Genomic DNA, 71,248 nt, shown 5'->3' with positions numbered 1-71,248 from the left:
GGCCGATAGTTGGATGCGACTGCACCCTTTGAGGGATCTTTCATGATAAGGATCGTTCGCCCTTCGGTTAGCCATCCTGGGTGAGTCCCATCCCTAGGCAGCGGTTTCATTTGTGCTGCTGGGCGCTCATGGAGTGCTGTGAGTCTCTTTAGCCAGTAAGTGTGGACCATGTCCGGGCCTGGTGCTGTCCAGTTCTTCATATTTGAGACTATTTCCTTTATGTCTGCCACTGTTATGGTAATTGGGTTCTGTTCAGGGAGGTGTCTGTGCTCCTCTCTTTGGGTGACCAGCCATTGTGCACTGCTGTTATGTGCAACCTCCTTCTCCCATCTGCCTCTCCAGTACCTTTCAGTTTCCAGTCTTGGTGGATCAGCTCTGTTGTTAGGACCCTGCCACTGAGCGTACACTTTCGCAGGTTGTGTTGCAAACAGCCTGTTTATTCGTCTGGCCTCATTCTCTTTCGTGTACCGCTTTAGGCGGCGGGACAAGGCTTGGAGCCTTTGTTTCGAGTGCTTCATATATGGTCATCTGGATGTACCTCTCAGGATCGGCCTTTTCATCACACCTCTCTGGACCTCAGTCAATTGACTCACATCTTTCCGAGCCGCCTTGATCTTAGCCTCCAACCGTCTTTTCCATGGTCGGTAATGTATCTCATGGCTTCCATGGTTGCTCTTATAGCCAAGCATCTCAAGGATCACTGATGCTGAAGCGTATATCAGTTCATTTCCGTGATCGTTACGGTAAGGATCGCCCTCAGTGCTGCATTCACACTTTCCAAGAGACTTTCAGGTGGTACTTCACATAGCCGTTGTAATCGGATTCTAGGTTTCCCAGCTTTCATTCTTGCCATGATCTTAGCTTTCAGGTCAGTTGCTGCCTCGCTCAGCATTTCATTCATTGGGGCTGGCCTCCCAATCTCATCATCTGCATTCACTCTGGTATGAACTCCTCTGATCTGGCAGCCTGGGGCCCCTCACCATGGAACCTGCGTTGTACCTCATCAATCTCAAGTTGTGACAGCAGTTGCCGTTTGTGGATGTTGGAACACTGAGTTACGAGTTGTTTCGTGGCCACCCGTGACTGTGGGTTTCGAAGTAACCATTTAGCCCACATTCTCTCCATGTAACCTCTCTGACTAGGCTTGCTTGAGTAGTAGCATTCCAACAGAGCCATGTTATTGCATCTTGCCCATCTCTGCTCCATTTTTCATCAAGGTGCTCTGGTTCCCCAGCACCTGACGCAGACCTTGTTTGGCCGGGCGACGTCTGAGCTGGCATGTCATTCATTTTATTGTCTCTCATCATTGTATGAGGTACGCATTAGCGTGAAGGCTCTTGCCCAAGGACCCACACTGGATGGTGTTATGTGCTCATTTTTTGCCCCAAGTGGGGAGCGGAGGGACGGGCGCTGGGGGGGGGGACCATCGTGGTGGGGCGGGCCCCTACGCGGGATGTGCCACCGGACCGTGGCTGAGGTGGCTGATCTCAAGAAGTCCTATCGGTGACTGGAGGGGACTGGCCTGGGGGACAGCGCAGGGGCGCTCATCCTGGCTGCTCAGGAGCGGGCCTTGGGCGCCGGAGCCGTCGAGGCCCGGATGTGCCGCGCCGGACAGGACCCGGGGTGTGGGTTGTGCGGGGAGGCGCCTGGGACGATCCGGCACGTGGCTGCGGGGTGTGGGATGCTGGCAGGGGGGGCCTGCGTGGAGCGCCATGGCCAGGTGGCTGGCGTGGTCTGCCGAGGCATCTGTGCGGAGTGTGGACTGGGGGCCCCGGGGTCAGAGTGGGGGGCACCTCCGAGGGTGGTGGAGGGTGGCGGAGCGGGGATCCTGTGGGACTTCCGGATCCAGACTGGCGGGATGGTGGTGGCGAGCCAGCCAGATGTCGTGGTCGTGGATGGGGGGCGGAGGAGGGCCGTTGTGGTGGATGTGGCGGTCCCAGGTGGTGGAGGCATCGGGAGGGGGGAGCATGGGGGGCTCGGGGGGTACCAGGGGCTCGGGGAGGGGCTGGGGAGGGCCTGGGGGGTGGGGGTGGCGGTCGTGCCTGTGGTGGTCGGGGCGCTCGGGGCAGTGACCCCCGGACTGGATGGGTGGTTGCGACAGATCCCGGGACCAGCGTCGGACATCTCGGTCCGGAGGTGTGCGGTGCTGGGAGCGGCGGGGGTACTGCGCGGGGCCCTCGGGCTTCCTGGCCTCTGGTGGAGGACCCGAGCTGAATGAGGGACGGACACCACCCGAGGACACCTCCTATTGGCTCCATGATAAGAGCTCCACCCAGCAAAGAATTAACCCTTTAAAACCTGATTCTGAGCTTTCACAATTATTTACCGCCATTTGCGTAATATCTACAGTATACAGAAGGAATCAAGCAATTTTTACCAATGTATCTGTAGGTGATGTTTATTTATTATGTACACAGAGATAAAGAGTAATGGCACAGCTCTGCAGTATCTTTCCACTTTTATATATGTATGCTATACTAAATAAAATGAATAGGGCACCATATAATGCAACAGTTATGCAACTCCCTAAATAATGATGTGAATTTTCAGTTGTTGCTAAATCAGTTAGGATGTTATAATTTGTGGTGTAGATGCGAATTTAGGAGAGCAGGACAATATATCGCATTGCAATTGGAGCAGCAGCTTGGTTGATGATGTCCCCAAACCGGCTCATCTATTATATTTGTCGTGCAATACAATGAAAATGAGCACAATTGCAAAACATAGGCTTCTTATATTTTAAAATAAAATAATCACATGTTTACCGTTCTGGGGTTTCTACAATCATGAATGGAGGCATTATTTACAGCAGGTTGATGTTGTTGTTGTTGTTGTCGACCCCACCCGTGCCCCGACATTGGGGGACCGGGCCCTCACTCCGTCTCCCGGATCCCCAGACCCCCCTCCGCCGCCCAGCGGGCGAGCAGGGCCGCCACTCCGCTTGGGTTTCGCCAGAGGTCCTCCGGAGTCAGTGTGGTGGGTATGTTTGTGCAGGTGAACAGGTGTTGTGTGTCGTGCACTTGCGTGCCGCATAGCGCACAGAGTGGTGTTGGGTGTGTGTCCGGTGTAATGTTGTGTAGGTAGGAGTGGAGGGCTGGTGATTTGTTGGTTCGGAGTTGTGCTAGGAGTTGTCTGGTTCTGTGTGGTAGGTCTTGCTCTGATGGGTCTATTTCTGGTGCTGGTGCATGTATTACTTTGTTGTGTTGTCTGGTGTCCAAGTGTGTTTGTACAAAGTGGGTGTGTATGTCTTTCATGTTCTGTTTTATGGTGTCGTTGTTGGTGTCCTGTGGTGCTGTGTCTTTGTTGTGTGTGTAGTTGTTGTTGTGGAAGATTGTTTGTTTCTTTTGTCTGGGTGGTGGTGGTTGTTGAGTGAGTGGGTGTAGTGGGTGGGTTGGGTGTTGGGCTTTTTGTCTGATTTGCGATGCGTGTAGTTTTAGATGGATGTTCAGTGGGAGAGTTTTTGTTTCCTCATGCAACTGTTGTATGTTTGTGTCTTGTGTGCATCCTGTTGCTATTCTGAGTGCTGTGTTCTGTGTGGTCTGGAGTTTTGTTTTGTTTGTCCGATAGTGTTGGTGACCATATAGTGTTTGCGTATTCGAGGCGTGTGAGTGTGGTTGCTTTGTATATGGTGAGTATAGTTTCTTTGGATTTTCCCCAGTGAGTGGTTGTTAAGGCTTTAAGTATTTTGTTTGATTGCTTGGCGCGGGTTAGAGTGTGTTGTGTGTGTTTTGAGAAGGTGAGTTTGGGGTCCCATGTTAATCCCAGTATTTTGGGTTCGCGGACTGTGGGTAGGGTGGTGTTATCTATTTGTAAAGTGAGTCTGTTGCTGTATTCTGCCGGATCCGGTGTGAACAGAGTGGTGGTGGTTTTGTCTGCGTTGAGTGTGAGTTGGTTCTGTTTTGTCCAGTTGTATATGTCGTGGAGATATTTTTGTACTTGTTGTTGTGCCTGTTGTGGTTTGACATGTGTGGATAGAATGGTGATGTCGTCTGCTTATGTAACTGTGTGTACATTTGGAGGTGGTTGTGGTAAGTCTGCCATGTATATGTTGAATAGTGTTGGTGAAAGTACTCCCCCCTGTGGTACCCCCGTTTTCGTGTTTCTATGTTCTGATGTTTCCCCCCGGTATTGAGTGTATTGTCTGCGTCCCCTTATGTAGTTGAAGATGTATTTGATGATGATGTTTGGGGTGTTAGTGTTGTTGAGTTTGTTTGTGAGTGTGTGTAGGTTTACCGTGTCAAAGGCTTTGGACATGTCTAGGGCTATGGCAACTGTTCGTTGTGGTGGTTTTTGTTGATTGAAACCTGTGGCTATGATGTTGTGTATGTGGTGTAGTGCTTTGGTTGTGGAGTGTTGTTTTCGGAAGCCGTGTTGGTGAGAGGGTAGTTGAGTGTTGTTGGTAATGAAGGGTAGTATTACCTTTTCCATTGTTTTGGCTATTGGGCTGAGTAGTGCTATTGGTCTGTAAGATGGGCCGAGTGCGTGGTTTTTGTTGGGTTTTGGTATTGGGATTATTTTTGCAGTCTTCCATATTGCGGGGATGGTGTTGGTGTTGAGCGATGTGTTGTAAGTGTGTGTGAGTAGTGTTATTGCTTTGGGGCCTAGGTGTTTCAGATGTCTGATGTTTATGTTGTCTGGGCCTGTGGAGTTGTTGCTTTTGGAGCGTTGTAGTGCTTGTTTGACTTGTTGTTCTGTGATGGTTATGGGCGTGGTGTTGAGTTTTCGTATTTTGCGTTGTAGTTGTCTGTATGTTCTGTTGGTTTTGTGTTGTATTATGTTGGTGAATTGTTTGTTGAATGCTCGTGCTTTCTGTTTGTTGGATATTGCCGTGTGTTGTCCGAACTGTATTGTGGTGTTTTCTGGTGCTTTTTGTTCTTTGTTAGATAGTCTTGTTACTGTGTTCCAGAGTATGTATTGTTTGTGTCTGTGGTTCCATGCATCCGTTAAGTGTTCTTTCCATAGCTCTTGTTTGTGTTTTTGGATTTGTGTGTCTATTTCTTTGTTTAGGTCTGTGATGCGTGGGTCTTGGTGGTTTTGTTGTCTGATGTCGTTTCTTTGGCTGATGAGTGTTCTGATGTGTTGTGGTAGGAGAAGTGATTTGCTTTTTATTTTTCCGTGGGGTATGTGGTGTTTGTCTGCTGTAAGTATGAGGTTTGTGAGCATGGTGTTGGCTGTGTGGATGTTGTCAGGTATGGTTATGTTCTCCAGTGCTGATTCTATTTCAGAGGTGTATCCTTCCCAGTCTGCTTTCCTGTAATTTGTGTAAGTTTGAAGGTGTTGTTGTAGGCGGAAAGGAGCACGCGTGTTGTGTGTGATTTTGATAGGAAGGTGGTCTGAACTGAGTGCGTGTATTGTGGTCCATGTTGTTCTGTTTGTGATGCTGTTGCTGGCTGTTGTGATGTCCGGTGATGTTGGTTGTTGGTTGATGTTTGTAGGTTTTCTGGTAGGTGTGTTTGCGTTTAGAGTGATTTGTTGGGAGTTCTGTAGTATGTCTGCAATGAGGGTGCCTCTGTGGTCGTCGTAGGGAGAGTGCCATTGTGTTGAGTGAGCGTTGATGTCTGCGGTTAGAAAGGTGTTGTTCAGCGAGTTTATGTATTGGAAGGTGTTGGTGATGTCTGTGTCTTCTGTGGCGTGGTCTGGTCGGGTGGTATCTCTGGGGGGTATATACATGTTGCATATGTGTAGTCTTTTGTGGTTGGTTATGTGAATCTTTACGGTTTGAATTTCTGTAGTGTTGGTGTTAATGTTGTTGGGGATGTTCATGGGAGTGAATGTGACTGATTTGTGAATGTATGTGAGCAGTCCTCCTCCTCCCTTGTGTTCTCTGTCTTTCCTAATGCTGGTGTAGTTGGTGAGACGAGGTGTGTTGTGTTGTTTTTCTAGTTTGGTTTCTTGTATGGTGATGATGTCTGCGTGCTGTTGTGAGGCGAGTTCTTCTAGTTCTGTTTTCTTGTTTTGGATGCCGTTGATGTTTATTTGTAGTATGGTCAGTGTGTGTTTGTTGTTTTTGTTGGTGGGTGTTGTTCTTTGTGGGTTGTTCGGGGGTTGTGGTGTTGGGGTGTTTGTTGTTTGCGTGTGTGTTCTGCATGTCCACGTGTTTGTGTATTGGCGGGTGGTGATGCCGGAGCAATGTCTGTGTATCCAGTGTGGGTGTGTTGAGTTGCATCTGAGTGAGGTTTGTCTGCGTGTGATGATTCTATTGCAGCTATTGCAGGTCCAGGTTTGGGGGGGTGGTCTTGTGTTTGTTGTATCTCTGTTGGAGTTGTCTGTCCGTGTTGCGTTTGAGGGTAGTGTTGGTGAGGCGAGTGTGTTGTTTTGGTCTGTTTGTGCTCTGCTGCCTGTTGGTGTCCTACGAGGTGTTGTTGTTCGTGGTGGTGTTTTGGGATGTAGTCTGCATTTCCATGTTATGTTGTATTGTCTAGTGTTTATGTTTGTGCAATGTTTGTGTACCCAGTGTGGTGTGTGGTGGTTGCATCTGAAGGATGTCTGTCTTCTTGTAATCTGTTGTGTGCAAATGTCGCATGTCCAGGTAGTTTGTTGTGTGTGTGTTTGTTGCGTGCGTGAGAGTGTCTATGTGGGCCCCGGATTTGTCTCTATGTCCCCCGCCTGGAGCAAAAGGTCCGCCCGCCACCCTGCCAGGTTCAGGGGGCGGTTAGCCGAAAAAAAAAAAAAAAAACGGCCGTAAGGGCACCCCGTTCGGGGTGCAGGGATTGGTTCCTTGATTTGTCCCCCCGTTCGGGGGGAACCCTCCAACTGCGAGTAAGCCAAGGAGTTTGGAGGTACAGCAGGTTGACAGCAGTGTGATCGAGCAGATTAGATAGAGTAGAATTTGAATGGGGCTTCACTGATTTATTTCATACAATTCATATCTAAAACACAGTTGAAAAATATTTGATTGTTAAAATATTTAAATACAAGAACTATATCAAGAAATTAACAAAACATAGTTTTTTTAGTTAGGAGAAAAGTCTAAAAACATATCACAAATGACAAACGTTGTGCCTCTCCTCCTCCTGTTCTTCAATGAAGCTGATCACCCTCCAGCTCCCGTTAGAAACATCGTGCTGCTGAAGGTGTGCCGGCAGAATGGTTGTGATACAGGAGGTGCTGTGGACTCTCCCAGAAACGAGGACCTAGTTTAGTTGTAGATCCAGTAAAACATAGTGCAAATGTGACATTATTTATAATGCACAGTTACAGTCTTGTGAATATTAAAAAATGTACTTCATGTAATGCAGGAAGCGAATATTTCAAACGAACTAAGGCAGCAAACAGTAAGAGCAAAATCGTGTTCCAAACATTAACTCTTTTTTTAAATGTCAATTAGCTTGTGAGTAATAAGACAAAATGTGACTGCCAGACATAGAACTGTCAGAGCAAACGGCAGATTTTAGAAAGTCCTGCCGAAATAAATCTGCACCCGACTGCGACTGTCAGCGTTGAACTGCCGCCATTGCTGTCAAAGTCAGACACATCTCCAAAATTGTTGGAGCAAATTTTTAAGCAGGCTTCATCTTGATAAATTGACCACGTATTTGACATTTACACCATAACGTTACCGCCTAAAATAATCGTAAAACAAAATTTTGTGTAACAACAAGAGTAATATGTACCCCAAAAGCTTTCAAAGCGTCTGAAAGTTTTCTCCTCCGTTTTTGTTGGGGCTTGGCTCGAAATGCATCATGATTGGCCGCCCGAAGTCCACGTGTCTGTCGGACGTGCTCTCATTGGTCTACAATACCATCACGGATGAATAAATACTCAAAGGGCTTGCCAGGCAAGCCCTTTGAACCCTTTAAATACTCAATGGGCTTGCCTGGCAAGCCCTTTGAGTATTTATTCCATATTGCCCACTAGTTCACTAGTAAGGTCATTTTGACGCTTACTAGTGAACATGTAAGGCCATAAATGTGCCCACTAGTTCACTAGTAAGATCATTTTGAGGCTTACTAGTTGACATGTAAGCCACAAAACGCCCGCTAGTTCACTAGTAAGATAATTTTGAGGCTTCTAGTGAACATGTAAGCCACAGAACGCCCACTAGTTCACTAGTAAGATCATTTTGACGCTTACTAGTGAACATGTAAGCCACAAAACGCTCACTAGTTCACTAGTAAGGTCATTTTGACGCTTACTAGTGAACATGTAAGCCACAAAACGCTCACTGGTTCACTAGTAAGGTAATTTTGACGCTTACTAGTGAACATGTAAGCCACAAAACGCCCACTAGTTCCCTAGTAAGATCATTTTGACGCTTATTTATGAACATGTCAGCCACAAAACGCTCACTCGTTCACTAGTAAGATCATTTTGACGCTTACTAGTGAACATGTAAGCCACAAAACGCCCACTAGTTCACTAGTAAGGTCATTTTGACGCTTACTAGTGAACATGTAAGCCACAAAACGCCCACTAGTTCACTAGTAAGATCATTTTGACGCTTACTAGTGAACATGTAAGGCCATAAATGTGCCCACTAGTTCACTAGTAAGTTCATTTTGAGGCTTACTAGTTGACATGTAAGCCACACATCGCCTACTAGTTCACTAGTAAGATCATTTTGAGGCTTACTAGTGAACATGTAAGCCACAAAACGCCCAATAGTTCACTAGTAAGATCATTTTGACGCTTACTAGTGAACATGTAAGCCACAAAACGCTCACTAGTTCACTAGTAAGGTCATTTTGACGCTTACTAGTGAACATGTAAGCCGCAAAACGCCCACTAGTTCACTAATAAGATTATTTTGACGCTTACTACTGAACATTTAAGGCCATAAATGTGCCCACTAGTTCACTGGTAAGATGATTTTGACGCTTACTAGTGAACATGTAAGGCCATAAATGTGCCCACTTGTAATGCTAGTGACATTACACTGTACTTGCATTAAATGCAAATAAGGATGATTACGAAAACATGTAACGGTATCCTATTGGCTGTACGTTTTAAAATAGTGTCATCCCACCAGTCAGGGCTCATGATTTTGGAAATTCTGTGCCCACTTAGTTTTTTAAAACAACAATGGCGGACAGTGTCCTGAGACGTATTCGGCGAAGGTGCAACGCAATAGAGAGTGCCTGTCATCAAGGGTCTGCCGGTGAAAGTGAAGCACGCGCGATAAACATTTCAATTGCTAATTTAAGAAGAGTTAGTGACCAGTTTAGCGCTGATACTATTCAAAGTTTGATTCAAAGTCCAATAGATCTCCGATCTGTCATCATTGCGGGACCCACTCCTAATGGTGGACGTGTTTGTTCCCATGTGGCACATCGTTTGCACACAGGTAAAATGGCTACCATTTTTTGTCATTGGTTTTTCGTATGTATTTTTATTCGAACTACACACGGGTTTTACTGACGACTTGCTGTGACTTACCTTCTATCACCCTGTCAAACGTCGTTTTATACCAGTGGTTTTCCTGCAAATCAGTAGACTATTAAGTAACGCGATGGCTGTACACTTTTAAGCAATAACTAGTGATCTTTTAGTTATTCAATTATAAGTTTGAATTATTTTTTTCTTGAGTAAAATGGTTAGAGAAAATAGCTGCTTGTGGTTTTGAAGCTGCATATACTTTTATGTACATCTGTGTCTATATGCCTGTACTGTATACAGTATATAAAAAACACGTAGTGATTCGTTTGCTTGAATTCCTTAATCCTTTTATTTCCATACTTTAGGTAGACGAGGAAGACCAGCACTTGACATTACAAGTGATCAAATTGAACTGCTCCCCACTCAGGGCTTTACAGTGAGAGCCATCACTGAGATGTTGTGTTGTTCCTCTTCATACCTGCATAAAAAAAATGAAGTTTTTTCAGATTTCAGCCAGAAATAGATTTACTCCCATTCATGATGTTGACCTGGAAGAGCATGTCAGAAGATTGCACAGCCAATTTCCCAGATCAGGCTCTGAAGCAAGTGTTCTGCTACATACTCTTGTCCCTTCATGTATATATCATTATATTCATTGTGAAAGTGTACTTTCTTTATTGTGTTGTTTTATGAACCTGTTGCAGATGATGAGGGCATACCTGCGTGCTGATGGTATTGTAGTACAAAGAAAAAGAGTTCGAGATATCCTCAACCGTATTGAGCCAGCTGCTGCAGCCCAGAGATGGAGCCAGACTGTGGCTAGAAGAACATACTATGTGCCATTCCCCAATAGTTTATGGCACATAGATGGGCATATGCGTCTCATTCGGTAATAAGGGATCATCTTATATTTGTACTCGTGGGAGCATTAGAAAGCCATATTGTATGGACAGCACAGATTAAATTGAATTTTATCATTTGTATATCCAAGTTACACAAACTCCAAATTGCCTCCATGTAGTCTTAAGTGCACAGCAATACCTTCTCTACCGAGATGATATTTCAAACAAGATATGAAACTTGATTGTTTTCTTGTATTTAATCATTATTCTTTTCATGTTTGTTTTACAGGTGGGTGTTTGTGACACATGCCGGCATTGATGGGAATTCCAGGCTAATAACGTACCTTCAACTGGAGCACAGACAACACAGCTTTGACAGTGTTGAAATATTTTGTCCAAGCCACCTGCCTGTATGGGTTACCCTCCAGAGTAAGATCCGACCATGGTGGTGAAAACACTGGTTGCTCTTTTAATGAACCTACTGCAGGGACAAGACACCAAAATTATTTCTAGCTCCAGCCAACACCCCCTCACAATTTACTCACACCTCCCATGGCCTGATTATCCACCAACAGGGGCCCTTTTTGGATTATCATTTTGGCATAGGAACTTTCCTTTCCTATCCTAACCGAGTGAGATGAGCCGGTAGCACCTGGAGCAAAGATCGTCTAAATTTTAATAATGCTTAGGAAAGGTTCTGACCATCCTTTACGAAAGGAAAGGAGATATATTATGCAGCAGGAATATTTAAAGGGGAAGTCTTTTTTTATGTTGTTGTTGTTGTTGTTGTCGACCCCACCCGTGCCCCGACATTGGGGGACCGGGCCCTCACTCCGTCTCCCGGATCCCCAGACCCCCCTCCTCCGCCCAGCGGGCGAGCAGGGCCGCCACTCCGCTTGGGTTTCGCCAGAGGTCCTCCGGAGTCAGTGTGGTGGGTATGTTTGTGCAGGTGAACAGGTGTTGTGTGTCGTGCACTTGCGTGCCGCATAGCGCACAGAGTGGTGTTGGGTGTGTGTCCGGTGTAATGTTGTGTAGGTAGGAGTGGAGGGCTGGTGATTTGTTGGTTCGGAGTTGTGCTAGGAGTTGTCTGGTTCTGTGTGGTAGGTCTTGCTCTGATGGGTCTATTTCTGGTGCTGGTGCATGTATTTGTTGTGTTGTCTGGTGTCCAAGTGTGTTTGTACAAAGTGGGTGTGTATGTCTTTCATGTTCTGTTTTATGGTGTCGTTGTTGGTGTCCTGTGGTGCTGTGTCTTTGTTGTGTGTGTAGTTGTTGTTGTGGAAGATTGTTTGTTTCTTTTGTCTGGGTGGTGGTGGTTGTTGAGTGAGTGGGTGTAGTGGGTGGGTTGGGTGTTGGGCTTTTTGTCTGATTTGCGATGCGTGTAGTTTTAGATGGATGTTCAGTGGGAGAGTTTTTGTTTCCTCATGCAAGTGTTGTAGGTTTGTGTCTTGTGTGCATCCTGTTGCTATTCTGAGTGCTGTGTTCTGTGTGGTCTGGAGTTTTGTCTTGTTTGTGTCCGATAGTGTTGGTGACCATATAGTGTTTGCGTATTCGAGGCGTGTGAGTGTGGTTGCTTTGTATGTGGTGAGTATAGTTTCTTTGGATTTTCCCCAGTGAGTGGTTGTTAAGGCTTTAAGTATTTTGTTTGATTGCTTGGCGCGGGTTAGAGTGTGTTGTGTGTGTTTTGAGAAGGTGAGTTTGGGGTCCCATGTTAATCCCAGTATTTTGGGTTCGCGGACTGTGGTGGTGTTATCTATTTGTAAAGTGAGCCTGTTGCTGTATTCTGCCGGATCCGGTGTGAACAGAGTGGTGGTGGTTTTGTCTGCGTTGAGTGTGAGTTGGTTCTGTTTTGTCCAGTTGTATATGTCGTGGAGATATTTTTGTACTTGTTGTTGTGCCTGTTGTGGTTTGACATGTGTGGATAGAATGGTGATGTCGTCTGCATATGTAACTGTGTGTACATTTGGAGGTGGTTGTGGTAAGTCTGCCATGTATATGTTGAATAGTGTTGGTGAAAGTACTCCCCCCTGTGGTACCCCCGTTTTCGTGTTTCTATGTTCTGATGTTTCCCCCCGGTATTGAGTGTATTGTCTGCGTCCCCTTATGTAGTTGAAGATGTATTTGATGATGATGTTTGGGGTGTTAGTGTTGTTGAGTTTGTTTGTGAGTGTGTGTAGGTTTACCGTGTCAAAGGCTTTGGACATGTCTAGGGCTATGGCAACTGTTCGTTGTGGTGGTTTTTGTTGATTGAAACCTGTGGCTATGATGTTGTGTATGTGGTGTAGTGCTTTGGTTGTGGAGTGTTGTTTTCGGAAGCCGTGTTGGTGAGAGGGTAGTTGAGTGTTGTTGGTAATGAAGGGTAGTATTACCTTTTCCATTGTTTTGGCTATTGGGCTGAGTAGTGCTATTGGTCTGTAAGATGGGCCGAGTGCGTGGTTTTTGTTGGGTTTTGGTATTGGGATTATTTTTGCAGTCTTCCATATTGCGGGGATGGTGTTGGTGTTGAGTGATGTGTTGTAAGTGTGTGTGAGTAGTGTTATTGCTTTGGGGCCTAGGTGTTTCAGATGTCTGATGTTTATGTTGTCTGGGCCTGTGGAGTTGTTGCTTTTGGAGCGTTGTAGTGCTTGTTTGACTTGTTGTTCTGTGATGGTTATGGGCGTGGTGTTGAGTTTTCGTATTTTGCGTTGTAGTTGTCTGTATGTTCTGTTGGTTTTGTGTTGTATTATGTTGGTGAATTGTTTGTTGAATGCTCGTGCTTTCTGTTTGTTGGATATTGCCGTGTGTTGTCCGAACTGTATTGTGGTGTTTTCTGGTGCTTTTTGTTCTTTGTTAGATAGTCTTGTTACTGTGTTCCAGAGTATGTATTGTTTGTGTCTGTGGTTCCATGCATCCGTTAAGTGTTCTTTCCATAGCTCTTGTTTGTGTTTTTGGATTTGTGTGTCTATTTCTTTGTTTAGGTCTGTGATGCGTGGGTCTTGGTGGTTTTGTTGTCTGATGTCGTTTCTTTGGCTGATGAGTGTTCTGATGTGTTGTGGTAGGAGAAGTGATTTGCTTTTTATTTTTCCGTGGGGTATGTGGTGTTTGTCTGCTGTAAGTATGAGGTTTGTGAGCATGGTGTTGGCTGTGTGGATGTTGTCAGGTATGGTTATGTTCTCCAGTGCTGATTCTATTTCAGAGGTGTATCCTTCCCAGTCTGCTTTCCTGTAATTTGTGTAAGTTTGAAGGTGTTGTTGTAGGCGGAAAGGAGCACGCGTGTTGTGTGTGATTTTGATAGGAAGGTGGTCTGAACTGAGTGCGTGTATTGTGGTCCATGTTGTTCTGTTTGTGATGCTGTTGCTGGCTGTTGTGATGTCCGGTGATGTTGGTTGTTGGTTGATGTTTGTAGGTTTTCTGGTAGGTGTGTTTGCGTTTAGAGTGATTTGTTGGGAGTTCTGTAGTATGTCTGCAATGAGGGTGCCTCTGTGGTCGTCGTAGGGAGAGTGCCATTGTGTTGAGTGAGCGTTGATGTCTGCGGTTAGAAAGGTGTTGTTCAGCGAGTTTATGTATTGGAAGGTGTTGGTGATGTCTGTGTCTTCTGTGGCGTGGTCTGGTCGGGTGGTATCTCTGGGGGGTATATACATGTTGCATATGTGTAGTCTTTTGTGGTTGGTTATGTGAATCTTTACGGTTTGAATTTCTGTAGTGTTGGTGTTAATGTTGTTGGGGATGTTCATGGGAGTGAATGTGACTGATTTGTGAATGTATGTGAGCAGTCCTCCTCCTCCCTTGTGTTCTCTGTCTTTCCTAATGCTGGTGTAGTTGGTGAGACGAGGTGTGTTGTGTTGTTTTTCTAGTTTGGTTTCTTGTATGGTGATGATGTCTGCGTGCTGTTGTGAGGCGAGTTCTTCTAGTTCTGTTTTCTTGTTTTGGATGCCGTTGATGTTTATTTGTAGTATGGTCAGTGTGTGTTTGTTGTTTTTGTTGGTGGGTGTTGTTCTTTGTGGGTTGTTCGGGGGTTGTGGTGTTGGGGTGTTTGTTGTTTGCGTGTGTGTTCTGCATGTCCACGTGTTTGTGTATTGGCGGGTGGTGATGCCGGAGCAATGTCTGTGTATCCAGTGTGGGTGTGTTGAGTTGCATCTGAGTGAGGTTTGTCTGCGTGTGATGATTCTATTGCAGCTATTGCAGGTCCAGGTTTGGGGGGGTGGTCTTGTGTTTGTTGTATCTCTGTTGGAGTTGTCTGTCCGTGTTGCGTTTGAGGGTAGTGTTGGTGAGGCGAGTGTGTTGTTTTGGTCTGTTTGTGCTCTGCTGCCTGTTGGTGTCCTACGAGGTGTTGTTGTTCGTGGTGGTGTTTTGGGATGTAGTCTGCATTTCCATGTTATGTTGTATTGTCTAGTGTTTATGTTTGTGCAATGTTTGTGTACCCAGTGTGGTGTGTGGTGGTTGCATCTGAAGGATGTCTGTCTTCTTGTAATCTGTTGTGTGCAAATGTCGCATGTCCAGGTAGTTTGTTGTGTGTGTGTTTGTTGCGTGCGTGAGAGTGTCTGTGTGGGCCCCGGATTTGTCTCTATGTCCCCCGCCTGGAGCAAAAGGTCCGCCCGCCACCCTGCCAGGTTCAGGGGGCGGTTAGCCGAAAAAAAAAAAAAAAAACGGCCGTAAGGGCACCCCGTTCGGGGTGCAGGGATTGGTTCCTTGATTTGTCCCCCCGTTCGGGGGGAACCCTCCAACTGCGAGTAAGCCAAGGAGTTTGGAGGTACAGCAGGTTGACAGCAGTGTGATCGAGCAGATTAGATAGAGTAGAATTTGAATGGGGCTTCACTGATTTATTTCATACAATTCATATCTAAAACACAGTTGAAAAATATTTGATTGTTAAAATATTTAAATACAAGAACTATATCAAGAAATTAACAAAACATAGTTTTTTTAGTTAGGAGAAAAGTCTAAAAACATATCACAAATGACAAACGTGCCTCTCCTCCTCCTGTTCTTCAATGAAGCTGATCACCCTCCAGCTCCCGTTAGAAACATCGTGCTGCTGAAGGTGTGCCGGCAGAATGGTTGTGATACAGGAGGTGCTGTGGACTCTCCCAGAAACGAGGACCTAGTTTAGTTGTAGATCCAGTAAAACATAGTGCAAATGTGACATTATTTATAATGCACAGTTACAGTCTTGTGAATATTAAAAAATGTACTTCATGTAATGCAGGAAGCGAATATTTCAAACGAACTAAGGCAGCAAACAGTAAGAGCAAAATCGTGTTCCAAACATTAACTCTTTTTTTAAATGTCAATTAGCTTGTGAGTAATAAGACAAAATGTGACTGCCAGACAGAGAACTGTCAGAGCAAACGGCAGATTTTAGAAAGTCCTGCCGAAATAAATCTGCACCCGACTGCGACTGTCAGCGTTGAACTGCCGCCATTGCTGTCAAAGTCAGACACATCTCCAAAATTGTTGGAGCAAATTTTTAAGCAGGCTTCATCTTGATAAATTGACCACGTATTTGACATTTACACCATAACGTTACCGCCTAAAATAATCGTAAAACAAAATTTTGTGTAACAACAAGAGTAATATGTACCCCAAAAGCTTTCAAAGCGTCTGAAAGTTTTCTCCTCCGTTTTTGTTGGGGCTTGGCTCGAAATGCATCATGATTGGCCGCCCGAAGTCCACGTGTCTGTCGGACGTGCTCTCATTGGTCTACAATACCATCACGGATGAATAAATACTCAAAGGGCTTGCCAGGCAAGCCCTTTGAGTATTTATTCCATATTGCCCACTAGTTCACTAGTAAGGTCATTTTGACGCTTACTAGTGAACATGTAAGGCCATAAATGTGCCCACTAGTTCACTAGTAAGATCATTTTGAGGCTTACTAGTTGACATGTAAGCCACAAAACGCCCGCTAGTTCACTAGTAAGATAATTTTGAGGCTTCTAGTGAACATGTAAGCCACAGAACGCCCACTAGTTCACTAGTAAGATCATTTTGACGCTTACTAGTGAACATGTAAGCCACAAAACGCTCACTAGTTCACTAGTAAGGTCATTTTGACGCTTACTAGTGAACATGTAAGCCACAAAACGCTCACTGGTTCACTAGTAAGGTAATTTTGACGCTTACTAGTGAACATGTAAGCCACAAAACGCCCACTAGTTCCCTAGTAAGATCATTTTGACGCTTATTTATGAACATGTCAGCCACAAAACGCTCACTCGTTCACTAGTAAGATCATTTTGACGCTTACTAGTGAACATGTAAGCCAAAAAACGCCCACTAGTCCACTAGTAAGGTCATTTTGACGCTTACTAGTGAACATGTAAGCCACAAAACGCCCACTAGTTCACTAGTAAGATCATTTTGACGCTTACTAGTGAACATGTAAGGCCATAAATGTGCCCACTAGTTCACTAGTAAGTTCATTTTGAGGCTTACTAGTTGACATGTAAGCCACACATCGCCTACTAGTTCACTGGTAAGATCATTTTGAGGCTTACTAGTGAACATGTAATCCACAAAACGCCCAATAGTTCACTAGTAAGATCATTTTGACGCTTACTAGTGAACATGTAAGCCACAAAACGCTCACTAGTTTACTAGTAAGGTCATTTTGACGCTTACTAGTGAACATGTAAGCCACAAAACGCTCACTAGTTCACTAGTAAGGTCATTTTGACGCTTACTAGTGAACATGTAAGCCGCAAAACGCCCACTAGTTCACTAATAAGATTATTTTGACGCTTACTACTGAACATTTAAGGCCATAAATGTGCCCACTAGTTCACTGGTAAGATGATTTTGACGCTTACTAGTGAACATGTAAGGCCATAAATGTGCCCACTTGTAGTGCTAGTGACATTACACTGTACTTGCATTAAATGCAAATAAGGATGATTACGAAAACATGTAACGGTATCCTATTGGCTGTACGTTTCAAAATAGTGTCATCCCACCAGTCAGGGCTCATGATTTTGGAAATTCTGTGCCCACTTAGTTTTTTAAAACAACAATGGCGGACAGTGTCCTGAGACGTATTCGGCGAAGGTGCAGGGCAATAGAGAGTGCCTGTCATCAAGGGTCTGCCGGTGAAAGTGAAGCACGCGCGATAAACATTTCAATTGCTAATTTAAGAAGAGTTAGTGACCAGTTTAGCGCTGATACTATTCAAAGTTTGATTCAAAGTCCAATAGATCTCCGATCTGTCATCATTGCGGGACCCACTCCTAATGGTGGACGTGTTTGTTCCCATGTGGCACATTGTTTGCACACAGGTAAAATGGCTACCATTTTTTGTCATTGGTTTTTCGTATGTATTTTTATTCGAACTACACACGGGTTTTACTGACGACTTGCTGTGACTTACCTTCTATCACCCTGTCAAACGTCGTTTTATACCAGTGGTTTTCCTGCAAATCAGTAGACTATTAAGTAACGCGATGGCTGTACACTTTTAAGCAATAACTAGTGATCTTTTAGTTATTTAATTATAAGTTTGAATTATTTTTTTCTTGAGTAAAATGGTTAGAGAAAATAGCTGCTCGTGGTTTTGAAGCTGCATATACTTTTATGTACATCTGTGTCTATATGCCTGTACTGTATACAGTATATAAAAAACACGTAGTGATTCGTTTGCTTGAATTCCTTAATCCTTTTATTTCCATACTTTAGGTAGACGAGGAAGACCAGCACTTGACATTACAAGTGATCAAATTGAACTGCTCCCCACTCAGGGCTTTACAGTGAGAGCCATCACTGAGATGTTGTGTTGTTCCTCTTCATACCTGCATAAAAAAAATGAAGTTTTTTCAGATTTCAGCCAGAAATAGATTTACTCCCATTCATGATGTTGACCTGGAAGAGCATGTCAGAAGATTGCACAGCCAATTTCCCAGATCAGGCTCTGAAGCAAGTGTTCTGCTACATACTCTTGTCCCTTCATGTATATATCATTATATTCATTGTGAAAGTGTACTTTCTTTATTGTGTTGTTTTATGAACCTGTTGCAGATGATGAGGGCATACCTGCGTGCTGATGGTATTGTAGTACAAAGAAAAAGAGTTCGAGATATCCTCAACCGTATTGAGCCAGCTGCTGCAGCCCAGAGATGGAGCCAGACTGTGGCTAGAAGAACATACTATGTGCCATTCCCCAATAGTTTATGGCACATGGATGGGCATATGCGTCTCATTCGGTAATAAGGGATCATCTTATATTTGTACTCGTGGGAGCATTAGAAAGCCATATTGTATGGACAGCACAGATTAAATTGAATTTTATCATTTGTATATCCAAGTTACACAAACTCCAAATTGCCTCCATGTAGTCTTAAGTGCACAGCAATACCTTCTCTACCGAGATGATATTTCAAACAAGATATGAAACTTGATTGTTTTCTTGTATTTAATCATTATTCTTTTCATGTTTGTTTTACAGGTGGGTGTTTGTGACACATGCCGGCATTGATGGGAATTCCAGGCTAATAACGTACCTTCAACTGGAGCACAGACAACACAGCTTTGACAATGTTGAAATATTTTGTCCAAGCCACCTGCCTGTATGGGTTACCCTCCAGAGTAAGATCCGACCATGGTGGTGAAAACACTGGTTGCTCTTTTAATGAACCTACTGCAGGGACAAGACACCAAAATTATTTCTAGCTCCAGCCAACACCCCCTCACAATTTACTCACACCTCCCATGGCCTGATTATCCACCAACAGGGGCCCTTTTTGGATTATCATTTTGGCATAGGAACTTTCCTTTCCTATCCTAACCGAGTGAGATGAGCCGGTAGCACCTGGAGCAAAGATCGTCTAAATTTTAATAATGCTTAGGAAAGGTTCTGACCATCCTTTACGAAAGGAAAGGAGATATATTATGCAGCAGGAATATTTAAAGGGGAAGTCTTTTTTTATGTTGTTGTTGTTGTTGTTGTCGACCCCACCCGTGCCCCGACATTGGGGGACCGGGCCCTCACTCCGTCTCCCGGATCCCCAGACCCCCCTCCTCCGCCCAGCGGGCGAGCAGGGCCGCCACTCCGCTTGGGTTTCGCCAGAGGTCCTCCGGAGTCAGTGTGGTGGGTATGTTTGTGCAGGTGAACAGGTGTTGTGTGTCGTGCACTTGCGTGCCGCATAGCGCACAGAGTGGTGTTGGGTGTGTGTCCGGTGTAATGTTGTGTAGGTAGGAGTGGAGGGCTGGTGATTTGTTGGTTCGGAGTTGTGCTAGGAGTTGTCTGGTTCTGTGTGGTAGGTCTTGCTCTGATGGGTCTATTTCTGGTGCTGGTGCATGTATTTGTTGTGTTGTCTGGTGTCCAAGTGTGTTTGTACAAAGTGGGTGTGTATGTCTTTCATGTTCTGTTTTATGGTGTCGTTGTTGGTGTCCTGTGGTGCTGTGTCTTTGTTGTGTGTGTAGTTGTTGTTGTGGAAGATTGTTTGTTTCTTTTGTCTGGGTGGTGGTGGTTGTTGAGTGAGTGGGTGTAGAGGGTGGGTTGGGTGTTGGGCTTTTTGTCTGATTTGCGATGCGTGTAGTTTTAGATGGATGTTCAGTGGGAGAGTTTTTGTTTCCTCATGCAAGTGTTGTAGGTTTGTGTCTTGTGTGCATCCTGTTGCTATTCTGAGTGCTGTGTTCTGTGTGGTCTGGAGTTTTGTCTTGTTTGTGTCCGATAGTGTTGGTGACCATATAGTGTTTGCGTATTCGAGGCGTGTGAGTGTGGTTGCTTTGTATGTGGTGAGTATAGTTTCTTTGGATTTTCCCCAGTGAGTGGTTGTTAAGGCTTTAAGTATTTTGTTTGATTGCTTGGCGCGGGTTAGAGTGTGTTGTGTGTGTTTTGAGAAGGTGAGTTTGGGGTCCCATGTTAATCCCAGTATTTTGGGTTCGCGGACTGTGGGTAGGGTGGTGTTATCTATTTGTAAAGTGAGCCTGTTGCTGTATTCTGCCGGATCCGGTGTGAACAGAGTGGTGGTGGTTTTGTCTGCGTTGAGTGTGAGTTGGTTCTGTTTTGTCCAGTTGTATATGTCGTGGAGATATTTTTGTACTTGTTGTTGTGCCTGTTGTGGTTTGACATGTGTGGATAGAATGGTGATGTCGTCTGCATATGTAACTGTGTGTACATTTGGAGGTGGTTGTGGTAAGTCTGCCATGTATATGTTGAATAGTGTTGGTGAAAGTACTCCCCCCTGTGGTACCCCCGTTTTCGTGTTTCTGTGTTCTGATGTTTCCCCCCGGTATTGAGTGTATTGTCTGCGTCCCCTTATGTAGTTGAAGATGTATTTGATGATGATGTTTGGGGTGTTAGTGTTGTTGAGTTTGTTTGTGAGTGTGTGTAGGTTTACCGTGTCAAAGGCTTTGGACATGTCTAGGGCTATGGCAACTGTTCGTTGTGGTGGTTTTTGTTGATTGAAACCTGTGGCTATGATGATGTGTATGTGGTGTAGTGCTGTGGTTGTGGAGTGTTGTTTTCGGAAGCCGTGTTGGTGAGAGGGTAGTTGAGTGTTGTTGGTAATGAAGGGTAGTATTACCTTTTCCATTGTTTTGGCTATTGGGCTGAGTAGTGCTATTGGTCTGTAGGATGGGCCGAGTGCGTGGTTTTTGTTGGGTTTTGGTATTGGGATTATTTTTGCAGTCTTCCATATTGCGGGGATGGTGTTGGTGTTGAGTGATGTGTTGTAAGTGTGTGTGAGTAGTGTTATTGCTTTGGGGCCTAGGTGTTTCAGATGTCTGATGTTTATGTTGTCTGGGCCTGTGGAGTTGTTGTTTTTGGAGCGTTGTAGTGCTTGTTTGACTTGTTGTTCTGTGATGGTTATGGGCGTGGTGTTGAGTTTTCGTATTTTGCGTTGTAGTTGTCTGTATGTTCTGTTGGTTTTGTGTTGTATTATGTTGGTGAATTGTTTGTTGAATGCTCGTGCTTTCTGTTTGTTGGATATTGCCGTGTGTTGTCCGAACTGTATTGTGGTGTTTTCTGGTGCTTTTTGTTCTTTGTTAGATAGTCTTGTTACTGTGTTCCAGAGTATGTATTGTTTGTGTCTGTGGTTCCATGCATCCGTTAAGTGTTCTTTCCATAGGTCTTGTTTGTGTTTTTGGATTTGTTTGTCTATTTCTTTGTTTAGGTCTGTGATGCGTGGGTCTTGGTGGTTTTGTTGTCTGATGTCGTTTCTTTGGCTGATGAGTGTTCTGATGTGTTGTGGTAGGAGAAGTGATTTGCTTTTTATTTTTCCGTGGGGTATGTGGTGTTTGTCTGCTGTAAGTATGAGGTTTGTGAGCATGGTGTTGGCTGGGTAGATGTTGTCAGGTATGGTTAAGTTCTCCAGTGCTGATTTTATTTCAGAGGTGTATCCTTCCCAGTCTGCTTTCCTGTAATTTGTGTAAGTTTGAAGGTGTTGTTGTAGGTGGAAAGGAGCACGCGTGTTGTGTGTGATTTTGATGGGAAGGTGGTCTGAACTGAGTGCGTGTATTGTGGTCCATGTTGTTCTGTTTGTGATGCTGTTGCTGGCTGTTGTGATGTCCGGTGATGTTGGTTGTTGGTTGATGTTTTTAGGTTTTCTGGTAGGTGTGTTTGCGTTTAAAGTGATTTGTTGGGAGTTCTGTAGTACGTCTGCAATGAGGGTGCCTCTGTGGTCGTCGTAGGGAGAGTGCCATTGTGTTGAGTGAGCGTTGATGTCTGCGGTTAGAATGGTGTTGTTCAGCGAGTTTATGTATTGGAAGGTGTTGGTGATGTCTGTGTCTTCTGTGGCGTGGTCTGGTCGGGTGGTATCTCTGGGGGGTATATACATGTTGCATATGTGTAGTCTTTTGTGGTTGGTTATGTGAATCTTTACGGTTTGAATTTCTGTAGTGTTGGTGTTAATGTTGTTGGGGATGTTCATGGGAGTGAATGTGACTGATTTGTGAATGTATGTGAGCAGTCCTCCTCCTCCCTTGTGTTCTCTGTCTTTCCTAATGCTGGTGTAGTTGGTGAGACGAGGTGTGTTGTGTTGTTTTTCTAGTTTGGTTTCTTGTATGGTGATGATGTCTGCGTGCTGTTGTGAGGCGAGTTCTTCTAGTTCTGTTTTCTTGTTTTGGATGCCGTTGATGTTTATTTGTAGTATGGTCAGTGTGTGTTTGTTGTTTTTGTTGGTGGGTGTTGTTCTTTGTGGGTTGTTCGGGGGTTGTGGTGTTGGGGTGTTTGTTGTTTGCGTGTGTGTTCTGCATGTCCACGTGTTTGTGTATTGGCGGGTGGTGATGCCGGAGCAATGTCTGTGTATCCAGTGTGGGTGTGTTGAGTTGCATCTGAGTGAGGTTTGTCTGCGTGTGATGATTCTATTGCAGCTATTGCAGGTCCAGGTTTGGGGGGGTGGTCTTGTGTTTGTTGTATCTCTGTTGGAGTTGTCTGTCCGTGTTGCGTTTGAGGGTAGTGTTGGTGAGGCGAGTGTGTTGTTTTGGTCTGTTTGTGCTCTGCTGCCTGTTGGTGTCCTACGATGTGTTGTTGTTCGTGGTGGTGTTTTGGGATGTAGTCTGCATTTCCATGTTATGTTGTATTGTCTAGTGTTTATGTTTGTGCAATGTTTGTGTACCCAGTGTGGTGTGTGGTGGTTGCATCTGAAGGATGTCTGTCTTCTTGTAATCTGTTGTGTGCAAATGTCGCATGTCCAGGTAGTTTGTTGTGTGTGTGTTTGTTGCGTGCGTGAGAGTGTCTGTGTGGGCCCCGGATTTGTCTCTATGTCCCCCGCCTGGAGCAAAAGGTCCGCCCGCCACCCTGCCAGGTTCAGGGGGCGGTTAGCCGAAAAAAAAAAAAAAACGGCCGTAAGGGCACCCCGTTCGGGGTGCAGGGATTGGTTCCTTGATTTGTCCCCCCGTTCGGGGGGAACCCTCCAACCGCGAGTAAGCCAAGGAGTTTGGAGGTACAGCAGGTTGACAGCAGTGTGATCGAGCAGATTAGATAGAGTAGAATTTGAATGGGGCTTCACTGATTTATTTCATACAATTCATATCTAAAACACAGTTGAAAAATATTTGATTGTTAAAATATTTAAATACAAGAACTATATCAAGAAATTAACAAAACATAGTTTTTTTAGTTAGGAGAAAAGTCTAAAAACATATCACAAATGACAAACGTTGTGCCTCTCCTCCTCCTGTTCTTCAATGAAGCTGATCACCCTCCAGCTCCCGTTAGAAACATCGTGCTGCTGAAGGTGTGCCGGCAGAATGGTTGTGATACAGGAGGTGCTGTGGACTCTCCCAGAAACGAGGACCTAGTTTAGTTGTAGATCCAGTAAAACATAGTGCAAATGTGACATTATTTATAATGCACAGTTACAGTCTTGTGAATATTAAAAAATGTACTTCATGTAATGCAGGAAGCGAATATTTCAAACGAACTAAGGCAGCAAACAGTAAGAGCAAAATCGTGTTCCAAACATTAACTCTTTTTTTAAATGTCAATTAGCTTGTGAGTAATAAGACAAAATGTGACTGTCAGACAGAGAACTGTCAGAGCAAACGGCAGATTTTAGAAAGTCCTGCCGAAATAAATCTGCACCCGACTGCGACTGTCAGCGTTGAACTGCCGCCATTGCTGTCAAAGTCAGACACATCTCCAAAATTGTTGGAGCAAATTTTTAAGCAGGCTTCATCTTGATAAATTGACCACGTATTTGACATTTACACCATAACGTTACCGCCTAAAATAATCGTAAAACAAAATTTTGTGTAACAACAAGAGTAATATGTACCCCAAAAGCTTTCAAAGCGTCTGAAAGTTTTCTCCTCCGTTTTTGTTGGGGCTTGGCTCGAAATGCATCATGATTGGCCGCCCGAAGTCCACATGTCTGTCGGACGTGCTCTCATTGGTCTACAATACCATCACGGATGAATAAATACTCAAAGGGCTTGCCAGGCAAGCCCTTTGAGTATTTATTCCATATTGCCCACTAGTTCACTAGTAAGGTCATTTTGACGCTTACTAGTGAACATGTAAGGCCATAAATGTGCCCACTAGTTCACTAGTAAGATCATTTTGAGGCTTACTAGTTGACATGTAAGCCACAAAACGCCCGCTAGTTCACTAGTAAGATAATTTTGAGGCTTCTAGTGAACATGTAAGCCACAGAACGCCCACTAGTTCACTAGTAAGATCATTTTGACGCTTACTAGTGAACATGTAAGCCACAAAACGCTCACTAGTTCACTAGTAAGGTCATTTTGACGCTTACTAGTGAACATGTAAGCCACAAAACGCTCACTGGTTCACTAGTAAGGTAATTTTGACGCTTACTAGTGAACATGTAAGCCACAAAACGCCCACTAGTTCCCTAGTAAGATCATTTTGACGCTTATTTATGAACATGTCAGCCACAAAACGCTCACTCGTTCACTAGTAAGATCATTTTGACGCTTACTAGTGAACATGTAAGCCACAAAACGCCCACTAGTTCACTAGTAAGGTCATTTTGACGCTTACTAGTGAACATGTAAGCCACAAAACGCCCACTAGTTCACTAGTAAGATCATTTTGACGCTTACTAGTGAACATGTAAGGCCATAAATGTGCCCACTAGTTCACTAGTAAGTTCATTTTGAGGCTTACTAGTTGACATGTAAGCCACACATCGCCGACTAGTTCACTAGTAAGATCATTTTGAGGCTTACTAGTGAACATGTAAGCCACAAAACGCCCAATAGTTCACTAGTAAGATCATTTTGACGCTTACTAGTGAACATGTAAGCCACAAAACGCTCACTAGTTTACTAGTAAGGTCATTTTGACGCTTACTAGTGAACATGTAAGCCACAAAACGCTCACTAGTTCACTAGTAAGGTCATTTTGACGCTTACTAGTGAACATGTAAGCCGCAAAACGCCCACTAGTTCACTAATAAGATTATTGTGACGCTTACTACTGAACATTTAAGGCCATAAATGTGCCCACTAGTTCACTGGTAAGATGATTTTGACGCTTACTAGTGAACATGTAAGGCCATAAATGTGCCCACTTGTAGTGCTAGTGACATTACACTGTACTTGCATTAAACGCAAATAAGGATGATTACGAAAACATGTAACGGTATCCTATTGGCTGTACGTTTCAAAATAGTGTCATCCCACCAGTCAGGGCTCATGATTTTGGAAATTCTGTGCCCACTTAGTTTTTTAAAACAACAATGGCGGACAGTGTCCTGAGACGTATTCGGCGAAGGTGCAGGGCAATAGAGAGTGCCTGTCATCAAGGGTCTGCCGGTGAAAGTGAAGCACGCGCGATAAACATTTCAATTGCTAATTTAAGAAGAGTTAGTGACCAGTTTAGCGCTGATACTATTCAAAGTTTGATTCAAAGTCCAATAGATCTCCGATCTGTCATCATTGCGGGACCCACTCCTAATGGTGGACGTGTTTGTTCCCATGTGGCACATTGTTTGCACACAGGTAAAATGGCTACCATTTTTTGTCATTGGTTTTTCGTATGTATTTTTATTCGAACTACACACGGGTTTTACTGACGACTTGCTGTGACTTACCTTCTATCACCCTGTCAAACGTCGTTTTATACCAGTGGTTTTCCTGCAAATCAGTAGACTATTAAGTAACGCGATGGCTGTACACTTTTAAGCAATAACTAGTGATCTTTTAGTTATTTAATTATAAGTTTGAATTATTTTTTTCTTGAGTAAAATGGTTAGAGAAAATAGCTGCTCGTGGTTTTGAAGCTGCATATACTTTTATGTACATCTGTGTCTATATGCCTGTACTGTATACAGTATATAAAAAACACGTAGTGATTCGTTTGCTTGAATTCCTTAATCCTTTTATTTCCATACTTTAGGTAGACGAGGAAGACCAGCACTTGACATTACAAGTGATCAAATTGAACTGCTCCCCACTCAGGGCTTTACAGTGAGAGCCATCACTGAGATGTTGTGTTGTTCCTCTTCATACCTGCATAAAAAAAATGAAGTTTTTTCAGATTTCAGCCAGAAATAGATTTACTCCCATTCATGATGTTGACCTGGAAGAGCATGTCAGAAGATTGCACAGCCAATTTCCCAGATCAGGCTCTGAAGCAAGTGTTCTGCTACATACTCTTGTCCCTTCATGTATATATCATTATATTCATTGTGAAAGTGTACTTTCTTTATTGTGTTGTTTTATGAACCTGTTGCAGATGATGAGGGCATACCTGCGTGCTGATGGTATTGTAGTACAAAGAAAAAGAGTTCGAGATATCCTCAACCGTATTGAGCCAGCTGCTGCAGCCCAGAGATGGAGCCAGACTGTGGCTAGAAGAACATACTATGTGCCATTCCCCAATAGTTTATGGCACATGGATGGGCATATGCGTCTCATTCGGTAATAAGGGATCATCTTATATTTGTACTCGTGGGAGCATTAGAAAGCCATATTGTATGGACAGCACAGATTAAATTGAATTTTATCATTTGTATATCCAAGTTACACAAACTCCAAATTGCCTCCATGTAGTCTTAAGTGCACAGCAATACCTTCTCTACCGAGATGATATTTCAAACAAGATATGAAACTTGATTGTTTTCTTGTATTTAATCATTATTCTTTTCATGTTTGTTTTACAGGTGGGTGTTTGTGACACATGCCGGCATTGATGGGAATTCCAGGCTAATAACGTACCTTCAACTGGAGCACAGACAACACAGCTTTGACAGTGTTGAAATATTTTGTCCAAGCCACCTGCCTGTATGGGTTACCCTCCAGAGTAAGATCCGACCATGGTGGTGAAAACACTGGTTGCTCTTTTAATGAACCTACTGCAGGGACAAGACACCAAAATTATTTCTAGCTCCAGCCAACACCCCCTCACAATTTACTCACACCTCCCATGGCCTGATTATCCACCAACAGGGGCCCTTTTTGGATTATCATTTTGGCATAGGAACTTTCCTTTCCTATCCTAACCGAGTGAGATGAGCCGGTAGCACCTGGAGCAAAGATCGTCTAAATTTTAATAATGCTTAGGAAAGGTTCTGACCATCCTTTACGAAAGGAAAGGAGATATATTATGCAGCAGGAATATTTAAAGGGGAAGTCTTTTTTTATGTTGTTGTTGTTGTTGTTGTCGACCCCACCCGTGCCCCGACATTGGGGGACCGGGCCCTCACTCCGTCTCCCGGATCCCCAGACCCCCCTCCTCCGCCCAGCGGGCGAGCAGGGCCGCCACTCCGCTTGGGTTTCGCCAGAGGTCCTCCGGAGTCAGTGTGGTGGGTATGTTTGTGCAGGTGAACAGGTGTTGTGTGTCGTGCACTTGCGTGCCGCATAGCGCACAGAGTGGTGTTGGGTGTGTGTCCGGTGTAATGTTGTGTAGGTAGGAGTGGAGGGCTGGTGATTTGTTGGTTCGGAGTTGTGCTAGGAGTTGTCTGGTTCTGTGTGGTAGGTCTTGCTCTGATGGGTCTATTTCTGGTGCTGGTGCATGTATTTGTTGTGTTGTCTGGTGTCCAAGTGTGTTTGTACAAAGTGGGTGTGTATGTCTTTCATGTTCTGTTTTATGGTGTCGTTGTTGGTGTCCTGTGGTGCTGTGTCTTTGTTGTGTGTGTAGTTGTTGTTGTGGAAGATTGTTTGTTTCTTTTGTCTGGGTGGTGGTGGTTGTTGAGTGAGTGGGTGTAGTGGGTGGGTTGGGTGTTGGGCTTTTTGTCTGATTTGCGATGCGTGTAGTTTTAGATGGATGTTCAGTGGGAGAGTTTTTGTTTCCTCATGCAAGTGTTGTAGGTTTGTGTCTTGTGTGCATCCTGTTGCTATTCTGAGTGCTGTGTTCTGTGTGGTCTGGAGTTTTGTCTTGTTTGTGTCCGATAGTGTTGGTGACCATATAGTGTTTGCGTATTCGAGGCGTGTGAGTGTGGTTGCTTTGTATGTGGTGAGTATAGTTTCTTTGGATTTTCCCCAGTGAGTGGTTGTTAAGGCTTTAAGTATTTTGTTTGATTGCTTGGCGCGGGTTAGAGTGTGTTGTGTGTGTTTTGAGAAGGTGAGTTTGGGGTCCCATGTTAATCCCAGTATTTTGGGTTCGCGGACTGTGGGTAGGGTGGTGTTATCTATTTGTAAAGTGAGCCTGTTGCTGTATTCTGCCGGATCCGGTGTGAACAGAGTGGTGGTGGTTTTGTCTGCGTTGAGTGTGATTTGGTTCTGTTTTGTCCAGTTGTATATGTCGTGGAGATATTTTTGTACTTGTTGTTGTGCCTGTTGTGGTTTGACATGTGTGGATAGAATGGTGATGTCGTCTGCATATGTAACTGTGTGTACATTTGGAGGTGGTTGTGGTAAGTCTGCCATGTATATGTTGAATAGTGTTGGTGAAAGTACTCCCCCCTGTGGTACCCCCGTTTTCGTGTTTCTGTGTTCTGATGTTTCCCCCCGGTATTGAGTGTATTGTCTGCGTCCCCTTATGTAGTTGAAGATGTATTTGATGATGATGTTTGGGGTGTTAGTGTTGTTGAGTTTGTTTGTGAGTGTGTGTAGGTTTACCGTGTCAAAGGCTTTGGACATGTCTAGGGCTATGGCAACTGTTCGTTGTGGTGGTTTTTGTTGATTGAAACCTGTGGCTATGATGTTGTGTATGTGGTGTAGTGCTGTGGTTGTGGAGTGTTGTTTTCGGAAGCCGTGTTGGTGAGAGGGTAGTTGAGTGTTGTTGGTAATGAAGGGTAGTATTACCTTTTCCATTGTTTTGGCTATTGGGCTGAGTAGTGCTATTGGTCTGTAGGATGGGCCGAGTGCGTGGTTTTTGTTGGGTTTTGGTATTGGGATTATTTTTGCAGTCTTCCATATTGCGGGGATGGTGTTGGTGTTGAGTGATGTGTTGTAAGTGTGTGTGAGTAGTGTTATTGCTTTGGGGCCTAGGTGTTTCAGATGTCTGATGTTTATGTTGTCTGGGCCTGTGGAGTTGTTGTTTTTGGAGCGTTGTAGTGCTTGTTTGACTTGTTGTTCTGTGATGGTTATGGGCGTGGTGTTGAGTTTTCGTATTTTGCGTTGTAGTTGTCTGTATGTTCTGTTGGTTTTGTGTTGTATTATGTTGGTGAATTGTTTGTTGAATGCTCGTGCTTTCTGTTTGTTGGATATTGCCGTGTGTTGTCCGAACTGTATTGTGGTGTTTTCTGGTGCTTTTTGTTCTTTGTTAGATAGTCTTGTTACTGTGTTCCAGAGTATGTATTGTTTGTGTCTGTGGTTCCATGCATCCGTTAAGTGTTCTTTCCATAGGTCTTGTTTGTGTTTTTGGATTTGTTTGTCTATTTCTTTGTTTAGGTCTGTGATGCGTGGGTCTTGGTGGTTTTGTTGTCTGATGTCGTTTCTTTGGCTGATGAGTGTTCTGATGTGTTGTGGTAGGAGAAGTGATTTGCTTTTTATTTTTCCGTGGGGTATGTGGTGTTTGTCTGCTGTAAGTATGAGGTTTGTGAGCATGGTGTTGGCTGTGTAGATGTTGTCAGGTATGGTTAAGTTCTCCAGTGCTGATTTTATTTCAGAGGTGTATCCTTCCCAGTCTGCTTTCCTGTAATTTGTGTAAGTTTGAAGGTGTTGTTGTAGGTGGAAAGGAGCACGCGTGTTGTGTGTGATTTTGATGGGAAGGTGGTCTGAACTGAGTGCGTGTATTGTGGTCCATGTTGTTCTGTTTGTGATGCTGTTGCTGGCTGTTGTGATGTCCGGTGATGTTGGTTGTTGGTTGATGTTTTTAGGTTTTCTGGTAGGTGTGTTTGCGTTTAAAGTGATTTGTTGGGAGTTCTGTAGTACGTCTGCAATGAGGGTGCCTCTGTGGTCGTCGTAGGGAGAGTGCCATTGTGTTGAGTGAGCGTTGATGTCTGCGGTTAGAATGGTGTTGTTCAGCGAGTTTATGTATTGGAAGGTGTTGGTGATGTCTGTGTCTTCTGTGGCGTGGTCTGGTCGGGTGGTATCTCTGGGGGGTATATACATGTTGCATATGTGTAGTCTTTTGTGGTTGGTTATGTGAATCTTTACGGTTTGAATTTCTGTAGTGTTGGTGTTAATGTTGTTGGGGATGTTCATGGGAGTGAATGTGACTGATTTGTGAATGTATGTGAGCAGTCCTCCTCCTCCCTTGTGTTCTCTGTCTTTCCTAATGCTGGTGTAGTTGGTGAGACGAGGTGTGTTGTGTTGTTTTTCTAGTTTGGTTTCTTGTATGGTGATGATGTCTGCGTGCTGTTGTGAGGCGAGTTCTTCTAGTTCTGTTTTCTTGTTTTGGATGCCGTTGATGTTTATTTGTAGTATGGTCAGTGTGTGTTTGTTGTTTTTGTTGGTGGGTGTTGTTCTTTGTGGGTTGTTCGGGGGTTGTGGTGTTGGGGTGTTTGTTGTTTGCGTGTGTGTTCTGCATGTCCACGTGTTTGTGTATTGGCGGGTGGTGATGCCGGAGCAATGTCTGTGTATCCAGTGTGGGTGTGTTGAGTTGCATCTGAGTGAGGTTTGTCTGCGTGTGATGATTCTATTGCAGCTATTGCAGGTCCAGGTTTGGGGGGGTGGTCTTGTGTTTGTTGTATCTCTGTTGGAGTTGTCTGTCCGTGTTGCGTTTGAGGGTAGTGTTGGTGAGGCGAGTGTGTTGTTTTGGTCTGTTTGTGCTCTGCTGCCTGTTGGTGTCCTACGAGGTGTTGTTGTTCGTGGTGGTGTTTTGGGATGTAGTCTGCATTTCCATGTTATGTTGTATTGTCTAGTGTTTATGTTTGTGCAATGTTTGTGTACCCAGTGTGGTGTGTGGTGGTTGCATCTGAAGGATGTCTGTCTTCTTGTAATCTGTTGTGTGCAAATGTCGCATGTCCAGGTAGTTTGTTGTGTGTGTGTTTGTTGCGTGCGTGAGAGTGTCTGTGTGGGCCCCGGATTTGTCTCTATGTCCCCCGCCTGGAGCAAAAGGTCCGCCCGCCACCCTGCCAGGTTCAGGGGGCGGTTAGCCGAAAAAAAAAAAAAAACGGCCGTAAGGGCACCCCGTTCGGGGTGCAGGGATTGGTTCCTTGATTTGTCCCCCCGTTCGGGGGGAACCCTCCAACCGCGAGTAAGCCAAGGAGTTTGGAGGTACAGCAGGTTGACAGCAGTGTGATCGAGCAGATTAGATAGAGTAGAATTTGAATGGGGCTTCACTGATTTATTTCATACAATTCATATCTAAAACACAGTTGAAAAATATTTGATTGTTAAAATATTTAAATACAAGAACTATATCAAGAAATTAACAAAACATAGTTTTTTTAGTTAGGAGAAAAGTCTAAAAACATATCACAAATGACAAACGTTGTGCCTCTCCTCCTCCTGTTCTTCAATGAAGCTGATCACCCTCCAGCTCCCGTTAGAAACATCGTGCTGCTGAAGGTGTGCCGGCAGAATGGTTGTGATACAGGAGGTGCTGTGGACTCTCCCAGAAACGAGGACCTAGTTTAGTTGTAGATCCAGTAAAACATAGTGCAAATGTGACATTATTTATAATGCACAGTTACAGTCTTGTGAATATTAAAAAATGTACTTCATGTAATGCAGGAAGCGAATATTTCAAACGAACTAAGGCAGCAAACAGTAAGAGCAAAATCGTGTTCCAAACATTAACTCTTTTTTTAAATGTCAATTAGCTTGTGAGTAATAAGACAAAATGTGACTGTCAGACAGAGAACTGTCAGAGCAAACGGCAGATTTTAGAAAGTCCTGCCGAAATAAATCTGCACCCGACTGCGACTGTCAGCGTTGAACTGCCGCCATTGCTGTCAAAGTCAGACACATCTCCAAAATTGTTGGAGCAAATTTTTAAGCAGGCTTCATCTTGATAAATTGACCACGTATTTGACATTTACACCATAACGTTACCGCCTAAAATAATCGTAAAACAAAATTTTGTGTAACAACAAGAGTAATATGTACCCCAAAAGCTTTCAAAGCGTCTGAAAGTTTTCTCCTCCGTTTTTGTTGGGGCTTGGCTCGAAATGCATCATGATTGGCCGCCCGAAGTCCACGTGTCTGTCGGACGTGCTCTCATTGGTCTACAATACCATCACGGATGAATAAATACTCAAAGGGCTTGCCAGGCAAGCCCTTTGAGTATTTATTCCATATTGCCCACTAGTTCACTAGTAAGGTCATTTTGACGCTTACTAGTGAACATGTAAGGCCATAAATGTGCCCACTAGTTCACTAGTAAGATAATTTTGAGGCTTACTAGTTGACATGTAAGCCACAAAACGCCCGCTAGTTCACTAGTAAGATAATTTTGAGGCTTCTAGTGAACATGTAAGCCACAGAACGCCCACTAGTTCACTAGTAAGATCATTTTGACGCTTACTAGTGAACATGTAAGCCACAAAACGCTCACTAGTTCACTAGTAAGGTCATTTTGACGCTTACTAGTGAACATGTAAGCCACAAAACGCTCACTGGTTCACTAGTAAGGTAATTTTGACGCTTACTAGTGAACATGTAAGCCACAAAACGCCCACTAGTTCCCTAGTAAGATCATTTTGACGCTTATTTATGAACATGTCAGCCACAAAACGCTCACTCGTTCACTAGTAAGATCATTTTGACGCTTACTAGTGAACATGTAAGCCACAAAACGCCCACTAGTTCACTAGTAAGGTCATTTTGACACTTACTAGTGAACATGTAAGCCACAAAACGCCCACTAGTTCACTAGTAAGATCATTTTGACGCTTACTAGTGAACATGTAAGGCCATAAATGTGCCCACTAGTTCACTAGTAAGTTCATTTTGAGGCTTACTAGTTGACATGTAAGCCACACATCGCCGACTAGTTCACTAGTAAGATCATTTTGAGGCTTACTAGTGAACATGCTAGCCACAAAACGCCCAATAGTTCACTAGTAAGATCATTTTGACGCTTACTAATGAACATGTAAGCCACAAAACGCTCACTAGTTTACTAGTAAGGTCATTTTGACGCTTACTAGTGAACATGTAAGCCACAAAACGCTCACTAGTTCACTAGTAAGGTCATTTTGACGCTTACTAATGAACATGTAAGCCGCAAAACGCCCACTAGTTCACTAATAAGATTATTGTGACGCTTACTACTGAACATTTAAGGCCATAAATGTGCCCACTAGTTCACTGGTAAGATGATTTTGACGCTTACTAGTGAACATGTAAGGCCATAAATGTGCCCACTTGTAGTGCTAGTGACATTACACTGTACTTGCATTAAATGCAAATAAGGATGATTACGAATACATGTAACGGTATCCTATTGGCTGTACGTTTCAAAATAGTGTCATCCCACCAGTCAGGGCTCATGATTTTGGAAATTCTGTGCCCACTTAGTTTTTTAAAACAACAATGGCGGACAGTGTCCTGAGACGTATTCGGCGAAGGTGCAGGGCAATAGAGAGTGCCTGTCATCAAGGGTCTGCCGGTGAAAGTGAAGCACGCGCGATAAACATTTCAATTGCTAATTTAAGAAGAGTTAGTGACCAGTTTAGCGCTGATACTATTCAAAGTTTGATTCAAAGTCCAATAGATCTCCGATCTGTCATCATTGCGGGACCCACTCCTAATGGTGGACGTGTTTGTTCCCATGTGGCACATCGTTTGCACACAGGTAAAATGGCTACCATTTTTTGTCATTGGTTTTTCGTATGTATTTTTATTCGAACTACACACGGGTTTTACTGACGACTTGCTGTGACTTACCTTCTATCACCCTGTCAAACGTCGTTTTATACCAGTGGTTTTCCTGCAAATCAGTAGACTATTAAGTAACGCGATGGCTGTACACTTTTAAGCAATAACTAGTGATCTTTTAGTTATTCAATTATAAGTTTGAATTATTTTTTTCTTGAGTAAAATGGTTAGAGAAAATAGCTGCTCGTGGTTTTGAAGCTGCATATACTTTTATGTACATCTGTGTCTATATGCCTGTACTGTATACAGTATATAAAAAACACGTAGTGATTCGTTTGCTTGAATTCCTTAATCCTTTTATTTCCATACTTTAGGTAGACGAGGAAGACCAGCACTTGACATTACAAGTGATCAAATTGAACTGCTCCCCACTCAGGGCTTTACAGTGAGAGCCATCACTGAGATGTTGTGTTGTTCCTCTTCATACCTGCATAAAAAAATGAAGTTTTTTCAGATTTCAGCCAGAAATAGATTTACTCCCATTCATGATGTTGACCTGGAAGAGCATGTCAGAAGATTGCACAGCCAATTTCCCAGATCAGGCTCGGAAGCAAGTGTTCTGCTACATACTCTTGTCCCTTCATGTATATACCATTATATTCATTGTGAAAGTGTACTTTCTTTATTGTGTTGTTTTATGAACCTGTTGCAGATGATGAGGGCATACCTGCGTGCTGATGGTATTGTAGTACAAAGAAAAAGAGTTCGAGATATCCTCAACCGTATTGAGCCAGCTGCTGCAGCCCAGAGATGGAGCCAGACTGTGGCTAGAAGAACATACTATGTGCCATTCCCCAATAGTTTATGGCACATAGATGGGCATATGCGTCTCATTCGGTAATAAGGGATCATCTTATATTTGTACTCGTGGGAGCATTAGAAAGCCATATTGTATGGACAGCACAGATTAAATTGAATTTTATCATTTGTATATCCAAGTTACACAAACTCCAAATTGCCTCCATGTAGTCTTAAGTGCACAGCAATACCTTCTCTACCGAGATGATATTTCAAACAAGATATGAAACTTGATTGTTTTCTTGTATTTAATCATTATTCTTTTCATGTTTGTTTTACAGGTGGGTGTTTGTGACACATGCCGGCATTGATGGGAATTCCAGGCTAATAACGTACCTTCAACTGGAGCACAGACAACACAGCTTTGACAGTGTTGAAATATTTTGTCCAAGCCACCTGCCTGTATGGGTTACCCTCCAGAGTAAGATCCGACCATGGTGGTGAAAACACTGGTTGCTCTTTTAATGAACCTACTGCAGGGACAAGACACCAAAATTATTTCTAGCTCCAGCCAACACCCCCTCACAATTTACTCACACCTCCCATGGCCTGATTATCCACCAACAGGGGCCCTTTTTGGATTATCATTTTGGCATAGGAACTTTCCTTTCCTATCCTAACCGAGTGAGATGAGCCGGTAGCACCTGGAGCAAAGATCGTCTAAATTTTAATAATGCTTAGGAAAGGTTCTGACCATCCTTTACGAAAGGAAAGGAGATATATTATGCAGCAGGAATATTTAAAGGGGAAGTCTTTTTTTATGTTGTTGTTGTTGTTGTTGTCGACCCCACCCGTGCCCCGACATTGGGGGACCGGGCCCTCACTCCGTCTCCCGGATCCCCAGACCCCCCTCCTCCGCCCAGCGGGCGAGCAGGGCCGCCACTCCGCTTGGGTTTCGCCAGAGGTCCTCCGGAGTCAGTGTGGTGGGTATGTTTGTGCAGGTGAACAGGTGTTGTGTGTCGTGCACTTGCGTGCCGCATAGCGCACAGAGTGGTGTTGGGTTGTGTCCGGTGTAATGTTGTGTAGGTAGGAGTGGAGGGCTGGTGATTTGTTGGTTCGGAGTTGTGCTAGGAGTTGTCTGGTTCTGTGTGGTAGGTCTTGCTCTGATGGGTCTATTTCTGGTGCTGGTGCATGTATTTGTTGTGTTGTCTGGTGTCCAAGTGTGTTTGTACAAAGTGGGTGTGTATGTCTTTCATGTTCTGTTTTATGGTGTCGTTGTTGGTGTCCTGTGGTGCTGTGTCTTTGTTGTGTGTGTAGTTGTTGTTGTGGAAGATTGTTTGTTTCTTTTGTCTGGGTGGTGGTGGTTGTTGAGTGAGTGGGTGTAGTGGGTGGGTTGGGTGTTGGGCTTTTTGTCTGATTTGCGATGCGTGTAGTTTTAGATGGATGTTCGGTGGGAGAGTTTTTGTTTCCTCATGCAAGTGTTGTAGGTTTGTGTCTTGTGTGCATCCTGTTGCTATTCTGAGTGCTGTATTCTGTGTGGTCTGGAGTTTTGTCTTGTTTGTGTCCGATAGTGTTGGTGACCATATAGTGTTTGCGTATTCGAGGCGTGTGAGTGTGGTTGCTTTGTATGTGGTGAGTATAGTTTCTTTGGATTTTCCCCAGTGAGTGGTTGTTAAGGCTTTAAGTATTTTGTTTGATTGCTTGGCGCGGGTTAGAGTGTGTTGTGTGTGTTTTGAGAAGGTGAGTTTGGGGTCCCATGTTAATCCCAGTATTTTGGGTTCGCGGACTGTGGGTAGGGTGGTGTTATCTATTTGTAAAGTGAGCCTGTTGCTGTATTCTGCCGGATCCGGTGTGAACAGAGTGGTGGTGGTTTTGTCTGCGTTGAGTGTGAGTTGGTTCTGTTTTGTCCAGTTGTATATGTCGTGGAGATATTTTTGTACTTGTTGTTGTGCCTGTTGTGGTTTGACATGTGTGGATAGAATGGTGATGTCGTCTGCATATGTAACTGTGTGTACATTTGGAGGTGGTTGTGGTAAGTCTGCCATGTATATGTTGAATAGTGTTGGTGAAAGTACTCCCCCCTGTGGTACCCCCGTTTTCGTGTTTCTATGTTCTGATGTTTCCCCCCGGTATTGAGTGTATTGTCTGCGTCCCCTTATGTAGTTGAAGATGTATTTGATGATGATGTTTGGGGTGTTAGTGTTGTTGAGTTTGTTTGTGAGTGTGTGTAGGTTTACCGTGTCAAAGGCTTTGGACATGTCTAGGGCTATGGCAACTGTTCGTTGTGGTGGTTTTTGTTGATTGAAACCTGTGGCTATGATGTTGTGTATGTGGTGTAGTGCTTTGGTTGTGGAGTGTTGTTTTCGGAAGCCGTGTTGGTGAGAGGGTAGTTGAGTGTTGTTGGTAATGAAGGGTAGTATTACCTTTTCCATTGTTTTGGCTATTGGGCTGAGTAGTGCTATTGGTCTGTAAGATGGGCCGAGTGCGTGGTTTTTGTTGGGTTTTGGTATTGGGATTATTTTTGCAGTCTTCCATATTGCGGGGATGGTGTTGGTGTTGAGTGATGTGTTGTAAGTGTGTGTGAGTAGTGTTATTGCTTTGGGGCCTAGGTGTTTCAGATGTCTGATGTTTATGTTGTCTGGGCCTGTGGAGTTGTTGCTTTTGGAGCGTTGTAGTGCTTGTTTGACTTGTTGTTCTGTGATGGTTATGGGCGTGGTGTTGAGTTTTCGTATTTTGCGTTGTAGTTGTCTGTATGTTCTGTTGGTTTTGTGTTGTATTATGTTGGTGAATTGTTTGTTGAATGCTCGTGCTTTCTGTTTGTTGGATATTGCCGTGTGTTGTCCGAACTGTATTGTGGTGTTTTCTGGTGCTTTTTGTTCTTTGTTAGATAGTCTTGTTACTGTGTTCCAGAGTATGTGTTGTTTGTGTCTGTGGTTCCATGCATCCGTTAAGTGTTCTTTCCATAGCTCTTGTTTGTGTTTTTGGATTTGTGTGTCTATTTCTTTGTTTAGGTCTGTGATGCGTGGGTCTTGGTGGTTTTGTTGTCTGATGTCGTTTCTTTGGCTGATGAGTGTTCTGATGTGTTGTGGTAGGAGAAGTGATTTGCTTTTTATTTTTCCGTGGGGTATGTGGTGTTTGTCTGCTGTAAGTATGAGGTTTGTGAGCATGGTGTTGGCTGTGTGGATGTTGTCAGGTATGGTTATGTTCTCCAGTGCTGATTCTATTTCAGAGGTGTATCCTTCCCAGTCTGCTTTCCTGTAATTTGTGTAAGTTTGAAGGTGTTGTTGTAGGCGGAAAGGAGCACGCGTGTTGTGTGTGATTTTGATGGGAAGGTGGTCTGAACTGAGTGCGTGTATTGTGGTCCATGTTGTTCTGTTTGTGATGCTGTTGCTGGCTGTTGTGATGTCCGGTGATGTTGGTTGTTGGTTGATGTTTTTAGGTTTTCTGGTAGGTGTGTTTGCGTTTAGAGTGATTTGTTGGGAGTTCTGTAGTACGTCTGCAATGAGGGTGCCTCTGTGGTCGTCGTAGGGAGAGTGCCATTGTGTTGAGTGAGCGTTGATGTCTGCGGTTAGAATGGTGGTGTTCAGCGAGTTTATGTATTGGAAGGTGTTGGTGATGTCTGTGTCTTCTGTGGCGTGGTCTGGTCGGGTGGTATCTCTGGGGGGTATATACATGTTGCATATGTGATGGGACGTGTGGTCAAAGTGGAGAAACAGATTCAGTCCATCGAGAAGTCTTTTTTTATTTTCAATGCCTTTACAATCATACATTCTATGCACATACACTGGTCTAAACATGGTATTCAGATGAATTTTACCTTTGTGGAATATGAATTATGCAGAAAATCTCACTTGTTTTTATCCAAATCAGGGGGCTAACATTTTGTACTTGCTATTGACCGAACAGTACATCACAGTTTCTGTGAGGACAAAATTTCTGGTTCTGTCACAGTCCACCGGAAGCAGAAATTGCTTTCACATCGCGCAGCTGTAACTTGGGCCGATCACAAGTGCTGCTTAACTTGTTAAACTAAATGAAGAGATGCCTCCGTGCAATACTCAGAGTAAGATGACGTTGTGTAAAGGAAGTGGCATGATTTATAGAAGCTAATGGAGTGCTGTGTCTGTCTCCTAAATACAATAAGATCTTTTTAAATGGCTTTTCAATTTTTCTTGCAGGGAAAAATGTACATCTACATATCTACTGTATATCTATAAAAAAAATCCTCGTCTCACCCCTCAGGTGGTGTCCATCCCTCATTCAGCTGGGGTCCTCTACCAGAGGCCAGGAAGCTTGAGGGTTCTGCGCAGTATCCTTGCTGTTCCCAGCACTGCACATTTCTGGACTGAGATGTCCGATGTTGTTCCCGGGATCTGTTGCAACCACTCATCATCTAGTTTGGGGGTCACTGCCCCGAGTGCTCCGACCACCACAGGCACGACTGTCCCCTTTACCTTCCAGGCTCTCTCCAGCTCCTCTCTGAGCCCTTGGGATTTCTCGAGTTTCTCGTGTTCCTTCTTTCTGATGTTTCCAGCACTTGGGACCGCTACATCCACTACAACGGCTTTCCTCTGCGCTTTATCTATCATCAGGATATCTGGTTGGTTCGCCATTACCATCTTGTCAGTCTGGATCTGGAAGTCCCATAGGATCTTCGCTCTGTCATTCTCCACCACCTTCGGAGGTGTTTCCCATTTTGACCTTGGGGTGTCCAGTCCATACTCCGCACAGATGTTTCGGTAGACTATGCCAGCCACCTGGTTATGGCGTTCCATATAGGCTTTCCCTGCCAGCACCTTACACCCTGCAGTTATGTGTTAGATCGTCTCAGGTGCCTCTTTGCACAACCTACACCTTGGGTCTTGGCTGGTGTGGTATATCTAGGCCTCGATGGCTCTGGTGCTCAGGGCCTGCTCCTGAGCAGCCAGGATGAGTGCCTCTGTGCTGTCCTTCAGGCCAGCCCTCTCTAGAACTCTGATAGGACTTCTTGAGATTGGCCACGGCAGTTATTGTCCGGTGGTACATCCCGTGTAGGGGCTTGTCCTCCCATGATGATGGTCCCTCTTCCAGCACCTCATCTTCTGTTCCCCATTGTCTGAGACATTCTCTGAGTACATCATCCGTTGGTGCCTTCTCCTTGATGTATTTGTGGAGCTTGGATGTTTCATCCTGGACAGTGGCTCTCACACTCACTAGTCCCCGGCCTCCTTCCTTTCGGCTTGTGTACAGTCTCAGGGTGCTGTATTTGGTATGGAACCCTCCATGCATGGTAACGAGCTTTCGGGTCTTAACATCCGTGGTCTGAATCTCTTCCTTTGGCCACCTTATTTTTCCTGCAGGGTATCTGATCACTGGAAAGGGCATAGCTGTTTATTGCCCGGGTCTTATTCTTGCCATTGAGCTGGATTCTTAGGACTTGCCTCACTCGCTGGAGGTATTTGGCCATAGCCGCTTTCCTTGTTGCCAGTTTGAGGTTGCCATTGGCTTGTGGTATACCGAGGTACTTGTAGCTGTCCTCAATGTCTGCTATTGTTCCTTCAGGGAGTGAGACCCCTTCAGTGCGGACTACCCTTCCTCTCTTAGTCACCATCCGACTACATTTCTCCAGCACGAATGACATCCCGATGTCGCTGCTGTAGATCTTGATTGTGTGGATCAGGGAGTCTATGTCCCTTTCGCTCTTAGCAAACAGCTACATGTCATCCTTGTAGAGGAGGTGACTGATCGTAGCTCCATTTCTGAGGCGGTATCCATGGCCTGTCTTGGTGATTACTTGGCTTAGGGGGTTCAGTCCTATGCAGGACAGCAGTGGGGAGAGTGCATCACCTTGGTATATGCCACATTTGATGGACACTTGGGTAAGTGGCTTGCCATTGGCTTCAAGTGTGGTTTTCCACATCCTCATCAAGTTCGCAACGAAGGCTCTTAGGGTCCTGTTCACCTTATACACATCCAAGCATTCAGTGATCCATGTATGTGGCATCGAGTCATAGGCTTTCTTTTAATCAATCCAGGCTGTGCACAGGTTGGTACATCGGGACCTGCAGTCTTGTGCGACTGTTCTGTCAACCAGGAGCTGATGTTTGGCTCCCCTGGTATCTCTACCAATGCCCTTCCGTGCTTCGCTCATGTATTGATCCATGTGTGCACTTATCTTAGCCGCAACATGAGCTTCCAAAATTGTGGAGGGACAGGTTATTGGCCGATAGTTGGATGCGACTGCACCCTTTGAGGGATCTTTCATGATAAGGATCGTTCGCCCTTCGGTTAGCCATCCTGGGTGAGTCCCATCCCTAGGCAGCGGTTTCATTTGTGCTGCTGGGCGCTCATGGAGTGCTGTGAGTCTCTTTAGCCAGTAAGTGTGGACCATGTCCGGGCCTGGTGCTGTCCAGTTCTTCATATTTGAGACTATTTCCTTTATGTCTGCCACTGTTATGGTAATTGGGTTCTGTTCAGGGAGGTGTCTGTGCTCCTCTCTTTGGGTGACCAGCCATTGTGCACTGCTGTTATGTGCAACCTCCTTCTCCCATCTGCCTCTCCAGTACCTTTCAGTTTCCAGTCTTGGTGGATCAGCTCTGTTGTTAGGACCCTCCCACTGAGCGTACACTTTCGCAGGTTGTGTTGCAAACAGCCTGTTTATTCGTCTGGCCTCATTCTCTTTCGTGTACCGCTTTAGGCGGCTGGACAAGGCTTGGAGCCTTTGTTTCGAGTGCTTCATATATGGTCATCTGGATGTACCTCTCAGGATCGGCCTTTTCATCACACCTCTCTGGACCTCAGTCAATTGACTCACATCTTTCCGAGCCGCCTTGATCTTAGCCTCCAACCGTCTTTTCCATGGTCGGTAATGTATCTCATGGCTTCCATGGTTGCTCTTATAGCCAAGCATCTCAAGGATCACTGATGCTGAAGCGTATATCAGTTCATTTCCGTGATCGTTACGGTAAGGATCGCCCTCAGTGCTGCATTCACACTTTCCAAGAGACTTTCAGGTGGTACTTCACATAGCCGTTGTAATCGGATTCTAGGTTTCCCAGCTTTCATTCTTGCCATGATCTTAGCTTTCAGGTCAGTTGCTGCCTCGCTCAGCATTTCATTCATTGGGGCTGGCCTCCCAATCTCATCATCTGCATTCACTCTGGTATGAACTCCTCTGATCTGGCAGCCTGGGGCCCCTCACCATGGAACCTGCGTTGTACCTCATCAATCTCAAGTTGTGACAGCAGTTGCCGTTTGTGGATGTTGGAACACTGAGTTACGAGTTGTTTCGTGGCCACCCGTGACTGTGGGTTTCGAAGTAGCCATTTAGCCCACATTCTCTCCATGTAACCTCTCTGACTAGGCTTGCTTGAGTAGTAGCATTCCAACAGAGCCATGTTATTGCATCTTGCCCATCTCTGCTCCATTTTTCATCAAGGTGCTCTGGTTCCCCAGCACCTGACGCAGACCTTGTTTGGCCGGGCGACGTCTGAGCTGGCATGTCATTCATTTTATTGTCTCTCATCATTGTATGAGGTACGCATTAGCGTGAAGGCTCTTGCCCAAGGACCCACACTGGATGGTGTTATGTGCTCATTTTTTGCCCCAAGTGGGGAGCGGAGGGACGGGCGCTGGGGGGGGGACCATCGTGATGGGGCGGGCCCCTACGCGGGATGTGCCACCGGACCGTGGCTGAGGTGGCTGATCTCAAGAAGTCCTATCGGTGGCTGGAGGGGACTGGCCTGGGGGACAGCGCAGGGGCGCTCATCCTGGCTGCTCAGGAGCGGGCCTTGGGCGCTGGAGCCGTCGAGGCCCGGATGTGCCGCGCCGGACAGGACCCGGGGTGTGGGTTGTGCGGGGAGGCGCCTGGGACGATCCGGCACGTGGCTGCGGGGTGTGGGATGCTGGCAGGGGGGGCCTGCGTGGAGCGCCATGGCCAGGTGGCTGGCGTGGTCTGCCGAGGCATCTGTGCGGAGTGTGGACTGGGGGCCCCGGGGTCAGAGTGGGGGGCACCTCCGAGGGTGGTGGAGGGTGGCGGAGCGGGGATCCTGTGGGACTTCCGGATCCAGACTGGCGGGATGGTGGTGGCGAGCCAGCCAGATGTCGTGGTCGTGGATGGGGGGCGGAGGAGGGCCGTTGTGGTGGATGTGGCGGTCCCAGGTGGTGGAGGCATCGGGAGGGGGGAGCATGGGGGGCTCGGGGGGTACCAGGGGCTCGGGGAGGGGCTGGGGAGGGCCTGGGGGGTGGGGGTGGCGGTCGTGCCTGTGGTGGTCGGGGCGCTCGGGGCAGTGACCCCCGGACTGGATGGGTGGTTGCGACAGATCCCGGGACCAGCGTCGGACATCTCGGTCCGGAGGTGTGCGGTGCTGGGAGCGGCGGGGGTACTGCGCGGGGCCCTCGGGCTTCCTGGCCTCTGGTGGAGGACCCGAGCTGAATGAGGGACGGACACCACCCGAGGACACCTCCTATTGGCTCCATGATAAGAGCTCCACCCAGCAAAGAATTAACCCTTTAAAACCTGATTCTGAGCTTTCACAATTATTTACCGCCATTTGCGTAATATCTACAGTATACAGAAGGAATCAAGCAATTTTTACCAATGTATCTGTAGGTGATGTTTATTTATTATGTACACAGAGATAAAGAGTAATGGCACAGCTCTGCAGTATCTTTCCACTTTTATATATGTATGCTATACTAAATAAAATGAATAGGGCACCATATAATGCAACAGTTATGCAACTCCCTAAATAATGATGTGAATTTTCAGTTGTTGCTAAATCAGTTAGGATGTTATAATTTGTGGTGTAGATGCGAATTTAGGAGAGCAGGACAATATATCGCATTGCAATTGGAGCAGCAGCTTGGTTGATGATGTCCCCAAACCGGCTCATCTATTATATTTGTCGTGCAATACAATGAAAATGAGCACAATTGCAAAACATAGGCTTCTTATATTTTAAAATAAAATAATCACATGTTTACCGTTCTGGGGTTTCTACAATCATGAATGGAGGCATTATTTACAGCAGGTTGATGTTGTTGTTGTTGTTGTCGACCCCACCCGTGCCCCGACATTGGGGGACCGGGCCCTCACTCCGTCTCCCGGATCCCCAGACCCCCCTCCTCCGCCCAGCGGGCGAGCAGGACCGCCACTCCGCTTGGGTTTCGCCAGAGGTCCTCCGGAGTCAGTGTGGTGGGTATGTTTGTGCAGGTGAACAGGTGTTGTGTGTCGTGCACTTGCGTGCCGCATAGCGCACAGAGTGGTGTTGGGTGTGTGTCCGGTGTAATGTTGTGTAGGTAGGAGTGGAGGGCTGGTGATTTGTTGGTTCGGAGTTGTGCTAGGAGTTGTCTGGTTCTGTGTGGTAGGTCTTGCTCTGATGGGTCTATTTCTGGTGCTGGTGCATGTATTACTTTGTTGTGTTGTCTGGTGTCCAAGTGTGTTTGTACAAAGTGGGTGTGTATGTCTTTCATGTTCTGTTTTATGGTGTCGTTGTTGGTGTCCTGTGGTGCTGTGTCTTTGTTGTGTGTGTAGTTGTTGTTGTGGAAGATTGTTTGTTTCTTTTGTCTGGGTGGTGGTGGTTGTTGAGTGAGTGGGTGTAGTGGGTGGGTTGGGTGTTGGGCTTTTTGTCTGATTTGCGATGCGTGTAGTTTTAGATGGATGTTCAGTGGGAGAGTTTTTGTTTCCTCATGCAAGTGTTGTATGTTTGTGTCTTGTGTGCATCCTGTTGCTATTCTGAGTGCTGTGTTCTGTGTGGTCTGGAGTTTTGTCTTGTTTGTGTCCGATAGTGTTGGTGACCATATAGTGTTTGTGTATTCGAGGCGTGTGAGTGTGGTTGCTTTGTATATGGTGAGTATAGTTTCTTTGGATTTTCCCCAGTGAGTGGTTGTTAAGGCTTTAAGTATTTTGTTTGATTGCTTGGCGCGGGTTAGAGTGTGTTGTGTGTGTTTTGAGAAGGTGAGTTTGGGGTCCCATGTTAATCCCAGTATTTTGGGTTCGCGGACTGAGGGTAGGGTGGTGTTATCTATTTGTAAAGTGAGCCTGTTGCTGTATTCTGCCGGATCCGGTGTGAACAGAGTGGTGGTGGTTTTGTCTGCGTTGAGTGTGAGTTGGTTCTGTTTTGTCCAGTTGTATATGTCGTGGAGATATTTTTGTACTTGTTGTTGTGCCTGTTGTGGTTTGACATGTGTGGATAGAATGGTGATGTCGTCTGCTTATGTAACTGTGTGTACATTTGGAGGTGGTTGTGGTAAGTCTGCCATGTATATGTTGAATAGTGTTGGTGAAAGTACTCCCCCCTGTGGTACCCCCGTTTTCGTGTTTCTATGTTCTGATGTTTCCCCCCGGTATTGAGTGTATTGTCTGCGTCCCCTTATGTAGTTGAAGATGTATTTGATGATGATGTTTGGGGTGTTAGTGTTGTTGAGTTTGTTTGTGAGTGTGTGTAGGTTTACCGTGTCAAAGGCTTTGGACATGTCTAGGGCTATGGCAACTGTTCGTTGTGGTGGTTTTTGTTGATTGAAACCTGTGGCTATGATGTTGTGTATGTGGTGTAGTGCTTTGGTTGTGGAGTGTTGTTTTCGGAAGCCGTGTTGGTGAGAGGGTAGTTGAGTGTTGTTGGTAATGAAGGGTAGTATTACCTTTTCCATTGTTTTGGCTATTGGGCTGAGTAGTGCTATTGGTCTGTAAGATGGGCCGAGTGCGTGGTTTTTGTTGGGTTTTGGTATTGGGATTATTTTTGCAGTCTTCCATATTGCGGGGATGGTGTTGGTGTTGAGCGATGTGTTGTAAGTGTGTGTGAGTAGTGTTATTGCTTTGGGGCCTAGGTGTTTCAGATGTCTGATGTTTATGTTGTCTGGGCCTGTGGAGTTGTTGCTTTTGGAGCGTTGTAGTGCTTGTTTGACTTGTTGTTCTGTGATGGTTATGGGCGTGGTGTTGAGTTTTAGTATTTTGCGTTGTAGTTGTCTGTATGTTCTGTTGGTTTTGTGTTGTATTATGTTGGTGAATTGTTTGTTGAATGCTCGTGCTTTCTGTTTGTTGGATATTGCCGTGTGTTGTCCGAACTGTATTGTGGTGTTTTCTGGTGCTTTTTGTTCTTTGTTAGATAGTCTTGTTACTGTGTTCCAGAGTATGTATTGTTTGTGTCTGTGGTTCCATGCATCCGTTAAGTGTTCTTTCCATAGCTCTTGTTTGTGTTTTTGGATTTGTGTGTCTATTTCTTTGTTTAGGTCTGTGATGCGTGGGTCTTGGTGGTTTTGTTGTCTGATGTCGTTTCTTTGGCTGATGAGTGTTCTGATGTGTTGTGGTAGGAGAAGTGATTTGCTTTTTATTTTTCCGTGGGGTATGTGGTGTTTGTCTGCTGTAAGTATGAGGTTTGTGAGCATGGTGTTGGCTGTGTGGATGTTGTCAGGTATGGTTATGTTCTCCAGTGCTGATTCTATTTCAGAGGTGTATCCTTCCCAGTCTGCTTTCCTGTAATTTGTGTAAGTTTGAAGGTGTTGTTGTAGGCGGAAAGGAGCGCGCGTGTTGTGTGTGATTTTGATAGGAAGGTGGTCTGAACTGAGTGCGTGTATTGTGGTCCATGTTGTTCTGTTTGTGATGCTGTTGCTGGCTGTTGTGATGTCCGGTGATGTTGGTTGTTGGTTGATGTTTGTAGGTTTTCTGGTAGGTGTGTTTGCGTTTAGAGTGATTTGTTGGGAGTTCTGTAGTACGTCTGCAATGAGGGTGCCTCTGTGGTCGTCGTAGGGAGAGTGCCATTGTGTTGAGTGAGCGTTGATGTCTGCGGTTAGAATGGTGTTGTTCAGCGAGTTTATGTATTGGAAGGTGTTGGTGATGTCTGTGTCTTCTGTGGCGTGGTCTGGTCGGGTGGTATCTCTGGGGGGTATATACATGTTGCATATGTGTAGTCTTTTGTGGTTGGTTATGTGAATCTTTACGGTTTGAATTTCTGTAGTGTTGGTGTTAATGTTGTTGGGGATGTTCATGGGAGTGAATGTGACTGATTTGTGAATGTATGTGAGCAGTCCTCCTCCTCCCTTGTGTTCTCTGTCTTTCCTAATGCTGGTGTAGTTGGTGAGACGAGGTGTGTTGTGTTGTTTTTCTAGTTTGGTTTCTTGTATGGTGATGATGTCTGCGTGCTGTTGTGAGGCGAGTTCTTCTAGTTCTGTTTTCTTGTTTTGGATGCCGTTGATGTTTATTTGTAGTATGGTCAGTGTGTGTTTGTTGTTTTTGTTGGTGGGTGTTGTTCTTTGTGGGTTGTTCGGGGGTTGTGGTGTTGGGGTGTTTGTTGTTTGCGTGTGTGTTCTGCATGTCCACGTGTTTGTGTATTGGCGGGTGGTGATGCCGGAGCAATGTCTGTGTATCCAGTGTGGGTGTGTTGAGTTGCATCTGAGTGAGGTTTGTCTGCGTGTGATGATTCTATTGCAGCTATTGCAGGTCCAGGTTTGGGGGGGTGGTCTTGTGTTTGTTGTATCTCTGTTGGAGTTGTCTGTCCGTGTTGCGTTTGAGGGTAGTGTTGGTGAGGCGAGTGTGTTGTTTTGGTCTGTTCGTGCTCTGCTGCCTGTTGGTGTCCTACGAGGTGTTGTTGTTCGTGGTGGTGTTTTGGGATGTAGTCTGCATTTCCATGTTATGTTGTATTGTCTAGTGTTTATGTTTGTGCAATGTTTGTGTACCCAGTGTGGTGTGTGGTGGTTGCATCTGAAGGATGTCTGTCTTCTTGTAATCTGTTGTGTGCAAATGTCGCATGTCCAGGTAGTTTGTTGTGTGTGTGTTTGTTGCGTGCGTGAGAGTGTCTGTGTGGGCCCCGGATTTGTCTCTATGTCCCCCGCCTGGAGCAAAAGGTCCGCCCGCCACCCTGCCAGGTTCAGGGGGCGGTTAGCCGAAAAAAAAAAAAAACCGGCCGTAAGGGCACCCCGTTCGGGGTGCAGGGATTGGTTCCTTGATTTGTCCCCCCGTTCGGGGGGAACCCTCCAACTGCGAGTAAGCCAAGGAGTTTGGAGGTACAGCAGGTTGACAGCAGTGTGATCGAGCAGATTAGATAGAGTAGAATTTGAATGGGGCTTCACTGATTTATTTCATACAATTCATATCTAAAACACAGTTGAAAAATATTTGATTGTTAAAATATTTAAATACAAGAACTATATCAAGAAATTAACAAAACATAGTTTTTTTAGTTAGGAGAAAAGTCTAAAAACATATCACAAATGACAAACGTGCCTCTCCTCCTCCTGTTCTTCAATGAAGCTGATCACCCTCCAGCTCCCGTTAGAAACATCGTGCTGCTGAAGGTGTGCCGGCAGAATGGTTGTGATACAGGAGGTGCTGTGGACTCTCCCAGAAACGAGGACCTAGTTTAGTTGTAGATCCAGTAAAACATAGTGCAAATGTGACATTATTTATAATGCACAGTTACAGTCTTGTGAATATTAAAAAATGTACTTCATGTAATGCAGGAAGCGAATATTTCAAACGAACTAAGGCAGCAAACAGTAAGAGCAAAATCGTGTTCCAAACATTAACTCTTTTTTTAAATGTCAATTAGCTTGTGAGTAATAAGACAAAATGTGACTGTCAGACAGAGAACTGTCAGAGCAAACGGCAGATTTTAGAAAGTCCTGCCGAAATAAATCTGCACCCGACTGCGACTGTCAGCGTTGAACTGCCGCCATTGCTGTCAAAGTCAGACACATCTCCAAAATTGTTGGAGCAAATTTTTAAGCAGGCTTCATCTTGATAAATTGACCACGTATTTGACATTTACACCATAACGTTACCGCCTAAAATAATCGTAAAACAAAATTTTGTGTAACAACAAGAGTAATATGTACCCCAAAAGCTTTCAAAGCGTCTGAAAGTTTTCTCCTCCGTTTTTGTTGGGGCTTGGCTCGAAATGCATCATGATTGGCCGCCCGAAGTCCACGTGTCTGTCGGACGTGCTCTCATTGGTCTACAATACCATCACGGATGAATAAATACTCAAAGGGCTTGCCAGGCAAGCCCTTTGAACCCTTTAAATACTCAATGGGCTTGCCTGGCAAGCCCTTTGAGTATTTATTCCATATTGCCCACTAGTTCACTAGTAAGGTCATTTTGACGCTTACTAGTGAACATGTAAGGCCATAAATGTGCCCACTAGTTCACTAGTAAGATCATTTTGAGGCTTACTAGTTGACATGTAAGCCACAAAACGCCCGCTAGTTCACTAGTAAGGTCATTTTGACGCTTACTAGTGAACATGTAAGCCACAAAACGTTCACTAGTTCACTAGTAAGGTAATTTTGACGCTTACTAGTGAACATGTAAGCCACAAAACGCCCACTAGTTCCCTAGTAAGATCATTTTGACGCTTATTTATGAACATGTCAGCCACAAAACGCTCACTCGTTCACTAGTAAGATCATTTTGACGCTTACTAGTGAACATGTAAGCCACAAAACGCCCACTAGTTCACTAGTAAGGTCATTTTGACGCTTACTAGTGAACATGTAAGCCACAAAACGCCCACTAGTTCACTAGTAAGATCATTTTGACGCTTACTAGTGAACATGTAAGGCCATAAATGTGCCCACTAGTTCACTAGTAAGTTCATTTTGAGGCTTACTAGTTGACATGTAAGCCACACATCGCCTACTAGTTCACTAGTAACATCATTTTGAGGCTTACTAGTGAACATGTAAGCCACAAAACGCCCAATAGTTCACTAGTAAGATCATTTTGACGCTTACTAGTGAACATGTAAGCCACAAAACGCTCACTAGTTCACTAGTAAGGTCATTTTGACGCTTACTAGTGAACATGTAAGCCGCAAAACGCCCACTAGTTCACTAGTAAGATAATTTTGAGGCTTCTAGTGAACATGTAAGCCACAGAACGCCCACTAGTTCACTAGTAAGATCATTTTGACGCTTACTAGTGAACATGTAAGCCACAAAACGCTCACTAGTTCACTAGTAAGGTCATTTTGACGCTTACTAGTGAACATGTAAGCCACAAAACGCTCACTGGTTCACTAGTAAGGTAATTTTGACGCTTACTAGTGAACATGTAAGCCACAAAACGCCCACTAGTTCCCTAGTAAGATCATTTTGACGCTTATTTATGAACATGTCAGCCACAAAATGCTCACTCGTTCACTAGTAAGATCATTTTGACGCTTACTAGTGAACATGTAAGCCACAAAACGCCCACTAGTTCACTAGTAAGGTCATTTTGACGCTTACTAGTGAACATGTAAGCCACAAAACGCCCACTAGTTCACTAGTAAGATCATTTTGACGCTTACTAGTGAACATGTAAGGCCATAAATGTGCCCACTAGTTCACTAGTAAGTTCATTTTGAGGCTTACTAGTTGACATGTAAGCCACACATCGCCTACTAGTTCACTAGTAAGATCATTTTGAGGCTTACTAGTGAACATGTAAGCCACAAAACGCCCAATAGTTCACTAGTAAGATCATTTTGACACTTACTAGTGAACATGTAAGCCACAAAACGCTCACTAGTTTACTAGTAAGGTCATTTTGACGCTTACTAGTGAACATGTAAGCCACAAAACGCTCACTAGTTCACTAGTAAGGTCATTTTGACGCTTACTAGTGAACATGTAAGCCGCAAAACGCCCACTAGTTCACTAATAAGATTATTTTGACGCTTACTACTGAACATTTAAGGCCATAAATGTGCCCACTAGTTCACTGGTAAGATGATTTTGACGCTTACTAGTGAACATGTAAGGCCATAAATGTGCCCACTTGTAGTGCTAGTGACATTACACTGTACTTGCATTAAATGCAAATAAGGATGATTACGAAAACATGTAACGGTATCCTATTGGCTGTACGTTTCAAAATAGTGTCATCCCACCAGTCAGGGCTCATGATTTTGGAAATTCTGTGCCCACTTAGTTTTTTAAAACAACAATGGCGGACAGTGTCCTGAGACGTATTCGGCGAAGGTGCAGGGCAATAGAGAGTGCCTGTCATCAAGGGTCTGCCGGTGAAAGTGAAGCACGCGCGATAAACATTTCAATTGCTAATTTAAGAAGAGTTAGTGACCAGTTTAGCGCTGATACTATTCAAAGTTTGATTCAAAGTCCAATAGATCTCCGATCTGTCATCATTGCGGGACCCACTCCTAATGGTGGACGTGTTTGTTCCCATGTGGCACATTGTTTGCACACAGGTAAAATGGCTACCATTTTTTGTCATTGGTTTTTCGTATGTATTTTTATTCGAACTACACACGGGTTTTACTGACGACTTGCTGTGACTTACCTTCTATCACCCTGTCAAACGTCGTTTTATACCAGTGGTTTTCCTGCAAATCAGTAGACTATTAAGTAACGCGATGGCTGTACACTTTTAAGCAATAACTAGTGATCTTTTAGTTATTCAATTATAAGTTTGAATTATTTTTTTCTTGAGTAAAATGGTTAGAGAAAATAGCTGCTCGTGGTTTTGAAGCTGCATATACTTTTATGTACATCTGTGTCTATATGCCTGTACTGTATACAGTATATAAAAAACACGTAGTGATTCGTTTGCTTGAATTCCTTAATCCTTTTATTTCCATACTTTAGGTAGACGAGGAAGACCAGCACTTGACATTACAAGTGATCAAATTGAACTGCTCCCCACTCAGGGCTTTACAGTGAGAGCCATCACTGAGATGTTGTGTTGTTCCTCTTCATACCTGCATAAAAAAAATGAAGTTTTTTCAGATTTCAGCCAGAAATAGATTTACTCCCATTCATGATGTTGACCTGGAAGAGCATGTCAGAAGATTGCACAGCCAATTTCCCAGATCAGGCTCGGAAGCAAGTGTTCTGCTACATACTCTTGTCCCTTCATGTATATATCATTATATTCATTGTGAAAGTGTACTTTCTTTATTGTGTTGTTTTATGAACCTCTTGCAGATGATGAGGGCATACCTGCGTGCTGATGGTATTGTAGTACAAAGAAAAAGAGTTCGAGAAATCCTCAACCGTATTGAGCCAGCTGCTGCAGCCCAGAGATGGAGCCAGACTGTGGCTAGAAGAACATACTATGTGCCATTCCCCAATAGTTTATGGCACATAGATGGGCATATGCGTCTCATTCGGTAATAAGGGATCATCTTATATTTGTACTCGTGGGAGCATTAGAAAGCCATATTGTATGGACAGCACAGATTAAATTGAATTTTATCATTTGTATATCCAAGTTACACAAACTCCAAATTGCCTCCATGTAGTCTTAAGTGCACAGCAATACCTTCTCTACCGAGATGATATTTCAAACAAGATATGAAACTTGATTGTTTTCTTGTATTTAATCATTATTCTTTTCATGTTTGTTTTACAGGTGGGTGTTTGTGACACATGCCGGCATTGATGGGAATTCCAGGCTAATAACGTACCTTCAACTGGAGCACAGACAACACAGCTTTGACAGTGTTGAAATATTTTGTCCAAGCCACCTGCCTGTATGGGTTACCCTCCAGAGTAAGATCCGACCATGGTGGTGAAAACACTGGTTGCTCTTTTAATGAACCTACTGCAGGGACAAGACACCAAAAATTTTTCTAGCTCCAGCCAACACCCCCTCACAATTTACTCACACCTCCCATGGCCTGATTATCCACCAACAGGGGCCCTTTTTGGATTATCATTTTGGCATAGGAACTTTCCTTTCCTATCCTAACCGAGTGAGATGAGCCGGTAGCACCTGGAGCAAAGATCGTCTAAATTTTAATAATGCTTAGGAAAGGTTCTGACCATCCTTTACGAAAGGAAAGGAGATATATTATGCAGCAGGAATATTTAAAGGGGAAGTCTTTTTTTATGTTGTTGTTGTTGTTGTTGTCGACCCCACCCGTGCCCCGACATTGGGGGACCGGGCCCTCACTCCGTCTCCCGGATCCCCAGACCCCCCTCCTCCGCCCAGCGGGCGAGCAGGGCCGCCACTCCGCTTGGGTTTCGCCAGAGGTCCTCCGGAGTCAGTGTGGTGGGTATGTTTGTGCAGGTGAACAGGTGTTGTGTGTCGTGCACTTGCGTGCCGCATAGCGCACAGAGTGGTGTTGGGTGTGTGTCCGGTGTAATGTTGTGTAGGTAGGAGTGGAGGGCTGGTGATTTGTTGGTTCGGAGTTGTGCTAGGAGTTGTCTGGTTCTGTGTGGTAGGTCTTGCTCTGATGGGTCTATTTCTGGTGCTGGTGCATGTATTACTTTGTTGTGTTGTCTGGTGTCCAAGTGTGTTTGTACAAAGTGGGTGTGTATGTCTTTCATGTCCTGTTTTATGGTGTCGTTGTTGGTGTCCTGTGGTGCTGTGTCTTTGTTGTGTGTGTAGTTGTTGTTGTGGAAGATTGTTTGTTTCTTTTGTCTGGGTGGTGGTGGTTGTTGAGTGAGTGGGTGTAGTGGGTGGGTTGGGTGTTGGGCTTTTTGTCTGATTTGCGATGCGTGTAGTTTTAGATGGATGTTCAGTGGGAGAGTTTTTGTTTCCTCATGCAAGTGTTGTATGTTTGTGTCTTGTGTGCATCCTGTTGCTATTCTGAGTGCTGTGTTCTGTGTGGTCTGGAGTTTTGTCTTGTTTGTGTCCGATAGTGTTGGTGACCATATAGTGTTTGCGTATTCGAGGCGTGTGAGTGTGGTTGCTTTGTATGTGGTGAGTATAGTTTCTTTGGATTTTCCCCAGTGAGTGGTTGTTAAGGCTTTAAGTATTTTGTTTGATTGCTTGGCGCGGGTTAGAGTGTGTTGTGTGTGTTTTGAGAAGGTGAGTTTGGGGTCCCATGTTAATCCCAGTATTTTGGGTTCGCGGACTGTGGGTAGGGTGGTGTTATCTATTTGTAAAGTGAGCCTGTTGCTGTATTCTGCCGGATCTGGTGTGAACAGAGTGGTGGTGGTTTTGTCTGCGTTGAGTGTGAGTTGGTTCTGTTTTGTCCAGTTGTATATGTCGTGGAGATATTTTTGTACTTGTTGTTGTGCCTGTTGTGGTTTGACATGTGTGGATAGAATGGTGATGTCGTCTGCATATGTAACTGTGTGTACATTTGGAGGTGGTTGTGGTAAGTCTGCCATGTATATGTTGAATAGTGTTGGTGAAAGTACTCCCCCCTGTGGTACCCCCGTTTTCGTGTTTCTATGTTCTGATGTTTCCCCCCGGTATTGAGTGTATTGTCTGCGTCCCCTTATGTAGTTGAAGATGTATTTGATGATGATGTTTGGGGTGTTAGTGTTGTTGAGTTTGTTTGTGAGTGTGTGTAGGTTTACCGTGTCAAAGGCTTTGGACATGTCTAGGGCTATGGCAACTGTTCGTTGTGGTGGTTTTTGTTGATTGAAACCTGTGGCTATGATGTTGTGTATGTGGTGTAGTGCTTTGGTTGTGGAGTGTTGTTTTCGGAAGCCGTGTTGGTGAGAGGGTAGTTGAGTGTTGTTGGTAATGAAGGGTAGTATTACCTTTTCCATTGTTTTGGCTATTGGGCTGAGTAGTGCTATTGGTCTGTAAGATGGGCCGAGTGCGTGGTTTTTGTTGGGTTTTGGTATTGGGATTATTTTTGCAGTCTTCCATATTGCGGGGATGGTGTTGGTGTTGAGCGATGTGTTGTAAGTGTGTGTGAGTAGTGTTATTGCTTTGGGGCCTAGGTGTTTCAGATGTCTGATGTTTATGTTGTCTGGGCCTGTGGAGTTGTTGCTTTTGGAGCGTTGTAGTGCTTGTTTGACTTGTTGTTCTGTGATGGTTATGGGCGTGGTGTTGAGTTTTAGTATTTTGCGTTGTAGTTGTCTGTATGTTCTGTTGGTTCTGTGTTGTATTATGTTGGTGAATTGTTTGTTGAATGCTCGTGCTTTCTGTTTGTTGGATATTGCCGTGTGTTGTCCGAACTGTATTGTGGTGTTTTCTGGTGCTTTTTGTTCTTTGTTAGATAGTCTTGTTACTGTGTTCCAGAGTATGTATTGTTTGTGTCTGTGGTTCCATGCATCCGTTAAGTGTTCTTTCCATAGCTCTTGTTTGTGTTTTTGGATTTGTGTGTCTATTTCTTTGTTTAGGTCTGTGATGCGTGGGTCTTGGTGGTTTTGTTGTCTGATGTCGTTTCTTTGGCTGATGAGTGTTCTGATGTGTTGTGGTAGGAGAAGTGATTTGCTTTTTATTTTTCCGTGGGGTATGTGGTGTTTGTCTGCTGTAAGTATGAGGTTTGTGAGCATGGTGTTGGCTGTGTGGATGTTGTCAGGTATGGTTATGTTCTCCAGTGCTGATTCTATTTCAGAGGTGTATCCTTCCCAGTCTGCTTTCCTGTAATTTGTGTAAGTTTGAAGGTGTTGTTGTAGGCGGAAAGGAGCACGCGTGTTGTGTGTGATTTTGATAGGAAGGTGGTCTGAACTGAGTGCGTGTATTGTGGTCCATGTTGTTCTGTTTGTGATGCTGTTGCTGGCTGTTGTGATGTCCGGTGATGTTGGTTGTTGGTTGATGTTTGTAGGTTTTCTGGTAGGTGTGTTTGCGTTTAGAGTGATTTGTTGGGAGTTCTGTAGTATGTCTGCAATGAGGGTGCCTCTGTGGTCGTCGTAGGGAGAGTGCCATTGTGTTGAGTGAGCGTTGATGTCTGCGGTTAGAAAGGTGTTGTTCAGCGAGTTTATGTATTGGAAGGTGTTGGTGATGTCTGTGTCTTCTGTGGCGTGGTCTGGTCGGGTGGTATCTCTGGGGGGTATATACATGTTGCATATGTGATGGGACGTGTGGTCAAAGTGGAGAAACAGATTCAGTCCATCGAGAAGTCTTTTTTTATTTTCAATGCCTTTACAATCATACATTCTATGCACATACACTGGTCTAAACATGGTATTCAGATGAATTTTACCTTTGTGGAATATGAATTATGCAGAAAATCTCACTTGTTTTTATCCAAATCAGGGGGCTAACATTTTGTACTTGCTATTGACCGAACAGTACATCACAGTTTCTATGAGGACAAAATTTCTGGTTCTGTCACAGTCCACCGGAAGCAGAAATTGCTTTCACATCGCGCAGCTGTAACTTGGGCCGATCACAAGTGCTGCTTAACTTGTTAAACTAAATGAAGAGATCCCTCCGTGCAATACTCAGAGTAAGATGACGTTGTGTAAAGGAAGTGGCATGATTTATAGAAGCTAATGGAGTGCTGTGTCTGTCTCCTAAATACAATAAGATCTTTTTAAATGGCTTTTCAATTTTTCTTGCAGGGAAAAATGTACATCTATATATCTACTGTATATCTATAAAAAAAATCCTCGTCTCACCCCTCAGGTGGTGTCCATCCCTCATTCAGCTGGGGTCCTCTACCAGAGGCCAGGAAGCTTGAGGGTTCTGCGCAGTATCCTTGCTGTTCCCAGCACTGCACATTTCTGGACTGAGATGTCCGATGTTGTTCCCGGGATCTGTTGCAACCACTCATCATCTAGTTTGGGGGTCACTGCCCCGAGTGCTCCGACCACCACAGGCACGACTGTCCCCTTTACCTTCCAGGCTCTCTCCAGCTCCTCTCTGAGCCCTTGGGATTTCTCGAGTTTCTCGTGTTCCTTCTTTCTGATGTTTCCAGCACTTGGGACCGCTACATCCACTACAACGGCTTTCCTCTGCGCTTTATCTATCATCAGGATATCTGGTTGGTTCGCCATTACCATCTTGTCAGTCTGGATCTGGAAGTCCCATAGGATCTTCGCTCTGTCATTCTCCACCACCTTCGGAGGTGTTTCCCATTTTGACCTTGGGGTGTCCAGTCCATACTCCGCACAGATGTTTCGGTAGACTATGCCAGCCACCTGGTTATGGCGTTCCATATAGGCTTTCCCTGCCAGCACCTTACACCCTGCAGTTATGTGTTAGATCGTCTCAGGTGCCTCTTTGCACAACCTACACCTTGGGTCTTGGCTGGTGTGGTATATCTAGGCCTCGATGGCTCTGGTGCTCAGGGCCTGCTCCTGAGCAGCCAGGATGAGTGCCTCTGTGCTGTCCTTCAGGCCAGCCTCTCTAGAACTCTGATAGGACTTCTTGAGATTGGCCACGGCAGTTATTGTCCGGTGGTACATCCCGTGCAGGGGCTTGTCCTCCCATGATGGTCCCTCTTCCAGCACCTCATCTTCTGTTCCCCATTGTCTGAGACATTCTCTGAGTACATCATCCGTTGGTGCCTTCTCCTTGATGTATTTGTGGAGCTTGGATGTTTCATCCTGGACAGTGGCTCTCACACTCACTAGTCCCCGGCCTCCTTCCTTTCGGCTTGTGTACAGTCTCAGGGTGCTGTATTTGGTATGGAACCCTCCATGCATGGTAACGAGCTTTCGGGTCTTAACATCCGTGGTCTGAATCTCTTCCTTTGGCCACCTTATTTTTCCTGCAGGGTATCTGATCACTGGAAAGGGCATAGCTGTTTATTGCCCGGGTCTTATTCTTGCCATTGAGCTGGCTTCTTAGGACTTGCCTCACTCGCTGGAGGTATTTGGCCATAGCCGCTTTCCTTGTTGCCAGTTTGAGGTTGCCATTGGCTTGTGGTATACCGAGGTACTTGTAGCTGTCCTCAATGTCTGCTATTGTTCCTTCAGGGAGTGAGACCCCTTCAGTGCGGACTACCCTTCCTCTCTTAGTCACCATCCGACTACATTTCTCCAGCACGAATGACATCCCGATGTCGCTGCTGTAGATCTTGATTGTGTGGATCAGGGAGTCTATGTCCCTTTCGCTCTTAGCAAACAGCTACATGTCATCCTTGTAGAGGAGGTGACTGATCGTAGCTCCATTTCTGAGGCGGTATCCATGGCCTGTCTTGGTGATTACTTGGCTTAGGGGGTTCAGTCCTATGCAGGACAGCAGTGGGGAGAGTGCATCACCTTGGTATATGCCACATTTGATGGACACTTGGGTAAGTGGCTTGCCATTGGCTTCAAGTGTGGTTTTCCACATCCTCATCAAGTTCGCAACGAAGGCTCTTAGGGTCCTGTTCACCTTATACACATCCAAGCATTCAGTGATCCATGTATGTGGCATCGAGTCATAGGCTTTCTTTTAATCAATCCAGGCTGTGCACAGGTTGGTACATCGGGACCTGCAGTCTTGTGCGACTGTTCTGTCAACCAGGAGCTGATGTTTGGCTCCCCTGGTATCTCTACCAATGCCCTTCCGTGCTTCGCTCATGTATTGATCCATGTGTGCACTTATCTTAGCCGCAACATGAGCTTCCAAAATTGTGGAGGGACAGGTTATTGGCCGATAGTTGGATGCGACTGCACCCTTTGAGGGATCTTTCATGATAAGGATCGTTCGCCCTTCGGTTAGCCATCCTGGGTGAGTCCCATCCCTAGGCAGCGGTTTCATTTGTGCTGCTGGGCGCTCATGGAGTGCTGTGAGTCTCTTTAGCCAGTAAGTGTGGACCATGTCCGGGCCTGGTGCTGTCCAGTTCTTCATATTTGAGACTATATCCTTTATGTCTGCCACTGTTATGGTAATTGGGTTCTGTTCAGGGAGGTGTCTGTGCTCCTCTCTTTGGGTGACCAGCCATTGTGCACTGCTGTTATGTGCAACCTCCTTCTCCCATCTGCCTCTCCAGTACCTTTCAGTTTCCAGTCTTGGTGGATCAGCTCTGTTGTTAGGACCCTGCCACTGAGCGTACACTTTCGCAGGTTGTGTTGCAAACAGCCTGTTTATTCGTCTGGCCTCATTCTCTTTCGTGTACCGCTTTAGGCGGCTGGACAAGGCTTGGAGCCTTTGTTTCGAGTGCTTCATATATGGTCATCTGGATGTACCTCTCAGGATCGGCCTTTTCATCACACCTCTCTGGACCTCAGTCAATTGACTCACATCTTTCCGAGCCGCCTTGATCTTAGCCTCCAACCGTCTTTTCCATGGTCGGTAATGTATCTCATGGCTTCCATGGTTGCTCTTATAGCCAAGCATCTCAAGGATCACTGATGCTGAAGCGTATATCAGTTCATTTCCGTGATCGTTACGGTAAGGATCGCCCTCAGTGCTGCATTCACACTTTCCAAGAGACTTTCAGGTGGTACTTCACATAGCCGTTGTAATCGGATTCTAGGTTTCCCAGCTTTCATTCTTGCCATGATCTTAGCTTTCAGGTCAGTTGCTGCCTCGCTCAGCATTTCATTCATTGGGGCTGGCCTCCCAATCTCATCATCTGCATTCACTCTGGTATGAACTCCTCTGATCTGGCAGCCTGGGGCCCCTCACCATGGAACCTGCGTTGTACCTCATCAATCTCAAGTTGTGACAGCAGTTGCCGTTTGTGGATGTTGGAACACTGAGTTACGAGTTGTTTCGTGGCCACCCGTGACTGTGGGTTTCGAAGTAACCATTTAGCCCACATTCTCTCCATGTAACCTCTCTGACTAGGCTTGCTTGAGTAGTAGCATTCCAACAGAGCCATGTTATTGCATCTTGCCCATCTCTGCTCCATTTTTCATCAAGGTGCTCTGGTTCCCCAGCACCTGACGCAGACCTTGTTTGGCCGGGCGACGTCTGAGCTGGCATGTCATTCATTTTATTGTCTCTCATCATTGTATGAGGTACGCATTAGCGTGAAGGCTCTTGCCCACGGACCCACACTGGATGGTGTTATGTGCTCATTTTTTGCCCCAAGTGGGGAGCGGAGGGACGGGCGCTGGGGGGGGGACCATCGTGGTGGGGCGGGCCCCTACGCGGGATGTGCCACCGGACCGTGGCTGAGGTGGCTGATCTCAAGAAGTCCTATCGGTGGCTGGAGGGGACTGGCCTGGGGGACAGCGCAGGGGCGCTCATCCTGGCTGCTCAGGAGCGGGCCTTGGGCGCCGGAGCCGTCGAGGCCCGGATGTGCCGCACCGGACAGGACCCGGGGTGTGGGTTGTGCGGGGAGGCGCCTGGGACGATCCGGCACGTGGCTGCGGGGTGTGGGATGCTGGCAGGGGGGGCCTGCGTGGAGCGCCATGGCCAGGTGGCTGGCGTGGTCTGCCGAGGCATCTGTGCGGAGTGTGGACTGGGGGCCCCGGGGTCAGAGTGGGGGGCACCTCCGAGGGTGGTGGAGGGTGGCGGAGTGGGGATCCTGTGGGACTTCCGGATCCAGACTGGCGGGATGGTGGTGGCGAGCCAGCCAGATGTCGTGGTCGTGGATGGGGGGCGGAGGAGGGCCGTTGTGGTGGATGTGGCGGTCCCAGGTGGTGGAGGCATCGGGAGGGGGGAGCATGGGGGGCTCGGGGGGTACCAGGGGCTCGGGGAGGGGCTGGGGAGGGCCTGGGGGGTGGGGGTGGCGGTCGTGCCTGTGGTGGTCGGGGCGCTCGGGGCAGTGACCCCCGGACTGGATGGGTGGTTGCGACAGATCCCGGGACCAGCGTCGGACATCTCGGTCCGGAGGTGTGCGGTGCTGGGAGCGGCGGGGGTACTGCGCGGGGCCCTCGGGCTTCCTGGCCTCTGGTGGAGGACCCGAGCTGAATGAGGGACGGACACCACCCGAGGACACCTCCTATTGGCTCCATGATAAGAGCTCCACCCAGCAAAGAATTAACCCTTTAAAACCTGATTCTGAGCTTTCACAATTATTTACCGCCATTTGCGTAATATCTACAGTATACAGAAGGAATCAAGCAATTTTTACCAATGTATCTGTAGGTGATGTTTATTTATTATGTACACAGAGATAAAGAGTAATGGCACAGCTCTGCAGTATCTTTCCACTTTTATATATGTATGCTATACTAAATAAAATGAATAGGGCACCATATAATGCAACAGTTATGCAACTCCCTAAATAATGATGTGAATTTTCAGTTGTTGCTAAATCAGTTAGGATGTTATAATTTGTGGTGTAGATGCGAATTTAGGAGAGCAGGACAATATATCGCATTGCAATTGGAGCAGCAGCTTGGTTGATGATGTCCCCAAACCGGCTCATCTATTATATTTGTCGTGCAATACAATGAAAATGAGCACAATTGCAAAACATAGGCTTCTTATATTTTAAAATAAAATAATCACATGTTTACCGTTCTGGGGTTTCTACAATCATGAATGGAGGCATTATTTACAGCAGGTTGATGTTGTTGTTGTTGTTGTCGACCCCACCCGTGCCCCGACATTGGGGGACCGGGCCCTCACTCCGTCTCCCGGATCCCCAGACCCCCCTCCGCCGCCCAGCGGGCGAGCAGGGCCGCCACTCCGCTTGGGTTTCGCCAGAGGTCCTCCGGAGTCAGTGTGGTGGGTATGTTTGTGCAGGTGAACAGGTGTTGTGTGTCGTGCACTTGCGTGCCGCATAGCGCACAGAGTGGTGTTGGGTGTGTGTCCGGTGTAATGTTGTGTAGGTAGGAGTGGAGGGCTGGTGATTTGTTGGTTCGGAGTTGTGCTAGGAGTTGTCTGGTTCTGTGTGGTAGGTCTTGCTCTGATGGGTCTATTTCTGGTGCTGGTGCATGTATTACTTTGTTGTGTTGTCTGGTGTCCAAGTGTGTTTGTACAAAGTGGGTGTGTATGTCTTTCATGTTCTGTTTTATGGTGTCGTTGTTGGTGTCCTGTGGTGCTGTGTCTTTGTTGTGTGTGTAGTTGTTGTTGTGGAAGATTGTTTGTTTCTTTTGTCTGGGTGGTGGTGGTTGTTGAGTGAGTGGGTGTAGTGGGTGGGTTGGGTGTTGGGCTTTTTGTCTGATTTGCGATGCGTGTAGTTTTAGATGGGTGTTCAGTGGGAGAGTTTTTGTTTCCTCATGCAACTGTTGTATGTTTGTGTCTTGTGTGCATCCTGTTGCTATTCTGAGTGCTGTGTTCTGGGTGGTCTGGAGTTTTGTTTTGTTTGTGTCCGATAGTGTTGGTGACCATATAGTGTTTGCGTATTCGAGGCGTGTGAGTGTGGTTGCTTTGTATGTGGTGAGTATAGTTTCTTTGGATTTTCCCCAGTGAGTGGTTGTTAAGGCTTTAAGTATTTTGTTTGATTGCTTGGCGCGGGTTAGAGTGTGTTGTGTGTGTTTTGAGAAGGTGAGTTTGGGGTCCCATGTTAATCCCAGTATTTTGGGTTCGCGGACTGTGGGTAGGGTGGTGTTATCTATTTGTAAAGTGAGTCTGTTGCTGTATTCTGCCGGATCCGGTGTGAACAGAGTGGTGGTGGTTTTGTCTGCGTTGAGTGTGAGTTGGTTCTGTTTTGTCCAGTTGTATATGTCGTGGAGATATTTTTGTACTTCTTGTTGTGCCTGTTGTGGTTTGACATGTGTGGATAGAATGGTGATGTCGTCTGCATATGTAACTGTGTGTACATTTGGAGGTGGTTGTGGTAAGTCTGCCATGTATATGTTGAATAGTGTTGGTGAAAGTACTCCCCCCTGTGGTACCCCCGTTTTCGTGTTTCTGTGTTCTGATGTTTCCCCCCGGTATTGAGTGTATTGTCTGCGTCCCCTTATGTAGTTGAAGATGTATTTGATGATGATGTTTGGGGTGTTAGTGTTGTTGAGTTTGTTTGTGAGTGTGTGTAGGTTTACCGTGTCAAAGGCTTTGGACATGTCTAGGGCTATGGCAACTGTTCGTTGTGGTGGTTTTTGTTGATTGAAACCTGTGGCTATGATGTGTATGTGGTGTAGTGCTGTGGTTGTGGAGTGTTGTTTTCGGAAGCCGTGTTGGTGAGAGGGTAGTTGAGTGTTGTTGGTAATGAAGGGTAGTATTACCTTTTCCATTGTTTTGGCTATTGGGCTGAGTAGTGCTATTGGTCTGTAGGATGGGCCGAGTGCGTGGTTTTTGTTGGGTTTTGGTATTGGGATTATTTTTGCAGTCTTCCATATTGCGGGGATGGTGTTGGTGTTGAGTGATGTGTTGTAAGTGTGTGTGAGTAGTGTTATTGCTTTGGGGCCTAGGTGTTTCAGATGTCTGATGTTTATGTTGTCTGGGCCTGTGGAGTTGTTGTTTTTGGAGCGTTGTAGTGCTTGTTTGACTTGTTGTTCTGTGATGGTTATGGGCGTGGTGTTGAGTTTTCGTATTTTGCGTTGTAGTTGTCTGTATGTTCTGTTGGTTTTGTGTTGTATTATGTTGGTGAATTGTTTGTTGAATGCTCGTGCTTTCTGTTTGTTGGATATTGCCGTGTGTTGTCCGAACTGTATTGTGGTGTTTTCTGGTGCTTTTTGTTCTTTGTTAGATAGTCTTGTTACTGTGTTCCAGAGTATGTATTGTTTGTGTCTGTGGTTCCATGCATCCGTTAAGTGTTCTTTCCATAGCTCTTGTTTGTGTTTTTGTTTGTCTATTTCTTTGTTTAGGTCTGTGATGCGTGGGTCTTGGTGGTTTTGTTGTCTGATGTCGTTTCTTTGGCTGATGAGTGTTCTGATGTGTTGTGGTAGGAGAAGTGATTTGCTTTTTATTTTTCCGTGGGGTATGTGGTGTTTGTCTGCTGTAAGTATGAGGTTTGTGAGCATGGTGTTGGCTGTGTGGATGTTGTCAGGTATGGTTAAGTTCTCCAGTGCTGATTCTATTTCAGAGGTGTATCCTTCCCAGTCTGCTTTCCTGTAATTTGTGTAAGTTTGAAGGTGTTGTTGTAGGCGGAAAGGAGCACGCGTGTTGTGTGTGATTTTGATAGGAAGGTGGTCTGAACTGAGTGCGTGTATTGTGGTCCATGTTGTTCTGTTTGTGATGCTGTTGCTGGCTGTTGTGATGTCCGGTGATGTTGGTTGTTGGTTGATGTTTGTAGGTTTTCTGGTAGGTGTGTTTGCGTTTAGAGTGATTTGTTGGGAGTTCTGTAGTATGTCTGCAATGAGGGTGCCTCTGTGGTCGTCGTAGGGAGAGTGCCACTGTGTTGAGTGAGCTTTGATGTCTGCGGTTAGAATGGTGTTGTTCAGCGAGTTTATGTATTGGAAGGTGTTGGTGATGTCTGTGTCTTCTGTGGCGTGGTCTGGTCGGGTGGTATCTCTGGGGGGTATATACATGTTGCATATGTGTAGTCTTTTGTGGTTGGTTATGTGAATCTTTACGGTTTGAATTTCTGTAGTGTTGGTGTTAATGTTGTTGGGGATGTTCATGGGAGTGAATGTGACTGATTTGTGAATGTATGTGAGCAGTCCTCCTCCTCCCTTGTGTTCTCTGTCTTTCCTAATGCTGGTGTAGTTGGTGAGACGAGGTGTGTTGTGTTGTTTTTCTAGTTTGGTTTCTTGTATGGTGATGATGTCTGCGTGCTGTTGTGAGGCGAGTTCTTCTAGTTCTGTTTTCTTGTTTTGGATGCCGTTGATGTTTATTTGTAGTATGGTCAGTGTGTGTTTGTTGTTTTTGTTGGTGGGTGTTGTTCTTTGTGGGTTGTTCGGGGGTTGTGGTGTTGGGGTGTTTGTTGTTTGCGTGTGTGTTCTGCATGTCCACGTGTTTGTGTATTGGCGGGTGGTGATGCCGGAGCAATGTCTGTGTATCCAGTGTGGGTGTGTTGAGTTGCATCTGAGTGAGGTTTGTCTGCGTGTGATGATTCTATTGCAGCTATTGCAGGTCCAGGTTTGGGGGGGTGGTCTTGTGTTTGTTGTATCTCTGTTGGAGTTGTCTGTCCGTGTTGCGTTTGAGGGTAGTGTTGGTGAGGCGAGTGTGTTGTTTTGGTCTGTTTGTGCTCTGCTGCCTGTTGGTGTCCTACGAGGTGTTGTTGTTCGTGGTGGTGTTTTGGGATGTAGTCTGCATTTCCATGTTATGTTGTATTGTCTAGTGTTTATATTTGTGCAATGTTTGTGTACCCAGTGTGGTGTGTGGTGGTTGCATCTGAAGGATGTCTGTCTTCTTGTAATCTGTTGTGTGCAAATGTCGCATGTCCAGGTAGTTTGTTGTGTGTGTGTTTGTTGCGTGCGTGAGAGTGTCTGTGTGGGCCCCGGATTTGTCTCTATGTCCCCCGCCTGGAGCAAAAGGTCCGCCCGCCACCCTGCCAGGTTCAGGGGGCGGTTAGCCGAAAAAAAAAAAAAAAAACGGCCGTAAGGGCACCCCGTTCGGGGTGCAGGGATTGGTTCCTTGATTTGTCCCCCCGTTCGGGGGGAACCCTCCAACTGCGAGTAAGCCAAGGAGTTTGGAGGTACAGCAGGTTGACAGCAGTGTGATCGAGCAGATTAGATAGAGTAGAATTTGAATGGGGCTTCACTGATTTATTTCATACAATTCATATCTAAAACACAGTTGAAAAATATTTGATTGTTAAAATATTTAAATACAAGAACTATATCAAGAAATTAACAAAACATAGTTTTTTTAGTTAGGAGAAAAGTCTAAAAACATATCACAAATGACAAACGTTGTGCCTCTCCTCCTCCTGTTCTTCAATGAAGCTGATCACCCTCCAGCTCCCGTTAGAAACATCGTGCTGCTGAAGGTGTGCCGGCAGAATGGTTGTGATACAGGAGGTGCTGTGGACTCTCCCAGAAACGAGGACCTAGTTTAGTTGTAGATCCAGTAAAACATAGTGCAAATGTGACATTATTTATAATGCACAGTTACAGTCTTGTGAATATTAAAAAATGTACTTCATGTAATGCAGGAAGCGAATATTTCAAACGAACTAAGGCAGCAAACAGTAAGAGCAAAATCGTGTTCCAAACATTAACTCTTTTTTTAAATGTCAATTAGCTTGTGAGTAATAAGACAAAATGTGACTGTCAGACAGAGAACTGTCAGAGCAAACGGCAGATTTTAGAAAGTCCTGCCGAAATAAATCTGCACCCGACTGCGACTGTCAGCGTTGAACTGCCGCCATTGCTGTCAAAGTCAGACACATCTCCAAAATTGTTGGAGCAAATTTTTAAGCAGGCTTCATCTTGATAAATTGACCACGTATTTGACATTTACACCATAACGTTACCGCCTAAAATAATCGTAAAACAAAATTTTGTGTAACAACAAGAGTAATATGTACCCCAAAAGCTTTCAAAGCGTCTGAAAGTTTTCTCCTCCGTTTTTGTTGGGGCTTGGCTCGAAATGCATCATGATTGGCCGCCCGAAGTCCACGTGTCTGTCGGACGTGCTCTCATTGGTCTACAATACCATCACGGATGAATAAATACTCAAAGGGCTTGCCAGGCAAGCCCTTTGAGTATTTATTCCATATTGCCCACTAGTTCACTAGTAAGGTCATTTTGACGCTTACTAGTGAACATGTAAGGCCATAAATGTGCCCACTAGTTCACTAGTAAGATCAATTTGAGGCTTACTAGTTGACATGTAAGCCACAAAACGCCCGCTAGTTCACTAGTAAGATAATTTTGAGGCTTCTAGTGAACATGTAAGCCACAGAACGCCCACTAGTTCACTAGTAAGATCATTTTGACGCTTACTAGTGAACATGTAAGCCACAAAACGCTCACTAGTTCACTAGTAAGGTCATTTTGACGCTTACTAGTGAACATGTAAGCCACAAAACGCTCACTGGTTCACTAGTAAGGTAATTTTGACGCTTACTAGTGAACATGTAAGCCACAAAACGCCCACTAGTTCCCTAGTAAGATCATTTTGACGCTTATTTATGAACATGTCAGCCACAAAACGCTCACTCGTTCACTAGTAAGATCATTTTGACGCTTACTAGTGAACACGTAAGCCACAAAACGCCCACTAGTTCACTAGTAAGGTCATTTTGACGCTTACTAGTGAACATGTAAGCCACAAAACGCCCACTAGTTCACTAGTAAGATCATTTTGACGCTTACTAGTGAACATGTAAGGCCATAAATGTGCCCACTAGTTCACTAGTAAGTTCATTTTGAGGCTTACTAGTTGACATGTAAGCCACACATCGCCTACTAGTTCACTAGTAAGATCATTTTGAGGCTTACTAGTGAACATGTAAGCCACAAAACGCCCAATAGTTCACTAGTAAGATCATTTTGACGCTTACTAGTGAACATGTAAGCCACAAAACGCTCACTAGTTTACTAGTAAGGTCATTTTGACGCTTACTAGTGAACATGTAAGCCACAAAACGCTCACTAGTTCACTAGTAAGGTCATTTTGACGCTTACTAGTGAACATGTAAGCCGCAAAACGCCCACTAGTTCACTAATAAGATTATTTTGACGCTTACTACTGAACATTTAAGGCCATAAATGTGCCCACTAGTTCACTGGTAAGATGATTTTGACGCTTACTAGTGAACATGTAAGGCCATAAATGTGCCCACTTGTAGTGCTAGTGACATTACACTGTACTTGCATTAAATGCAAATAAGGATGATTACGAAAACATGTAACGGTATCCTATTGGCTGTACGTTTCAAAATAGTGTCATCCCACCAGTCAGGGCTCATGATTTTGGAAATTCTGTGCCCACTTAGGACACTGTCCATCATTGTTGTTTTAAAAAACTGAGACGTATTCGGCGAAGGTGCAGGGCAATAGAGAGTGCCTGTCATCAAGGGTCTGCCGGTGAAAGTGAAGCACGCGCGATAAACATTTCAATTGCTAATTTAAGAAGAGTTAGTGACCAGTTTAGCGCTGATACTATTCAAAGTTTGATTCAAAGTCCAATAGATCTCCGATCTGTCATCATTGCGGGACCCACTCCTAATGGTGGACGTGTTTGTTCCCATGTGGCACATCGTTTGCACACAGGTAAAATGGCTACCATTTTTTGTCATTGGTTTTTCGTATGTATTTTTATTCGAACTACACACGGGTTTTACTGACGACTTGCTGTGACTTACCTTCTATCACCCTGTCAAACGTCGTTTTATACCAGTGGTTTTCCTGCAAATCAGTAGACTATTAAGTAACGCGATAGCTGTACACTTTTAAGCAATAACTAGTGATCTTTTAGTTATTCAATTATAAGTTTGAATTATTTTTTTCTTGAGTAAAATGGTTAGAGAAAATAGCTGCTCGTGGTTTTGAAGCTGCATATACTTTTATGTACATCTGTGTCTATATGCCTGTACTGTATACAGTATATAAAAAACACGTAGTGATTCGTTTGCTTGAATTCCTTAATCCTTTTATTTCCATACTTTAGGTAGACGAGGAAGACCAGCACTTGACATTACAAGTGATCAAATTGAACTGCTCCCCACTCAGGGCTTTACAGTGAGAGCCATCACTGAGATGTTGTGTTGTTCCTCTTCATACCTGCATAAAAAAAATGAAGTTTTTTCAGATTTCAGCCAGAAATAGATTTACTCCCATTCATGATGTTGACCTGGAAGAGCATGTCAGAAGATTGCACAGCCAATTTCCCAGATCAGGCTCTGAAGCAAGTGTTCTGCTACATACTCTTGTCCCTTCATGTATATATCATTATATTCATTGTGAAAGTGTACTTTCTTTATTGTGTTGTTTTATGAACCTGTTGCAGATGATGAGGGCATACCTGCGTGCTGATGGTATTGTAGTACAAAGAAAAAGAGTTCGAGATATCCTCAACCGTATTGAGCCAGCTGCTGCAGCCCAGAGATGGAGCCAGACTGTGGCTAGAAGAACATACTATGTGCCATTCCCCAATAGTTTATGGCACATAGATGGGCATATGCGTCTCATTCGGTAATAAGGGATCATCTTATATTTGTACTCGTGGGAGCATTAGAAAGCCATATTGTATGGACAGCACAGATTAAATTGAATTTTATCATTTGTATATCCAAGTTACACAAACTCCAAATTGCCTCCATGTAGTCTTAAGTGCACAGCAATACCTTCTCTACCGAGATGATATTTCAAACAAGATATGAAACTTGATTGTTTTCTTGTATTTAATCATTATTCTTTTCATGTTTGTTTTACAGGTGGGTGTTTGTGACACATGCCGGCATTGATGGGAATTCCAGGCTAATAACGTACCTTCAACTGGAGCACAGACAACACAGCTTTGACAGTGTTGAAATATTTTGTCCAAGCCACCTGCCTGTATGGGTTACCCTCCAGAGTAAGATCCGACCATGGTGGTGAAAACACTGGTTGCTCTTTTAATGAACCTACTGCAGGGACAAGACACCAAAATTATTTCTAGCTCCAGCCAACACCCCCTCACAATTTACTCACACCTCCCATGGCCTGATTATCCTCCAACAGGGGCCCTTTTTGGATTATCATTTTGGCATAGGAACTTTCCTTTCCTATCCTAACCGAGTGAGATGAGCCGGTAGCACCTGGAGCAAAGATCGTCTAAATTTTAATAATGCTTAGGAAAGGTTCTGACCATCCTTTACGAAAGGAAAGGAGATATATTATGCAGCAGGAATATTTAAAGGGGAAGTCTTTTTTTATGTTGTTGTTGTTGTTGTTGTCGACCCCACCCGTGCCCCGACATTGGGGGACCGGGCCCTCACTCCGTCTCCCGATCCCCAGACCCCCCTCCGCCGCCCAGCGGGCGAGCAGGGCCGCCACTCCGCTTGGGTTTCGCCAGAGGTCCTCCGGAGTCAGTGTGGTGGGTATGTTTGTGCAGGTGAACAGGTGTTGTGTGTCGTGCACTTGCGTGCCGCATAGCGCACAGAGTGGTGTTGGGTGTGTGTCCGGTGTAATGTTGTGTAGGTAGGAGTGGAGGGCTGGTGATTTGTTGGTTCGGAGTTGTGCTAGGAGTTGTCTGGTTCTGTGTGGTAGGTCTTGCTCTGATGGGTCTATTTCTGGTGCTGGTGCATGTATTTGTTGTGTTGTCTGGTGTCCAAGTGTGTTTGTACAAAGTGGGTGTGTATATCTTTCATGTTCTGTTTTATGGTGTCGTTGTTGGTGTCCTGTGGTGCTGTGTCTTTGTTGTGTGTGTAGTTGTTGTTGTGGAAGATTGTTTGTTTCTTTTGTCTGGGTGGTGGTGGTTGTTGAGTGAGTGGGTGTAGTGGGTGGGTTGGGTGTTGGGCTTTTTGTCTGATTTGCGATGCGTGTAGTTTTAGATGGATGTTCAGTGGGAGAGTTTTTGTTTCCTCATGCAAGTGTTGTAGGTTTGTGTCTTGTGTGCATCCTGTTGCTATTCTGAGTGCTGTGTTCTGTGTGGTCTGGAGTTTTGTCTTGTTTGTGTCCGATAGTGTTGGTGACCATATAGTGTTTGCGTATTCGAGGCGTGTGAGTGTGGTTGCTTTGTATGTGGTGAGTATAGTTTCTTTGGATTTTCCCCAGTGAGTGGTTGTTAAGGCTTTAAGTATTTTGTTTGATTGCTTGGCGCGGGTTAGAGTGTGTTGTGTGTGTTTTGAGAAGGTGAGTTTGGGGTCCCATGTTAATCCCAGTATTTTGGGTTCGCGGACTGTGGGTAGGGTGGTGTTATCTATTTGTAAAGTGAGCCTGTTGCTGTATTCTGCCGGATCCGGTGTGAACAGAGTGGTGGTGGTTTTGTCTGCGTTGAGTGTGAGTTGGTTCTGTTTTGTCCAGTTGTATATGTCGTGGAGATATTTTTGTACTTGTTGTTGTGCCTGTTGTGGTTTGACATGTGTGGATAGAATGGTGATGTCGTCTGCATATGTAACTGTGTGTACATTTGGAGGTGGTTGTGGTAAGTCTGCCATGTATATGTTGAATAGTGTTGGTGAAAGTACTCCCCCCTGTGGTACCCCCGTTTTCGTGTTTCTATGTTCTGATGTTTCCCCCCGGTATTGAGTGTATTGTCTGCGTCCCCTTATGTAGTTGAAGATGTATTTGATGATGATGTTTGGGGTGTTAGTGTTGTTGAGTTTGTTTGTGAGTGTGTGTAGGTTTACCGTGTCAAAGGCTTTGGACATGTCTAGGGCTATGGCAACTGTTCGTTGTGGTGGTTTTTGTTGATTGAAACCTGTGGCTATGATGTTGTGTATGTGGTGTAGTGCTTTGGTTGTGGAGTGTTGTTTTCGGAAGCCGTGTTGGTGAGAGGGTAGTTGAGTGTTGTTGGTAATGAAGGGTAGTATTACCTTTTCCATTGTTTTGGCTATTGGGCTGAGTAGTGCTATTGGTCTGTAAGATGGGCCGAGTGCGTGGTTTTTGTTGGGTTTTGGTATTGGGATTATTTTTGCAGTCTTCCATATTGCGGGGATGGTGTTGGTGTTGAGTGATGTGTTGTAAGTGTGTGTGAGTAGTGTTATTGCTTTGGGGCCTAGGTGTTTCAGATGTCTGATGTTTATGTTGTCTGGGCCTGTGGAGTTGTTGCTTTTGGAGCGTTGTAGTCCTTGTTTGACTTGTTGTTCTGTGATGGTTATGGGCGTGGTGTTGAGTTTTCGTATTTTGCGTTGTAGTTGTCTGTATGTTCTGTTGGTTTTGTGTTGTATTATGTTGGTGAATTGTTTGTTGAATGCTCGTGCTTTCTGTTTGTTGGATATTGCCGTGTGTTGTCCGAACTGTATTGTGGTGTTTTCTGGTGCTTTTTGTTCTTTGTTTGATAGTCTTGTTACTGTGTTCCAGAGTATGTGTTGTTTGTGTCTGTGGTTCCATGCATCCGTTAAGTGTTCTTTCCATAGCTCTTGTTTGTGTTTTTGGATTTGTGTGTCTATTTCTTTGTTTAGGTCTGTGATGCGTAGGTCTTGGTGGTTTTGTTGTCTGATGTCGTTTCTTTGGCTGATGAGTGTTCTGATGTGTTGTGGTAGGAGAAGTGATTTGCTTTTTATTTTTCCGTGGGGTATGTGGTGTTTGTCTGCTGTAAGTATGAGGTTTGTGAGCATGGTGTTGGCTGTGTGGATGTTGTCAGGTATGGTTAAGTTCTCCAGTGCTGATTCTATTTCAGAGGTGTATCCTTCCCAGTCTGCTTTCCTGTAATTTGTGTAAGTTTGAAGGTGTTGTTGTAGGCGGAAAGGAGCACGCGTGTTGTGTGTGATTTTGATAGGAAGGTGGTCTGAACTGAGTGCGTGTATTGTGGTCCATGTTGTTCTGTTTGTGATGCTGTTGCTGGCTGTTGTGATGTCCGGTGATGTTGGTTGTTGGTTGATGTTTGTAGGTTTTCTGGTGGGTGTGTTTGTGTT

At 45.0% G+C, this 71,248-nt stretch overlaps 1 long non-coding RNA gene across 1 annotated transcript; it reads left to right on the top strand.

Moving 5' to 3' along the window:
- The first annotated feature begins 27,819 nt into the window (after positions 1 to 27,819).
- LOC127597352 (uncharacterized) lies at positions 27,820 to 46,598 on the top strand. Its single transcript, XR_007961638.1, has 3 exons — positions 27,820 to 28,378; positions 36,505 to 37,932; positions 46,130 to 46,598. It is a non-coding gene; the product is annotated as an uncharacterized LOC127597352 (long non-coding RNA).
- The last annotated feature ends 24,650 nt before the right edge of the window (positions 46,599 to 71,248 follow it).

This window comes from Hippocampus zosterae, chromosome 3 (genome assembly GCF_025434085.1).
Source record: "Hippocampus zosterae strain Florida chromosome 3, ASM2543408v3, whole genome shotgun sequence".
Taxonomy (NCBI): Eukaryota; Metazoa; Chordata; class Actinopteri; order Syngnathiformes; family Syngnathidae; genus Hippocampus; species Hippocampus zosterae.
Note: the sequence above shows the minus strand (reverse complement) of the source record. Positions and strands in the feature narration are given on the sequence as shown.